Genomic DNA, 72,089 nt, shown 5'->3' on the forward strand with positions numbered 1-72,089 from the left:
GCGGTCGTCAGTTAGGAGAGGATCCAAGCGGTCTCAACGGATCCCGGGGTTGGCGGTGGCCTCGTCAGCAGAGCTCGGCACAACGGCTGGTCCGACACGGCCGTTCCGTGGTAGAGGGTTGACTCTAACCGCGGGCCAACAATCTCCAACAGTCTCTAGTGGACAAGCCGGGCTAGTGAACAATCTGCTAAGAATCGCCGGCGCCCCCCAAGCAGAAGGACAGAGGGGGAGGGGCAGCAGTCGCTTCCTGATTGAAGTCTAGGTCCTCCCCCGTTGTATGAAGGGGGGGCATGGTCAACTTGCCGCTGGTGTAGATTAGTGACCCACGGGAGTGCCATGGCCAGTCGATCGGGTGCACCCGTTCGAGGGCGTGGATTGACTGGCAGCAGGCGTGGTCAACGGACCATCTGAAGCTCTGCGGGGGGCACACTCCCGCTGGTCGTACACATGAGTGCGACGTGAACCACAATTGCACCGGCGGTGCAGTTCTGTTCAAGAGACCTGGCGGTGGCAACGCTTCCGGAGGGGAGGGAGTCAAATGGGCCCTAGGAAGTCCAAAAGGGGGAAGTCCAATAAGAGGGGCCCCCATTTCAACCAAATAAAAAAACATAAAAAGGGATAGGGGGAAGGGGCCCAAAATAACTACGGACCCCTTACAAAATAGCATTAAAACGCACACAAAAATGTCGGACTAAATGATGAACACGAAACAACGACGACGACTAGACGAGACAGAAGACATAAACGTGACTAAATGAAGGGGTGAAAGAAACCAAAACACGATAAAAGATACGAGCATAGTGGTGCCTTGGCATGCCAGTCAGACGGAATGCTAACCAGCGGGCGGTCGATGACGAGGATGACGGTGCTGGAGACGTCTCCGAGGGAGCAGGCTGGCGTGCTCCATCACTAAACCTCCTGTAAATTATATTTCATCATTAAATATTTAAAAGGAATATATTTTAAACCTCCATGATGTCTTTGTTATAAGTTGAAAAGAGTATATTCAAGGGAAATTAAATTCCAAATTTGCTTCAAATAAATGAAAATGCCTAGAGCATGATTTTTCTCCATGGGTTGTCCTGCAATTTCTAGTCATGCCTGGTGAGTATGAAAATTTTAAAAATCAAATTTAATGGTTTAGGGACACCAAAGATATTTCATAAAGCCTGATTACTTTTTACAACAATTTTATGTAAAATTAATCAGGTTTCATTCACTCGCCCTAAATCAGAAATATAAAAAGAAGCCATATAAAATTTTCAATTAAATGAAGTTATAAGTTATGTATTGTTGGAAGCTAAGAGGGGGGGTGAATTAGCTTTTCTGATTTTATATTATCTAAATACCTTTTAATGATTCCTTGTTTTAACTCTCACCTCCTTTCTCTAAGACACCAAGTTTACTTGGTTCCTCGATCCGCTAAGTGATCGAGTGAATCCAAGGTCCCCCTTCGAGTCCAAACTAGGACTCAGGATATCCTTATCAAGGATCCTCCCTTGTAAGGTACCCTCACCCAACTTACAGAGTTGCTGAGGAGTCTTCCGGTGGCACTTCTCGTTCCTTGGTGCACGAGCTTCAACCCCGAACGCCTTCGGGTAGACCGTCACGAGCACTTCCTCGTACGCCTACTTCTCTCGTCACCGTCACGTCCTTGATGCCACCCACGTCACCTCCCCGCCTTCTGAATCTTCTTCACCTGCTCAGATTAGTAAAAAGGAAAACAATGCCACTCCCCGTGATTGATTCAACAATCAATCACCGCACTCAATGATAAATGAGTATATGATAATATCACAAGCACAAGAATCAAATCTTCTTTCAATCTCAGATCAAATTACTATCAAAAATCTCTCTCAGATCACAGAAATCAACTTCAAATATTTCTTTCAAAAGATCAAGATCAAAATTCCACTATCCTTCACAATACTATATGAAAAATCACCACTAAGACTATGATTGTGAAGGAATCTATCAACCTTTTCACTAAATGAGTGAATGATCAAAATGAAAAACTTCCCTTATGAGTAGAGAAGCAAGCCACACCAATTGCAGGGGAAGAACTTCACAAAGAGGAGCACTTTCTTCACACACAAAGAGCTCAAGAGAGATGGTTTTCAAAGAGGATGCCTCAACCCTTGCTCTGAAGGGGTATTTATAGGGGTAGAGGGGTAGATTGTAATTTTCTGAGAATTTCAAAAAAAAAATCGAGCTCAAAAGGAGCTGTAATTAATTTTTTATGATTTTTTCAAAGTTTTATAGAAAGTTTCCTTAATTAAAAAATTAATTATAGTAATTAATGCTAATTAAAGTAGTTAGGTTTAATATAGGAATTTCAAAAGTCGGAAAAAATACGATTTTTAGAAATAAGAAATGATTTTGGAAAGTCAACCGTCGGACCCGACCTTTGGAATAAATCGAATTTCCTAATTCGATTTTTCGGGTCCAAAGTACATTATATATAAATAATTTATTTCTACACTAAGAGATGACTTCTGGCGCAGTGGTAAATCGCTTCATTACCGAGGCGGAGGTCTTGGCTTCAAATCTCGTTCTCCCCATATATATATATATATATATATATATATATTTAATTCAAACTTTAGTAGCGGACCAGACCTCGGATTTAACTGGTTAAATCTGCCCGTCGGGTCCGCCACTAAGGCTAATGGGCTCCGCCCATTTAGGCCTTATTGGGCCCTTCTTAAATGAATTAAAATGCCAGAAATTTATTTAGGAGTCAATTTTGCACTATTTAAAATACTTTTAATTGTTTAAAAAATTCAGAAAAATGTTTATAATATTTTTAAATTATTTAAAAATACTTCTAAAGCTTCTGAAAATAATTTCAACATACGTTAAATATGAAATGACCTTTTAAAATATTTTAAAGTGTTAAAATAACATTTTAATACTTTAAAACTATTTTCAGAAACTTTAAAAAACATTTTTCATTATCCCAAGTACTTTATGATTATTCTAGTTTATTTTATAGTTTTAACACATTTAAAAAACATAATTTAAAATATTTTAAGCTCTAATTATAAATTATTTTCTTAATTATAAATTCATGATGTTAATGTAATTTAGTGTACATTAAAACACAAAAACCTCAACATGTATAATTACTGTAATTTTGGCTCATTGTGTGGAAGAATTTAGGTATATTGTGTATCTACAAATTAGCCAAAATTTGAAGAGCCCCTGACCCATCAGTCAGCATCCCCCTAGAGTTTTACATCCAAAATAAATGTAATTACCAGTCGAGATTTGTTAAATCAAGCTTATAGTGAGTTATAAAATAACTATTTCAGCATAATTTCATCCAATAAATAAGAGTTATCCAGCCTGATCAATTTTAAAATAGCCCAAAGTTTACATTTTAATTGAAATAATTGAACAATGTTATTTCACAATGTTCTTTTCTTCATGTTGAAAAATCCCAGAATAGTTTCAATATATGTTTTAAATGATTTTGAAAGTGAAATTTTTTTTTACTGAACTAGTTTTATATGTTCTAGGGTTCTCCCTTTATATCAATTTGCTGTAATATTATGGTTAATTTTCCAATAAAACAGTTTTGGTTCGTTGGTATACATTATTGGTAATTTAAATTTTTATACCAAAAAGCTATTATATATCTTTATCTATTTTACGGTTGAAGAGTATACGTCATAAGATCCTGGATGATATAAATTTTCCCAAACGAGAAGATAGAATATTAGTGTATTTTTCAAAAAATGTATGGATAGTTTAGTGGTGGAATGTACAGGGCATTTTATTCAAATGATTTATAGAAATAAAACTATAAATATTTCCTTTTGGATTAATTTTTTATGTTAAAAACGTTATGGGGGACTAGTCAGTTGATTCGCTCTCCCTTAATTAGCCATAAAAAATAAAAAAAATAAAAAAATTAAAATTATTTATTTATTAAATATAAATAATAAAGTTTTATAATGTTTATCTATGCTTTTGTCAAACTTTTAAGATTCAGCATACCCCTAGGTTTTTGCATACAGAATAAATGCAATTACTCACTGATAACTGATTAAACAAAGATTATAGTAACATGTAAAATAAATATTTTGGCATAATAGCACCTAAGAAATATACATCAACCTCCTCGACCAAACTGAAATGAGCCCAAAGGGTTTGTTATTGGGCGTATTAGTTGAACATTGTATATTTAATAACATTTTATTCTTCATGTTGAAGAATCCCTGTCTACTTTTTAAATTTTTTAAAGTGAACTAGAAAGTGAACTGAGTCTTTTTCGTAGTAGGGCTTCCTTTTTACCATAAATATTTTTTTAATAATAAAGTTGTAGTGCCTTAAGTTCAATTTATTTTTAATTCAGAATTATATTCTTTACTAATGTCACCCCAATCAATTTCAATGTCACATTTAAGGATACATCCATTTTTAATGCAATATGAAATTTTTAGATGGCCAAAATTAAACTATTTGTACCTGATGAGGGAAGTTGATTCTAAAAATGGCTTAATAATATCTGAACTCCATCAATTGTCACTATTATATGTGAGAGTAAGTGGGTTATAGTCTTATACCTTCTATATGTGTGTAAGGAAAGTTAGTAACACCAATACTGGCAACTACTTAAAGTGCTCATCACGATACAATACTGGCAAATAAAAGGATAGTAATCATGATGTGTGTAAGAAGCCGTGCGATAAAAGATGCTGATTCTGGTGCACTTGACTCCTGTCATGGATTTTGAAAATGAAATAAATGAAGCCAAATCCTTTTTTTGGCCTTTAACATCATACTTCTTTGAATGAATCTTTCTGACATCAAACTATTGTATTTCTTGATCACTGTTTATCCAATGTTTTTCATATTGTACTATGATCTTCTCCTTAAATCTTAATGAAGATAAAAAATATTTTAAGATAGGCATCTTCTGTATTTTGTCTAAGTATCATTGATGGTATCCTTTATTTAAGATGATTTTGAATGAAATCTACTGTTTTATCTAATAAAACTCAAAATAACACTCTTTCATGGACAAATACATGATATAAATCAAATTATGTCACACTGTTAATTTATTGAGCCTATTAAGTAACAAAGTTTGTGTTGTTATAAAAATATATACATTACCGTGTCAGTCATACTATTGTGCATGAAGAATTTTTAAATTGAAACTTTTTTCCTATTAGTGGAACTAGATTGTACCATCAGAGAAATTCTAGAACAAGGTAAGATATATATTTCTTCAAGTATATCCTTGGCAAAGTTATTTTTTCATGAAATCAGGAAACTCCATGTTGATAAAGGTAAAGGTTTTGAGGCGTGCGATCAAAATCTGTAGCATTCAGTTTAAGAAAATGAGAAAAAATATATAATAATATGTATATATATATATGTAAATATGGAACTACTCAATGTGAGTAAATATAAGTATCTTAAAAACTGTTGAAAATAACTAAATACGCCCTCAAAATATAATAGTTTACAATAAACCTATTTGAGTTTTGACTTTCATATGCTGTGAAACTACGTTGTTTAAGTATAGATGACTTGTTCATTGGTTCATGTAGTCACATTCATGCTTAATGATTTTTGTACACTTATAAAGTTGTTTGCACAAAAGCAAAAACTGAAGCAGATAGGGAGGCAAAGTTTACGGACATAATGTATTTAAATGGATTATTTTTCCATGTGAAGCCATCAATATATAACATAATTTACTGTCAAATTTCTTCTCCGGGTATTCATCAAAGATATAACGGTTAAGTGAAATGATATATTCGGACATGTTATTGGCTGATAAAGTCAAAAATAGTAAATCAGCCTCAACTTTCATTTTATGAAAAACAAGTCTTAATGATTTGAATACCAGTATTCATGAATGCATATATATCTGATACAATTTATAAACATGGATAGAAGTTAAGACATCATTTCACTTCTCTAAAAAAATTGGTGGTGAGAATTTTTTCCTATAAAATTATTTATAATGTTGCAAGAAGGAATCAGGACGTCAAAAGATTTAGTTATCAAATATAAGGATATCAAACATCTCATCTAGTATTTGCCAATAAATTTGAGCCCTAATGTTGAAAGGACTAATTTATGCTAGGGTTGTTGTCTCCACTTTTCTTCAATTTCCTATATATTTCACATATATTATTACATTCAATTTGTTGGAACCAAAGGATCAGAGGATTAATCATTAGGCTTACATAGGTCATATACATGTTCATACCAATGAGTGACTCTTCTCACTGCATTTCCTTAATTAATTTTATGAAATTGTCCTAAAATAAGTATGATATGCATGAGAGTACCTTGGCTTGTCGAAGTCAGCTCCTACTCAACTTCAGATAAATCACCCAAAATTGTAAGAGATATAATGACTATCACATGCTAAAGTTTTATGGCATTGACCTGGGGAGTTGACCATCTGGTCAAGCATGATATTTCATTATATGAATTTATTAACTGAAGAATCCATATTCCTCTTCTCCATCTAGTTTCAAAATCATGACTTTGTCCACACATCAAATAATTTATTGGATAGAGATAGAGGAGATAGAGGAGACGGAGACGGAGACGCAGACGCAGACGGAGACGGAGACGGAGACGGAGACGGAGACGGAGACGGAGACGGAGACGGAGACGGAGACGGAGACGGAGACGGAGACGGAGACGGAGACGGAGACGGAGACGGAGACGACGACGGAGACGGAGATGACGACGGAGACGGAGACGACGACGGAGACGGAGACGACGACGGAGAGGGAGATGGAGATGGAGATGGAGATGGAGATGGAGATGGAGATGGAGATGGAGATGGAGATGGAGATGGAGATGGAGATGGAGATGGAGATGGAGATGGAGATGGAGATGGAGATGGAGATGGAGATGGAGATGGAGATGGAGATGGAAAGGGAGAGGGAGAGGGAGATGGAAAGGGAGAGGGAGAGGGAGATGGAAAGGGAGAGGGAGAGGGAGATGGAAAGGGAGAGGGAGAGGGAGAGGGAGAGGGAGAGGGAGAGGGAGAGGGAGAGGGAGAGGGAGAGGGAGATGGAAAGGGAGAGGGAGAGGGAGAGGGAGAGGGAGATGGACAGGGAGAGGGAGAGGGAGAGGGAGAGAGACAGAGACAGAGACAGAGAGAGAGACAGATATAGAGATAGAGACAGAGATAGAGATAGAAATAGAGATAGAGACAGAGATAGAGATAGAGACAGAGACAGAGACAGAGATAGAGATAGAGATAGAGATAGATATAGATATAGAGATAGAGATACATATACAGGTAGAGATATATTGGTAGAGATAGAGAGAGAGATATACAGGTAGAGATAGAGATAAAACCCTATATAAGTATTCACCAAAGCATGATGACTATCTTAATCCCAATCCTGTTTATTCTATAGAATGGCACAGAGTGGCTATCATGCTTCAGGGATGAAGTTTGCAGAAGTTCACAGAAGTGGAGTATAGTGGTGGATCACAGGTAGACTTAAGTACCAATTTTGCACAAGAAGAGAAGTTCATCACAATTCTGTACTGGCAGAGGTAGGGATTCATCTCCTAGAAGACTTTCACAAGTTTATGCTTAGTGATGAAAAATACAAATGCTTTGCCCTGTTGTGAAGGATATACTGGACAAGTAGGAGCCTTATCAGAATTTTGTCTCACTAAAGATTGCTGCAAGATTGATATTCTCCAGCATTCTTCGCACTTTTTGTAATCCAACATAGATATCTTGGCCTTAGATTTCCCAAATGTATGATATTAGGCACCCAGTAACTTTGGAGAGCAATTCGGACATTAACTAGAAGTTCATTGTTAGTGCATCCTCAAATGAAGCCTTTTTGAACTCCCCAGGTCGAACTTGGTCCCTATTTATAGTTGACATTTGCTCAAACAATTGGGTTGAATATAATTGAATTTAACCACATGAGACATCAGAGTTAATAAAATTGAAAAGCAAAACTAAAACATAAGTTACACCAACTAAGATCATAATGCAATGAATTTGGCAATTTCTTCCCTAAGCAGGAAGAAATATGAGTAAAAGAATAGTACTTAGGATAAATAGGGAATAAGGAATTAAGATGTGCAAAACTTAAAACCCAACTGCTTAACATTCATCTTCCTTTTAGCAAGACGTTCACTACAATTAATAAATTTATCACAACACGAGAGACCACGAGAGAGAAAGAGAGAGTTAACCGTCCTTAGTATCCATTTCTTTGGGGGTTTGGGCTTTGTAATCTGCAACAGCCTGTTCAAATGTTGTCCTCACATGCTGAGACATCACCAAGAGATCATGGAGTGCATCTTTGAACACTTCCTTGGCTGGGTCACCTACGCCGTAGAGAAAAACAAAACGTTAATTAAAATATTTGAAATGTATCTCTGGCTCCGGCTCATTAAAAGTTCTTCAGAATATGTCGATGCATTAAAGTAAAAGATCATTTCGATTGGTTTTCATAAAGGATAATGCTAAATTAATATTAACTTTATAAGTATTTATATAAAAATCTAAAAGACGTCAATTCAAATTTATTAATCAGATCAACAGAAGCAAAAATAGGTTTTTTTGGGGAAAAAAGGTAAATGGTTTATTTTTACTCCCAGTGAGACCGGACCTTCAGCCAGCTGGTCTTGGGTGAGACCCGTTACCACTGGACCATTTATGTTTTTCGAAATAGGTTAATATGGATCCAACCTCGTTCCATTGCATCGTTTCTGTCATAATTGATCCTGATACCATCATTAGAGGAACACTTTTTCTAGAAATACTATGCATTTTTTTAGTAGAAGCCCATCGATTTTCGGGGAAGGAAATATTTCATCTAACGAATATTCGAAAAAACTAAAGAAGAAGAAAAACGCCAAGTTGTGCGAGGTAAAGTTCAACTAGTAGTGAGTAATTTTCGGTTTAAAGGTAATTGTATCAATTTTAATGGAAAAACACAGTTCACTATCCCAGTATAGACTCTGAGAAATTTTACTATTGGAAGCGTATGAATAGAAACCAGTATTTTTGAAACGCATAAAAGGCAGTGAAGACATTATTCATTGAAAAAAAAAATTCTGAAGGCGGTCTTGCATTTTTTTGAAGAAAAAGCAGTCCTGCATTCTGCTGGTGGAAGCATTCTAAAGTCACTAAGAGGTGGTCAAACTTTAATGCGAATAATAATTGATAATTGAACCTTGCTATTGAACGAAAGAAAGATGATTGCCATGAAAAGATTAAAACAACTCAGGAAATCCAATGATAATGAGTAAAAGGCTTGATGAAGCTCAGAATAAGTACCAGTAGTCTGCACTCTAATGTTGACCCTGTTTTCCGAAGGATGGGGAATACTGTACCCACAGAACTCAATTCTAGGGCTGTGAAAACAAATGTCACGGGAATTAACCATTGAATAAAAAAAAGCAGAATCATGAAATTTGATATGAATGAAAGGTTTCCTGCACATTAAATATGACCAGGCATCATAAGTCATAGGCATTTCCCAACATATACAAATGCAATAAAGCACATGACTAATTAAGGGAGAGAGATTTCGCCAATAAAAGCAGGACTAGGTTAGTACGATAATGGATTTGTTTTAGTCATCATCATCTGGCAACAACATCCACGTCCTCATCGTCCATTGTTAGGATATGGATAACGATATCACTGCCTCCATTCTAGCTAAGCATAAATGACTATGATGAGGACGAACTCATTATCTAGCGACAGTCAAATGACAAGGGAAATGGCGAGCCATAATGTGAAACAAACGAGATACAGACAAACTCATTTAAAGGGAAAATTACCATAAGTAAATAAACTCAACCTCCCCAGATCATCATCCCATCTTCATCATTTGTTTGCGTGAATGATGATAATGATGGATGAAGGGCAATGATCTCACTATCATCAATCTAGATCAATCTAGACAAAGAATGATGATGATATCATCATCATCATCATCATCATCATCATCATCGATGTCATCATCCAGGTAAAAACGAAAGACTAGGAAAATGAAGACTCGTATGGTGTGAAATAACTCTTGAGCATGGCGATGCCAAACCATAAACAGAACTAACTCTTCAGCATAGAGAGCCCACTAAGGAAGGTGGGGTGCGAAATTCTCCCACTGAGGTGGGGAAAAGGTTTATTAAAGCACTAGAAACTCTGGAAAATTAATTTAAATTTTTTTAGCAGATGAGGAAGTTGGGTTTGCCAAACAGTCATCAACTATTGTATTTATCATCCCATTTTCTAGAATTTCATTTTTTTCTAGAAGATTTGCTATATAGGTCAGAAAAAACAGATTTTTGGTGCAGAATTTCCAAATATTTCTTTAGAATTGCAGTAACATGCAATAAGGTATACATTCTGTAGTTATCGGATGCATTAATTCATGCCCAAGACTAAAGTCTGAAGATCAAGAATATAAGTCTAAAAATCAGGTCTTGGAAGCCCCAAGATAATTGATACGCTTTTTTTAATATTTATAATCAAAATCTAGCACACACGAACTGATAACCATCATCAATCGCGCCAGAACTTTCGTAAAAATACTGTATTCATAAATGCACAACCAAAAAATAAAATTCAAAGAGACAGACTACGTCTCGGGAAATCAGATCTTCGAAGCACCTAGATAAACCGATATCCCTGATTCAGAACGGATAATGATCATCATGCACAAAAGAACTGACAGCAAGCTAATTATGAACTTACTCTTGGTTTAGCGTAAACCTGACGGAGTTAGCAAGGGTATGATCCTCATCCATCAACGAAAAAGTTGAAGAGCGCAGGTCTGTGATAGACCCATGCTCCATAATCAAAGAACGTTCTGAAATCAAAACAGATCAACCCAGAACTTAAAGTTAATATCTCATCACAACACAACAAGATTGAAAAAACTTAATCTTCCGTACGTGAATAAGTGACGTTTTTCAAACGAAAAAACTTAATCTTGCCACCGTTTATCTTCCGTAGTTCCAAAAAATCAAAAATAATGAATTCTACCAATCCAGGTAGGACGTAAAACAAGATGAAACAATCAAATGGTAAATCAACTCACATATAGTCGACAAAACTAATACGAGTTCAAATCGCACCTCAGCGGTAGAGAGAGAGTAGCGGCGTCACCTAGAGAGAGAGAGAGTAGAATAGAGAAGGGGAAGGGTTTTAGGAAGAAATAGAGGCAGTTACGTCATCCGTTGACGAAGACGATTACGTCATTTTACAGAATGAATTCATAAATTTTATTTTAGTTGAATGCGTAACCTACCATTTTATAGTGCAGATTTATGGTATGATGGTAATGGTAACCTGGAAAGATATCACAAAAACTAAAAAATAGTAGTATGTAGTTGCGGCAGCAGAAAAGTTTGAGTTTTCAAATGATCTTCTACCTAAGGAAAACTAATGTTATGATGCTTTCAGATGATATTGTTTGAGTTTTGACGATAATTTAGCATGATATATGGAGGGATTTTATTTATAATACCATTAAAATTGCATGGTGTGATAATATAATATGAGCAAGAAATTGATGGAAATTACAATTCAATGGTGTTATAGACCACTATAATCATTTATAATTCCTTTAATAAATGAGGACCTCAATTTATTTTTAGAAGATGTCTCTATAAGAGCCTCACCCCCAACATCCCATAGATAGATATATCAGTTGTGAGGGGATCATCTAGATCCGAAAACCGGTCTCAACGAGCTCGAGGAGGCTGAGGTGAAAGACCCGGTCTTCGCATATTCAGCCTAATCAATGGGCCCCCGAGGTCGATGTCATCTTCGTCGTGTATTTATGACCTCGTTTTGTTTGTGTGCCGACGTGTTTGGGCCCATGCGAGGGCCTTTCTTGTTGGGTGGGTGATGTAGGACAATTAAGGGAGATGGGAATGACGACGACGGGTGGAAGATGCTGGACGAGTAGGGGAGAGACGACTAGGGAGACGGGTATGTCAATGATGGTGGAGAATGCTGGACGGGTTTGGGTAGTGGGATAAAACAGACTGCGAATTCACACGATCGAATTCGAAAACCTAAGACCGATAAAATAATGGTGGTGCAGCCCCGTTCCTGGTTAAGGGCAGGAGTACTGTCTTCAACCACCGCGACGATGCCAAAGCACCAAATCCAATACTCGAATTCACGTTTGAGGGAAATCTCACGGAGGGAAGAATTTTAAGGAAAGAAAGAGATATTCAAATCAAATCTGACGGCGGTAGAAGAATCCTGGCAGAGCACTGGACGAAGAACACTCGACACCAAAGAGTTCAGGCGTACCTCGGCGCGGGAGTGCGTGATGAGGTTGCCGGAAATTCAGGTCGAGACGTAACTGGGTGGTGCGGGCGGCCTTGGGTGGGCAAACGGTGCCGGAGTCTGGCGCGGGTAGCCTTGGCAAGGGCGGCCTGCACTGGGCGTTGGCGCGGGAGACCCTGGGTGGACGGCCAGCGTTGGCATCTAGCGCGGGCGGCCTGCGCCGGGTGTTGGCGCGGGCGGCCCTGGGCGGGCTGCCGGGGCGGGGCGTCTAGCGTGGGCGGCCCCAGGCAGGGGCGGCCTGCGCTAGAGAGATGGGTGCAGGCGTAGAGGAAGAAGGGAAGAGGCAGAGGATGGGCGAGAGAGAGAGAGGTGGTAGCCGGCGGCCGACGACCATGGCGGTGACAGTGGCGGCAACGTGAGGGAGAAGGGGAGGCTAGGGCAAGTCCTCCACGAAGAGTTAAAGAAACTCAATTCCTGAATTATGACTTGCCTAATTGTTTCTTGGAACATTGGTCTATACATATAGGCCTTGGAGGAAAGAGAAAATACAGTTCATAAAAATAAAAATAAAGACGAGTGACGTGACGAGCGACGTGGTGTCGTGTCACGTCAAGGGGCAGTTTTGGATCTGCCTTTGGCGACATGTCAGGACGCATGAAGGGGCGTGCGTGGGTGGAGATGTGCATGATGCTGGCGTGTGGACTTGGTCCGGTGATGATGGTGGTGTGTCCTTGGCAGTGTCGTTGACTTCGGATGATGGTGGCGGCGCTTCTGGTGTCGATGCGTTGACGCTATTGCCACCAGTGGGTGGGAGAGGGGGGGGGGGGGTTTAAGGACCCTTTTATATGGGCCTTTCCTTTTTTCCTAGGGGGAGGGCCCATGTTTGTTATTTATTTTTTTGTTATTTTTTATCTTTCAACATATTTAGGAAAATGTTACTGCAAATTTGTGAATCATTGCAAAAGCTTTCAGTTGTCGTCATTGCCGTTGTTGCGGCCGTCGCGTGCTTGCCCATACCACCACCGCGCCACTGTCCGGAATAGCCAGTCGCCCCCACAATGCCGACGTCGACACTCATAGTGCTGTTGTCCCGCACACCACATTGCGACACCCCAGTCACCAAGAGTCAAGCCCCCAGCTGCTCGTGCCATATTCGCTGGACCACCCCCATCCACTAACTCCGCCGGCATCTATGGAGTGTGTGACAGACACCCAATATCGTTGCCATGATCGATCGGGCTTTAGCCTACAGGTACTCTCACCTTGCCTCGTTGCACGTTCTTTCTGTTAGTACCTCTCGAGCGCCTCAACCGCCAAGGTTAAGATAGAGTTAGATAGAATTTTTTTCGTGATGGAAAGGATTCTCGCTGGTATGTCCTTGGTTGGACCCGTCCAAGGTATTCACACTAGCAGCAATTGTCGTGCTCAACCGGACCCTTGAGTCATTGAGAGCCTATTGGCTTACCGAGGGCTCTCTTACAGTGACTTACTGGCCACCAGCGTGTGTTGAGGGCTCTATTTCCCTAAAACTATTTGTAGCATATGAAAGACACATACTTCATTAAATGAATATTAAAAATAGTTTTATGTAATTTAACTCTCCTAACAACAATTGTCCCAGAGAATAATTCAATTTGAAAATTTTGTATTTCATACATTTTGTGACAACTAGGATAAGCCTGTGGATGTGGCTGACCACAAACAGCCATGTGTCTGTCATAAGATGATGTGGACCTCACCTGTTCCTTTAGAGCTATAAAGAGAGAGCTCCACATCATCTTGCATGGAATATTATTCATAAAAACGAAGAGGTATTAAGTGACAATTGGGATGACATGGCAAACCTTAAGCGACCTCGTGTCCCAAACAAGATGACATGGGCCCCTATTTGAAAGCTGGATTGTCACCTTGAAGAGTTCAAAAGAGAGAGATCCTTTTATCGTAGGGATGGACTGACGATGAATGAATGACCATCTGCTCAGCCATCTGTTCATTTTTTTTTTGACCATCATCTGTCCACATTTCATCATCATCATCAATATTTTGTCATCAGTCCCGTTCAGTCGTCCATGAGGAAGAACAGGACGTATAACTGAAATGATGGAAGGGACCCTCTCCCTAGGGAACGACATGTCCGGGACATGACACCCCAGACGTGACGGGACGGATGACGATCCGTGACGGATGGTGACGTGATGAAAGTTTCGTCACGTCACCGTCCCATCACACGTCCGAGGATTTTGGAAAAATCCATCACGTTTGCGTGACTGTGACGGTTTGTGGCGTCACCGTCACATGTGACGGGAAAAACAACCATGCGGAGGAGAGAGAATTGGAGGGACATATCTCCAATTATCTTTGGACGACGGCCTTTTGCGCGCACGAATTAATGCAGGGACTTTTCTTCAAAATGCCAAGAAATCTAGTTAGCAACTCCACATGACGAAATCTCGGAAGTCGAAAAGCTTACATCTAATGATTTTAAAGCTTTTTTGGTCATTTCTAAAAATCCGTCATGACCGTCATCCACGACGGTCGTCCCGTCATGTCACTCGACCGAGGCCCCCCGTCATCGTCACACCCAGTTCGTCATCAGTCATCGTCACGGGTGCCTAATTTCGTCACCGTCACCATCATGTCATCCGTCACGTTGCCGTCACCCTGACGTGTGGCGTGATGGATGAAGGCTGTCGTTCCCTACCTCTCCCTCTCAAGCTCTCTTCCTCTCACTCCCACTCTCACCCTCCCACTCTATTCCCCCTCACTCTTCCCTTATTCCAGTTCTCTCTCCCTCATCACTAGTCATCCATCATCTTAGACAGAAATATCTTTGCCCAGCATACCACCGTCCGTTCATCTGGGATGAAAAAACCATCACGTTCGTGAGGTTGGATGAAAAGCGGGACGGAAATTCGTCCCCAGATGTACGAACAAAATGGTTTTCATCCGTTTGGACGAAAAAACTGTCCATCCGGAGGTCTTGGATGAGAAACCCGTCCTGTCTGCATCCCTGCATTGATTCTGGACGTCGGACGGGATGATCTTTATCCCGTTCTGTCCCGTTCATCGTCCACGTCTCAGACGATCCAGAACTACACTAGTGCAGGGACGCATACGGGATGGTTTTTTTGTCCCAAGACAAAATAATTGTCCCGTCCGCGAGGTTGGACAAAAATCAGGATGGAAATTCATCTCAAGACGAACAGACTGGACGGTTTTCGTCCACTCGGACGAAAAAACTGTCCCATCCTCGTCCCTGCACTGATTTTGGACGTCGGACGAGATGATCTTCGTCCCATCCTGTACCTCGTCCACGTCCCAGACGATCTGGATCTATATTGCCTAGTCATCATTCCACCACTATGGAAGAGGATGATGGATTTGGATGAAATGGATGACTACTAGCGCAAATATCATTGTCTAGTCATCCATCCACTGAGATGAGGACAGATGCCTGCATAAATGTCTTCATCTACTCAACCATCTACTATTTCAGATGAGGACATATGCCTAATTACTACTGAAAAAAATGTCTTCATCCACTCATCCATCTATAGGTTTAGACAAGGACAAATGCCTGATGACTACTGACGCAAATGTTTTCATCCGATCATCCATCCTTCTGTTCAGATGATGACTGATGACTAATGACTAATGACTACTGACAGAAATATATTCTTCTAGTCATCCATCCACAGGTTCAAACGCCGACGAATGCCTGATGACTAATGACGGAAATATCTTCATCCTGTCATCTGTCCACCATGTTGGACGATGACGGGTTATGAGTAGGGACGTAACACATGACGATCTGTCCTCCGTCCTCCAATCCCATTTGAAGGAATTACATGGCAACACTATCAACTGCCACATACCATAAGCGAAAGATGTGGACCACTCTGCCATTCATTCTCCAATCCCATTCTAAGGCAATACATGGCGACACAATCGATTGTCACGTGTTGTAGGTGAGATGATGTGGACCAATCCATCATCTGTATAGTGCAGGGACGTGGACGGGACGGTTTTTCATCTCAGGATGAAAAAATCATCCTGTCCGCGAGGTTGGATGAAAACCGGACGGAAATTCGTCTCGAGACCTCTGGATGGGACAGTTTTCATCCGGATGGGACGAAAAAATCATCTCCTCTGGAGGTCTTGGATGAAAAAACTGTCCCGTTTGTGTCCCTGCACTGATTTCGGACGTTGGATGGGACGATCTTCATCCTGTCCCCTCCATCATCCATGTCCTGGATGATCCTGAACTATACTAGTGGAAGGATGCAGACGGGACGGTTTTTTCATTCAAGGATGGAAAAATCGTCCCGTCCGCAAGGTTGTCCCGAGACCTCTAGACAGGACGGTTTTCGTCCAGATGTTATGAAAAAATCGTCCCGTACGGAGGTCTTGGACGAAAAAACCGTCCCGTCCGCGTCCCTGCACTGATTCCGGACGTCAGACGGGACGATGTTCGTCCCGTCCCGTCCATCGTCCACATCACGGACGATCTTGAACTATAATCATCCATCCTCCAAATCCCATTTTAAGGCATTACGTGGCAACACTTTCAGTTGCCATGTGTCGTAGGTTAGATGACGTGGACCAATCAGCCATCTGCACTCTCATCCTATTTTAAGGCATTACGCGGCAACCGTCAACTGCCAAAGCCGTTGAGGATGACGTGTCAAAGGTGAGATGACGTGGACAATCCATCATGCTTATCTCCAATCCATTTTAAGGATTTAGGTGGCGACACCACCAATTGCCACGTGTTTATGCGAGGTGACGTCGACCAATCCCATTTTATACGCGGCGACACCATGAACTGCCACGTGTCAGGCTAGATGACGTGGACCCTTCTTGAACTGGACTGTCCTTAAATTCAAAAAAATCTTTCAGATGTGAGCAGAGTTCAGAAGAGAGATAGGGAGAGATCTAGAGAGAGATAGAGAGAGATTTAGAGAGAGAATGGAGGAGAGCTCGACAATGGCAGACAGGTGGGGATACGAGGTGGCGACGGCGTCGAAGGCCTGCATCTCGGCTATAGACGGCTATTACGGCGAGGTAAGAATCGTGGTAGAATTGCAGATGAAGGTTTTAATGTTGTTGTTCATCTTGTTGCTCGATTAAAACTTCGATTCTAGCGTAGATCGTGTTGATGTTGTTGCTCGATGTTGCGCTATGGTGAAGGTGTTAATGTACGGGAGGAATAGACAATTGATCTTCGAGGCAGCGCGCAATGATCCGAACTGCGTTCTTGCGAACGTCCTGGCTGCGCATTTGGCCTCCTCGAAGTTGCCGTCTGCCACGTCGTCGTACCTCGCTGCGGCTGCTTCCTGCCTCGTGAGTAAACAAACCTCGTTTGATTCTTCCTGTTTTCTTGTTTTTCTGTTTGATTTTAGCGCAAATTCACGGTTTTTTGGGTTTTGATCAAGGATCGAGCCACTAGGTACGAGAAGGCGGTTTTCAAAGCTGTATCCTGCTTGTTGTCCGATGAAAGGGACAATGAGCATACCGTGGGGGTCCACCGTGAAGTAATTCCCTGAGTTTTTATCCATGTTCCTCTTTTTTCTCTGTTTCAGTAATTTTTGGAGGCCCTGAGGCTTTATGATGAGGGCTGTTATAGCTTGCGAATTGAAATGGCAACTCCTCATCCGCAGGAGGAATTCGGAATTTTTACCTAGAGTCGCATGTAATCATACCAGTGATAACCTGACATCAAATTTCATCAGAACGAGTTATGGTAGAGTTTTGAACTACTTTGGCCTAATGAATTCCTTTAGGTTTTTCCTTTAACGAACTAGTGGATTTTGAATATCCTACATCCATGTCTGTCTTGGGTAATCAAAGCCCACTCCTGTTCTATTCTTCATCTTTAAATTGCTTACCCAGATTTTTTATTGTTTCCTTGAGTCTCAGTTACGAGAAAGGTGCCATTTTGAGGAATATGCCATAGTTCAGCGTTGTATGGTTTCACGGATAAGAAGATCTGTCCATCTGTAATGGAATTGAATATGTAGGAGTATAATCTGAAATGTCGCCCTGTTGAGTCTCACACATTGGTAAAGCAGTCATTTCTTAGTTGAGGGGCTCTTTCCAAAAGTTAGAAATGCAAGTAAATGCAGTAAAGTGCTTATTAGGGATTTGGGTGGTTTTCTAATCACTAGAATTAAACTAGATGTCTGACAGTCAACATGAACAACATTTGATTGATAAGGAATCTCTCTGTAAGGCCATGAGATCAACTAAACGGTAATCATTGGGCCATATTCTTTTTAATCCGAAAATGATTCCATTATTTTCTCTAAATTTAATCCACCACATTTTCAAAATATTCACCATAAAGTTTAAGAATTAATTTCTTTTTCAGAAGTGTTGAATGACAATGAAGATATTTCATCGATTTATCTATTTACCTGTATGTCTCAGTATTATGTGGTCTCAATCATTCTTATCTTGTTTGTCATTGTCATATATTGCTCATTTTACCTTGTGGCTATTTCTAAAGGTTCTGAAGGAATTTCCCAGAGATCTAATCTCATTGAAGAGAGCGCAAGTATTTTGCTTTTACATAGGACGGCCTGATCTATCTCTTAATCTTGTTGACCAGGTGAGTACAGTTATGAATTTTTTTTTCAGTACACGTCTTTTTTTGCACAAATCATTTTATAATCAGCCATGTTTATCGTTTCGGTCATAAAACACTTGTTTATGTCGCTACTCCTATTTAAAGTTAGGGAACCCTCCTTGTAACTTGAGTTGGCCATTTCACTATTCTGTGAAGGGACTGTAAGGTCCTGATGGGGGGTTCACCGATTCATCGGGTGTTCACCCCTTTTATATTTAAGAAAAAAACAATTCCGGGAACCCTGCTCTATCCCTCTCCCTTCTTTATCTCGTCTGCATTCTCTCTCCTCTCTCTCTCTCTCATAATGTTCCATTTTTCAGCATGGTAACTGATTGCGATTACGAATTTGATCATTCATTTTACGCTGTCCAGTTGTGTTCTTTAAACGTTTCATTAGACAGGTACTTGGCCAAAACGAAAAAGTTGGTTACATACACGGAATGCGGGCATTTGCATTATTAGAGCTGGGTAGAATGTCTGACGCAGAGAAATCTGCACGGAAGGGACTAGAACTTAACAAGAACGATCCTTGGTCACAACACAATGTAAGTTGGCTTTTACCATATCTTGTAACGTACGTCTGGATCTTGATTTCATTTTATTATATGATGATAGGAATAAATTTTTATATTCTCACAGGAATGCTATTGCACAAACCTTTTTCTTGGATTTTATCCTCCTATCCTCTTCTGAGTCTTGAAAAATTTTGGAATTATTTGTGTGGTCCTTGTTATTTTCATGGTCATTGAAATAAAGAGTTGGGTGGAGAGAATTTGCGTGTACCTGATATATTATTGCCAGTGTGTGATGTATAATTGGTTAAAGAGTTAATTATTTCACCCTTGAAAGAAATTCTTAAAGACAATGAATTTTAGCGTTTGCCTTGAAACTACATTATATTGAAATAATCGCCTTGGAATGACATAAAAAGATGAAGCTGAATATTTTGGCTTCATTTTTACCTGAATCAGAAAAGTTACAATATTATCCTCTGAATCAGAAAAAAAATCATTTTTGGATTGCACAAAGAAATCTTATCCTCTCACAGTTGTGTATGATATAGAATATTACTCGTGATATCAAATTTTTTGAGACAACACTTTTTCTGTGAAAAATGTTTCTGATATTTGGCCTAAATTATCGTTGACTTTCTTTGACGCACGGGGAACTTGAATTTCAACGTTTTTATGAAGGTATTTCATATACTTATATAATTATTCATTGGCATGATCTCTGATCAAATGAGTTATCTGATGGAAAGTAAAATCAAAGTGGACCACTTTTCTCCCAGAAACATCCGATCCAAGATACCTCTCTCCTGCGCAAACTTTATTTATACTGCCTTGTGGTGATTGCTAAGCTGCTAAGCCTGCACGTGCCAGCACACCTGTAGGCTCATCCATGCTACTTTTCTCAATTTTCCTGGTCAACCTTGGATGACTGTTGCCTGTGCCTCCTCCTTATAATGTACTAATAGTATGTTAGACCTTTTCTTTCCTCCTATTTATGGCAGATGGAATAAATTGAAGACTATACTTTCTTCTGCCAAAATATTGTTCTTGACTGTCAGCAGGTCTTCTTAGCATCGCAAAATTCTTCCAACTTACTTTCGAAGAGATTATATATGGTTGCTGTTTGTCACAAATAAGGACTTCGAACTGAACTAACGTTTTGATTTATTATTCTCAAGTCATGGTAGATATTTATAACTGTATAGAAATACAACTGGGTTTCCGTCGGTATGAAATATTCTTTGCAATAAGTGGTTTTAGAATAGGATACAGACCTTAGGTTGCTGTACTAGATCGTTGAGTTTTACAGCCCCTCGCTATATCGAAGAGAAAACTGTTAAATGTTGCTGTTTTCTAATGTTATGTCTTCTCTTGTAAAATGGGCCCATTATACTGGCCCATTGCGACTTTCTCCTTTTCCCTTTAAACTCGTTGTAGCTAACCCTAATACATCAATCAAGTTGATGTTAAGGCTCTTTTCCGTTGAGTCCTGTTTCCTCTAGAATACAAGCTTGTTTAAAAGTGAACGAGCAAGAAAATCTTTTGCAGTGCAGTTCAAAATTTTCTGTTGAGATGAATTTTCTCTGAAGGTTGGTTTTTGCTGATTTTTTTTAAAATATTGAGGATTTTGCTGATGAACGACTCAAGTAGCTTGTGAGGCTGTTTTTTTGCGTAGCATTTACTTAGTTAAATTTTCAAGTGAATCAGAGGCCACTAATGATCGGATTAATAGTGAGATCCTATTTAAGAAATGGGTTGAATTATCAAGGAGTAGAGATTTAGGCGCTGGACCTTTTCACTGGAGATAGATTATTAGGTGAGAGGATTGGAGAGTTGACGGGAGAAAAGAGGGGATCATGCAGAAATGATTAAAGTACTTCAAGTGTTTTGGTCGCATATAATCCTTTATTGAGTGCCGTGGAGCTCCTCAAATGATACCAGAGTGTTACGCTTGCCTTCCCTTCCCTTGAACTTTACATTTCCTTCCAACCTTTCTTTTCTATCGTTTATTTATCAGAAGACATTGTATTACATAATCCAGCCTGTAAACAATGACTCGTAAAATAAATGAGTTGTAAACAGGTGGACAAAATCTAAAAAACCAGGTTGTCATTGATAATATGCATTGGTTGTGTTTCGTTTCATTGATAATAGCCATCTGGATTTCTCTGCAGCTGTGCCACGTTTTACAAAACGACTGCCGTTTCACGGAGGCCGTGAATTTCATGAAGGACTGTTCTTCTTCGTGGATTGATTGTAGCTCATTCATGTAATGTTTTTTTTTATGCTTCGCCAGCTATTCAATGAGGCATTTTATCTTTCTAAACAAGCCACTGACCATGATGGCCAGGTATACCCATAATTGGTGGCATGTCGCTGTTTGTTATTTGGAAGGAAATTCTCCTCTTGAAAAGGTTCTCGAGATTTATGACTCTTATATCTGGAAAGAATTGGAGAGAAATGATGCTGATCATGAGGAGGTATACCATCACTTTTATCCTGCACATTCATCTCTCTCTTAAGTATTGAGAGTATGCCAAGAATCCAGGTGTATGTGAATGCTCTAGGATTATTGCTTAGGATTACTACACGAGGTTTGATGGAGCAGATAAATGATCGACTTAAAAGACTGGCGAGCAAATTCACAACAAAGGTAACTATATCTTCAGCTGCCACTAAAAGATCCTTTTCTTGCTTGTTCACTTTGAGTTGGGTAAAACGAAAACAAAATGAGTTGATTTGGAGTTTACAATTTCTTGCACATATTCATCATCATTTCCCCAAAACTTCACTAATGCCCGTAAGAAAATGTTTTTAATATCCTCTCTGTTTTCTCCTTGAAAAGGTATCGAATTTGATGAGAATATTTTATGAAAGTAATTGACCAGTATTATTATGTCCCTTTTTTCTTTATTCAACGGTAATTCAGGAGTACCCTTGTAGAAGGGGATTTAGTGTAATTTCGTGGTTTAATCTGATTTGCAGGTTATATAATCTGATTTATCTCTTCTTGCCTGCTCCTCATTTGGGGGGCCTTGTATTCATAGACTACTTATGTTATGACAGAAGACAGGCTTTTGGGAGGGGTCATGAATCATGTCTATTCCAAATATGCGCAGGCGCTACTTTCACATAAGATATCCGGGTATTTGTGCTACTGGGATCTCAACCAGTCAATATCGGAATGTGGCTGGAGCATTTTTGAGGCCAAATGGCATGACAAGGAATTCGTAGTGGCCTTCATGAGTGCGGAATGCTATCTTAGCTACGTCATCACTGTGCATCCGAATCTGATGATAACCTGACCTCAAATCAAGTTTGGAGAAGATCACAGCCCCATGTAATTCATAGAGGAGTTCTTCAACCACTGGGATGGGAAATTTGTTGCCAACCATGAGGCGATTCAATGCACGATAGTCCACGGAAAACGCCATCCTCCATCTTTTTTCTTCATGAGAAGCGCCGGGCTGGCATATTGACTAAGTGACGGCTGGATAATTCCTGCTGCACACATCTCGCCCACCAATTTCTCAATTTCCATCTTCATGGCATGTGGGTAACGGTAGGGTCTCGTTGATACAGGTTTTGTCCCCGGTTCTAGACAGATTGTGTGGTCGATACTGCGTACTGGAGGTAGGGATGTAGGAGCTTCAAATACTTCTGGGAATTGGTTCCTGAACTCAACAGGAGGTCCCCATCCACTCGTTGTGATGAACGTGGATCTTGAATAGACACTTGGAACAGGGCGACGCAGAGCTCATTCTCTTGTTGGATTTCCTTATGCATGGCCTTGAATGAAATGCCTGAATGGTTCAAATTGGGGTCACCCCACAAAGTGATATTGTGGCCGTCCTTTTGAAAAGTCATACGTAATGTGTCCCACTCGACCACTGTCTTGCCCATAGTTGTCAACCATTGCATACCCAGTATGACATCAACATTGCCCATTGGAAGGGGTAAGAAATGGTCAACTACTGGTAACTCTTGAATTGTCAACGGTACATATTTGCAAATACCTTGTCCGGGTACCTTGTGCCCGTTGCCTAGTGTGATGCCATATTTAGAAGAATCTGAAATGGGAAGAGTCAAAGCTTCCTCCACATCGGAGGATATAAAGTTATGGCTTGCGCCACAATCAATTAGCACTGTGACCGAGTTTAATGAGACCTCGACAAGTTTTCAACTGGTTCGTCAGTCTCGTCCGTGGGGATCAGGTCTTGATCATCTTCGTCGTCAGTCGGCCGATCTAGATTATCATTCAGCACCAAGATATGCAGCTCTTTGTTACATTGATGTCCCGGAGAGTATTTGTCATTGCAGGAGAAGCATAAACTTCTGGCTTTGCGGTCTTGGATTTGCTCGACTGTCAAATTGATCTTGCAGGAACGGGGGCCTTTTGACGGGGACACAAAGGTGCCAGTTCGTTGAGGAAGTGAGGGTTCCACTGACTTCCATGGGGTGACCCCACGATAAGAATTGGGGGAGCCCATTTTGGCTGGGGAAGGGCTCATAATTGGTGAGTGGCGGCTCGCTGGGGGCAAGCTAGATTTTGTCAGCAGACGCTTCTTGTGTTCCACACGTTGGGCCTTCAACATGGTAGAGAGGAGATCATGACACTCAGCAATGTCGATCTCTGCTCGTATGTCTGGAATAAACCTTTGATAAAACAGTCGATCATAATGTCTTCAGAGACACCATGGAGATTTGCAGCCAACCGGATGAATTCTTTTCTGTAGTCGTAAACAGTGGAGGTCATCTTTACGTCAAAGGAACGCTGGCGTGCTGTTCCGTTATGATTCCCCGCGAACCATTCCAGTAGCTGGGATTTGAGGCTTGGCCAATCCCTAATAGGGCGTAGACTGAGGAGCCATTGATACCAGGCGAGGGCATCGCCTTCAAAGAGGGTCCCAGCTGCTATTACCTTCTCCTCCTCTGGAACGGCATACACGTTGAAATAGATCTCCACCCGATAAAGCCACTCTTCCGGATCGGCGCCCGCAAAGGTAGGCATTTCCAGGCGTCGTGAAAAACGGGGGCCCTCGTTGGGGGCCACGGTTGTGGGGGCTTCCAGAATGGGCCACTGGGAAATCGATTGTTGTGGGTAGGTTTGGGGTGTCCAGGTGGGAAGTTTAGGGTACGGGTGGGAAGTCGGAAGGGTTGAAGTCGGGTTGAAGGCTGGGGTTTTTAGGGTGCGGGAGAGGGAAGGCTGGGGAAGAAAACCGGGGGGTGAGGGCCGAGGAGGGTTGAAGTCGGAGGTGGACCCATGCACGCGGGGAAAGTGGTTGGGATCTGGAAACGGAGGATACCACGATGGGCATGTGTTGGACTGTGGAATGGGGTTGGGGGATGGGTGGGGAGGTGTCGGAGGAGGAGGGGATGTGGGAAGAGGCGGACGACGAGGGGGGGGGGTCGACGTACCCGCGGCCGTTGGTTCCTGTGTGCGCTGCATAGCAGCTACCGTGATTGCGAGTTGGGAGACGGTGTGGCTTAGCACCACCATGTCTTGTGGCAGGGACTGGAGAGGTTGCAGCGCTGCTAGCTGGGTCGCCAGGGTTGTTACATCCAGGTTGAGGGTGTGTAATGACCGCAGTTCGCGAGTGAGGTCATCTAAATCAGAACCCTGGGAAGCTAACATGTGTGGTGGTTCAGCGGGAGGAGCGTCCATGGCACCGTCACCGGCTCTGATACCAGTGTTAGAGGTCGCCGATGTAGAAAGAGAGCTACGAAAGGGAGAAACAACAATCCAACACAAAAGAACAAAACACCAAATTCAGGCACTACAGACTTATCCCCGGTCCGCCCCCTCCAGAGGGGTCCTCCTACCAAAATACTTTCTCCGTGCCCTAACTCAGGGCTTCCCCTCCTTTATATTAGGTGCACTCCCTTGCCGCTTCAGCTTCCTACGTGAGTAGTGAAGCGACAGGGGGGGTTTCCTAACAAAATCTAATCCTATTGGATATTTTATCTCACCATGCCAAGGACAAATCTGCTGACGAAAGAGAATTAATTGATGTGGTTTGGGCTATTAAAAGATGGAAGCATTGTCCTATGTTCAATTTTTTTATATGCACTGATCGATTCTGTCTGATTTTCATCCTTTCAAAAGGACATTGCCTAACATTATCACGAATGGCAGGCAAAGCTAGTGGTATTTGATTTTGAAATTCATTACAAGTTGATAAAAGACATATTGTGGCAGATGCACTCCTCAGCTCTGTTTCAGAAGAAGAAGACTGAAGTGGTTTGATAAACCCACCACTGATCATATCATATCAGCTGATTCAAAATTGGCAAAAATCAGAGCTTCCATTGCAGCGACATCAGTACTTCCAAATTATTCCCTAATTCAGGGTCTCCTCTCTCACCGAAACCTTATTATGCTAACTGCTGATTCATCTCTAATCCCTCAGGTTTTAAAGGATTTCTGTGACTCCAACAGAGGAAGACACGGTGGAATTCCAACAGACCTGTAAACATATCTCTCAACAAATAATTTTTAAAGGTTTGAAGAAGAAAATTGAAACATACATCAACCAATGCCGATATGTCGACATCACAAATTATCCTCTTTATCAGCAGAAAGATTGTTCGAACCGTTACCGATTCCAAACTAGATATGGGAATATATTTTCTATAGACTCCATTGAAGGTTTGCCAAAATCAATTGGGTTTGATTCGATCATGGTCATTGTGGATAGGCCAAACTAAGCATGCAAATCATGTCACAATAAAGCATCCATGTTCAGCCGGAATTGTTGCGGAGTTATTCATCAAAGAGATTGTGAAACTCCATGCAATACCAAAGCCTTTTCACGTGTCATTCTGGAAGGAGTTATAAAGGTTACAGGAAACACAATTAAGTTCAGTTCTTCTTACATCCTTAAATTGATGGTTAAACTGAAGTCACAAACAGAGGGTTAGAATGTTATTTATGGTATTTATCATCAGAAAATCACAAGAAAGGGAATCAGTGGCTTCATTGGGCAGCATAAAATTACAATACTTCCTCCCACACATCTATTAATGCATCTCTTTTTAAAGCTGTGTATGGTAGAAGGCCACCATCCTTATTTTGATATGGCTCACCAACATCTCCATTCAACTCTGTTGATCAGCACCTATGGGAAAGAGATTCGATGCTTGCTACTTTAAAGTCACATCTGGCCAGAGCTCAATCTAGAATGAAGAATCAGGCTGACAAACATAGGCAGGAAGAATAATTTAAAGTGGGGGACATGGTTTACCAAAAAATCGAACTTTCTAGAATGAAATCCCTGGCCAAAAGATCTTACGAGAAATTGGGGGCCTAATATTTTTTTCCATTTAAAGTTCGATATACCGTCACACTCAGCACTACATTCAGCCTCCCATGCTTCACAATTTAAACGAACTTAGGGACTTGCTAATATTTCTCAACTGCTTCCTTATTTTCTAAATTCGGAACGGGAATGGCAGGTTACTCCGGAAGACATTCCCCCAAGAAGGAACATAACACAAAAAGGCCAGAGGAATTGGTGAAATGGCATAATCGTCCAACATGCGAAGCTTCCTGGAAACAAGCAGATCACTTCAAGCGTGAGGACAAGCTTTAACTGTATGGGAGTATTGATACACAACGCTTCTTCTCCAAGCATTACCAAAGAAGGAAATAAAACTTGCCCAATAAGAAGACCATGCGCTGACTAATACAGCACGTGTGAGAGATATATCTAAGGAGAATCTCCATTTATCGTTCTACATTCCTTCCTTTGATTCTCTCTCTCTCTTCTCCATTTAATGTGATGATAATCTATTTAAGGAAGCTCATCAATTACATTATATTGTAGCAATATTCTCCACAAACTTTGGCTTGCATATCTGTGAGGGTTCTTGGATGCACCTTGCTTCTACGTTTTGATTTGAAATAAACTTTGATTCTCCAATCAATATCAGTACATTAGGCAACTTTACGGTAAAAATAATGTATTTGATGATTTCTAAAAAATTAAACCTTAGGGAGTTCATTGTCATTACATTCAGAGAATGCCTGTTCTAATTATGCATTATTATTCTTTTCACAGTAGTTATCCAACTATTTTAATATGCTTGCTACTCTTCAATGGTGTGCACATTAGGCCGTTTTGAGACAACATAACTTATGATTTCTTTTGATTTAGTGTAATGATACTGTTATTTAAGGTATCTCACTACACTTGCATTTTGGGATTATATTTAAAATATTCATATATATTCATTTCACGTTAGATATCAAATTATATGTTATTTCCACGATGAACTTTATCTGATGTGCATATTAGACAGTTTTCTGAAGAGTACCATTTTTTACCTATCCCTATTTTTTTCTATTGAAACTCTTCATCTTTGGGGTTTTATGCCGTACGTAGGCACACTGGCATGTAGAGTGGCTGTTTGATATTTTAGCATTGTGGGCCTTGACTGCAACAGAACACATAAACAAGGCAGAAGAACTTCTAAATTCCATGAAATTTAAGTAAGGATGAATTTTTTGATGTAATGTAGTAATATGCTATCAATGAGGCCTAAAGGTGAAATTTCTCTTCAGAGTTTCCTTGCTGAGCGAGAAGAAACAGAACCTGCTTCAAAAAGGGATATTGGTAAGCATGTTTTTTCTCCCTATTTATTGTGGACGAGTATAGTTCCGGATCGTCCCGGACGTGGACGAAGGAGCGGACGGGACGAATTTCGTCCCGTTCTATGCCCGATGTTAGCTCAGGGACGAAGGACGGGACGGTTTTTCGTCCACTGACAAAAAAAACCGTCCAATCCAATAATCTCGGGATGGTTTTTCGTCCCGTCCAGTCCTCCCGGGACGAATTTTCGTCCTGGACGAAAATTACCCATTTTATATTTTTTAATATATTAATGTGGACTTTTTCAAGTTTTTTAGGGAATTACTGAGGAGATAGAACGCAAATGGACATATCTACAATTATTTCTGCCTGGCGTCCATTTGCGCACACGTAAAAGTACATGGACTTGTCATTGCGAGGCCACGTGGCAACATCTCAACTGTCGGTGTGAATCTGGCGGTTTTCCGTCCAGTTTTGTCCGTCCATCGTCCGAGACCTCCGGACAGACGGTTTTTTCGTTTTTGTCCCGTCCAGTGGTTTTTTCGTCCCAAAATTCGTCCGTATCCTCAGATGGGACGATTTTTTCATCCCGGGACGAAAAATTGTCCCGTCCGCGTCCCTGCACTTTATGGACGAGTCGCCATTAATTATTTTCTTATTTAAAATTTGAGAAATGAATGGAATGCATTCATATAAGAAATGTCAGATATTTCCTGTTTCTGAAAATTTTTGTTTTAAACAAGATTATTTTTCAAAATATTGAAGGTTCTGTCTTGACTGAAATTAAGTCTTTTAATAATTACCAAAAATCAATAAAAATCTAAGAAAGTTTACATTACACATCATCAGCTTGGAGAAGCTATGTTTTATTATGGAAAAGCCAATTACGCGATGGTCTTTGACTTGCTTGGCCCAAACTTTGATGCCATTGACTACAAGGTGCCCAATTCATATACTTTACCTAATTTTTTTATCACTACTTTCTTTCTACCATTAACTAGATGTAATGCTTCTACCAGATGATCGGCGCTTCTGATGAGCAGCTTGATGTATTCAATGAAGTATGGTTCATCACTTTACTTAATACAGGACATTTGCATGAAGGTACGCCGTTTCGATGTTGTATAAAATTTATGCTGTTTTTTTTTGTATTTGTGTTATATCTGTTATGCACAACGTCAGTTTAAGTAGCATTACCGGTAAATTATAGGGATTGAAGAATTAGAGAAAAGAATACAGCAAAGGGAAGGAGCTTCATTCTTATGGAAATTACTGGTATTCTCAGTTTTCTTATATTGTTCTATTACGATTTCTTCAATTTTCTCTCATTTATCTTACAGTTTATTTTCTATTTTTCTTAAAAGTTTCTCCGCCATTTAATTTGCTTCGAACTTTTCTCTTATTTTTTTACTTTTGAAAGAGAAGGGAAGATCACCCTTAGTTTGTGATCAACCGGATATTATAGAGATACAAAAAAGAGTTACAAGCAGTTCCGAACTGGAATAACAAAAATAAGAAGCTTTTGGTGACTGTTTCATACATTAAATGTTCCCGAATATATTATTTTTGGCTGTTGTTTTATAATATATTTGAAATATCAATTCCAATATATTATTTCTGGGACCATCCAATGAATAGTAAGATGAATAGTTGTATCACCCCTAGAAAAAAAGGAAATACGTGTTACATGTTACTGAGAACAAAGTTGACGGTCCCAAACAATTGGGGTCCTTTTATTTTTATTTTATTTTATTTTTTTTAATTGGGGTCCTTTTATTATTTGGTAAACAGATACTTGCTTCATCCCTAAATGAATATATTTAATTATTTTTTAGGCGAGAGCATACGACATGGAAGGGCAATCAGATGCGGGATTCGCATCCAACAGAGCAAAAGTTCTGGAGGCTGCTTATTTCCCATGAAATGGTCCACAGTATGTGAAAATTTCCTTTATTTTAGCCCTTATAAAATATTATTTCATAGTTTAATGCCATCAACACTATACCTCACTAGGCTGCTTACATTTTGCAGGATTATACAGGATGAAATAAAACATGAATTTAGAGTTACCATCGACTCGATAACTCTAAATACTTGGTCAGAGTCAATAAATAAATGATATGATCGTAAAGTAAGAACATAACTTTGTTATTTTTTGTCTTTTCTCGTTGGGGGAATATGTGGAATATATTTCTGTATGATAATTTTTTTTCCAGAAAAGATGATGTTGTGTAAATAACGTTACTTTTCTCAAGTGTTTCATGAATTTTATTGTATTATTGAATTGTAGGATAATGACATAATGGAAGATATTTATAAAAATCTACTCCTTGGTTGAGTTATTTTTTGTATAACGATCAAACTGTGTAAATCATTAAATTTTAATACAATAAAACTTCAATGAAACTGACATGCTAAAATTAATAATGAATGACTCTCTAGAGAATTTGAAATTACTGTGAAAACAAACTTAAAAATGTTATTTAAAGTGAGTTTTTGATGCTAGTGGGCTGGTTGGCAAATAATCAGCATTTCATTCTCATTGACACGGGAATTAAATTTATTTCTTAAAAGATATTGGTACTCATCTAAACAGTGGTTTAAATGTAGTTTAACTATATATCATATGACTAGGCATAAATTACTGACAAATTACATCAAAATTTAAATAATTTTGACCAGTTGAAATATATTTAGGTTAATTTGTTACTTTCCCTTCATGATGGTCATACTCGTCGACAAGGACTATGGCTGTCATGGATGATGAACATGGCTGTCATTGATGTAGGATTAATTGGGGTAAGATTGGGTTAAGTACTAACTATTTTAGAATGTCTCTAAAATGTAGGTCATTTATGTCTTCCAGATTCGGCCATCAATTCTATTCTTCATAATGGACAAATGACTGAGGGAGATAATCACAGAATTGTGACGAGGACGAATGCGGAGGGATGTTGGTTGAGTCTATAAGAAATTTTCGCAATGAATTACTAAACAGATGGTCAGTCAACATAGGTTGAATGTCAAGTGGAGAGATTAAAGCAGGTCATATTGGCTTATAAAACATGTCAGCATCCCTTACAGAGGATGGGAAACTGGAGAGAGAGAGAGGGTGAAAAAGAGAGGTAGGGAGGGAGACTTTGATACAGATTAATCCAAAGTGAAATTAGCTATTTTATGAAAAAAGGAAACTTTATTGGTTACTTCGCATTTGAATTTATAATGAGTTTATTTGATGAGCTTCAAAATTTTATTAATAATTGTGATTGATTTAATACTGAATTCCAAATAACATGCATTGCTTGTAGGGAGGAAACATAATTTAGATTTTTCATACTCTAAGTCAATGTTAAATAGCCCTTTGTAGGACTATTAAATATTATAATGTTTCCCCTCAGGGTAATTTTCTTGATTTCTTAGAAAACATCATGCACCTAATGTTTTCCCCTCCAATATTTATTAGTTATTAGGAGACAGACCAAAAATAAATGTATTGAAATACATCGTAGGTGCAATTGAAGAGAATTGTGTTGAATGGGTTTTTATGTTGTGAACTCCTCTAAAGTCATCATAGATGTATACAAATACTAATCGATTCAGTTTAAGATGACTGATGTAACATCTTAACAATCCACATTTAAATCATTGGTCAGCGGAGGCAATGAGAATTTATAAAATAGTCCGCAGAAACCTTAAAGGCTAAAAACTGAAACGTGAACAAATAATCAGGTTTTGAAAGATACACATACATACATCAATATCACTATAAACATCCTATTATCCCATCATCATTTATATTATGACAATATCTTGTTGGGGTACTCTTTCAAGATATAAGATCACCTCTTGGATGTGAAAGTAAAACAAACGCATTAAACGAAAGTAATGAAACATAAACATAAAAAATATAATCAAGAACTGGAAAAAATAGAAGCATAAAAGTGGATATCTAACACATAGTGAGGGAAAATATTGGTAAGATATTTCATACTTCTTATCCATTTTAACTAGCCTTTTTTATTTCTGTCACAAATATAAGAACATTCTGATAACCATCTATATCATATTCAAAGCAATTTATTTTATTGGAAAAACTTATTTTAAATATTACATCCGATATATTCATAAATTATGTTATAGTGGATTTCCCCATAAAAAATCTTAACTTTTCAAATAACTCTGGATACTCATTGGTATATTCCAAGGCAACTGGTGTTGTTTCACAATGCGGATTAATGTTAAACTGATGTGGCTTATCATCAAAAAAATACTCACAAATGAGCAATACCATAGGATCAAATAATTCAATAGACCTTTCAAAATGAGTGTAAAATATTAGCAGTGGATCCGTCCCAATAGTAGAATAAATAGCCTATAGATAATTTATGGATATTTGGTGAATGATCTTATCAAGAGGACAACTTCCTATTTCTGAATTGTAGGACAAGTGTTTTACTATTGTATGATAATAAGGTGAGTATGTGATCGTTGATATTAGAGGATCAAAAATAAAAGGATAGAAATAAAAGGTGAATGACGATTTTCCATTATAAAGTACTATGTAGATTTTCAAAATGATTTTTTCGCAATGTCTCTATTTCTTTCCATCAGAAAGTCAACCTGACAGAGATAGAGAGAGAGAGAGAGAGTTACAGCGAGAGATGAAGATAGACAGAAAGAGAGGTACCAAGACACAGAGAGAGAGAGGGAGAGCGAGAGATACCGAGAGATAAATAGAAAGAGAAAGAGAATAAGAGGTACAGAGACATAGATAGAGAGGGAGAGCAAGATACACAGCGAGAGAGGTAGCGCGAGAGACACATAGAGAGATAAAGAGAGAGATAGAGACAGACAGACAGAAAGAGATAGATAGAGATGCATACATAGAGAAATAGAGAGAGACAGACAGAAAGTGATAGATAGAGAAATAGAGAGAAACAGAGAGATATAGACAGAAAGCGATACAGAGAGATATAGAGAGAAACAGAGAGATACAGAAAAAAGAGATAGAGAGAAACCGAGAGATACAGAAAAAAAAGATTTATAGAGAGAGAGATGGATAGAAACATAGAAATACAGAGAGATACCGCAAGTGAAACCTTCATCCCATGAAGATTTGTGACATGTTTGGAAACCTTTCATAAAGCCTACGCCTATTGAGATGAGAGTCGAGAGGAGGCGACGAGTAGTTCAGAGTCTCATCCAGCATAGATCCTTCCATGTCTGGAATCAAATTTACAGAAGATTTGCATTTAATGTGTACTAGCCAGGGGATGGGTATGTAGTTGGACAATATCACAAAATGTTGTTTAAAAATTTCTGGAGAACGAGCAATAATGAAATCAATGTGAATTGAAAAATAGAAATCTAAATTGAACGTGAAAATACATTCATCTAAATCGCGTTAAATTATTTATTGAAAATATAAATGAAGACAAGTGGAGAACCCTACAACAAAGAAACCCAGTCCACCGAAATTTTATATTTTTTTCAAAGTCATAAAACATCAAGAAACTTATACTTGAGGGTCTTCAGCACGAAGAGCGCAGCTTTATCAAGTATAGATTATTCAAAATTTACAAATATTAATAATTCCTTTAAGATATTTCCAATCTTATCAAATATGGATTACGAAATCCAATTCAAAGATGAATGATATACATAATATGTGTAGATATGTAAGGCGTAGTACCTGAGATTGAAAGCATCATCTACAAGGTCCTCAACTATCATTCTTGAGAAGAAGGCAAATACTTAATATCTAGAAAACGATGATAGATTATAAGACGGGGAGAGATATAGGAAAATTAGAGAAGAGAAAGAGAGCGAGAAAAGGATAATAAGAAACGAATAACAGATATAGTGATACGAAGGAGAGAGATGGAGAACGAGATAGAGAGATTTAGGAGGAATGATAAAGCGAGAGAGAGCGAGATAGATAGATAGATATGATAGATCAAAAACAAAAACGTACCTTCCATTTGAGTCTCCTTTGACTTTTTCTTGAGGGTGGAGGGTCCTTCTTGATCCTTCACCGAGGAGCTTCTTCCTCGAGGACGATGGCACCTTGGGGACTCCTCTCGATGGTGGACCAAGGGGACCCGAAAACTCCTTAAAAAGAATCCCAATGGGATTCGAAAGGGTGGCAGTTGCAAGCCCCTCCATCAAGGGCTTTCAACCGCCGGTATACCAAAGGTTGCAACCGTTAAGAAAACAACGGTTGTAGCCCACTTTAATGGAGGAATTCCAACAATCTCCCACTTGGGCTACACACCTTGACTTTCCATATTTAATGAGCTCAAACGGTTACTATTTCTCAAGGTACAAATATTCATCTCGTCCATCAACATATTTAGCATAGGACTGAACAGCTTTCATCACATTATTACGCAATTAAGCCACCACAATCACTAATGCTATAATGTAGAATGACATAGATTAAATTTTTATACGAGTCCCACTTTATGGAGATCTTATAAACAAAATGGATAAAAGAAACTTTAGTTCTGCAGAAAATGTATACATGTCCACATTAAGAACACTTCATACAAACTCCCACTTAAACTCACTATTCTTCCCAATGAAGAATGCCCATGTGAGTAGTATGCTCCATAAATACTTTAGGCAATACACCTTTCGTAAGCGGATCCGCAATCATTGAGTTTGTTCCAATATGCTGTGTAGACAATTCTCCATTTTGTATCCTTTCCTTGACAATTAAGTACTTGATGTCTATATGCTTAGACTTTGTCAAACTCCTATTGTTGTTGGAGAACAGAACGGCTGACTTATTGTCACAATATATCTTCAACGGTCTTTCGACACGATCTAGAATTCGAAGCCCCGTGACAAAATTCCTCAACCATACTCCATGATTAGATGCCTCATACATAGAAATATATTCCGCGGCCATAGTGGATGAAGCTACAAGTGGTTGCTTTGCACTCCTCCATGAAATGGCTCCTCCAGCCAACAGAAATATATAACCTGACGTGGATCTTCTTGAATCTTGGCATCCAGCAAAGTCAGAATCAGAATATCCAATGATCTCCAATTGATCTGACCTTTTATATGTGAGCATGAAATCCTTAGTTCTCTGTAAATAGCGCATGACTCTCTTGGCCGCTATCCAGTGATTCATTCCTGGATTGCTCAAATATCTTCCAAGCACTCCAAGTATATATGCAATATCCGGACGCGTACAAACTTGGGCATACATCATACTTCCAATAGCTGATGCATAAGGAATAGTATGCATTGCTTTTGCCTCCTGATTATTTTTAGGGCATTGACTAAGACAAAATTTGTCTCCTCTTGATACAGGGGTATTTCCTGGTTTGCAATTTTGCATGTTAAACCTCTCAAGGATTTTATCGATATAGGTCTTTTGTGATAACCCCATAATATTTTGAGTCCGATCTCGGTATATCTCTATGCCTAAGACAAATGAGGCTTCACCGAGATCTTTCATCTCAAAATTCCTTGACAGGAATGATTTGGTTTCACTCAATAATCCCATATCGTTACATGCAAGCAAAATATCATCCACATACAAAACTAAAAATATGTACCTACTCCCACTGAACTTATGATATACACAATTATCAACTTTATTCATCTCAAAACCATATGAAATGATAACCTTATGGAATTTGTGATACCATTGGAGAAGCTTGCTTGAGTCCATAAATGGATTTCCTTAATTTGCAAACCAAATTATTTGAATCTTTGGACTCAAAATACTCTGGTTGCTTCATGTATATCGTCTCCTCAATGTCTCCATTGAGAAAGGCGGTCTTTACATCCATTTGATGAAGCTCAAGATTGTAATGTGCAACTAGTGCCATTATTATTCTAAAAGAGTCTTTTAAAGAAACTGGAGCAAAAGTCTCTTTGTAATCAATACCTTCCCTTTGAGTAAATCCTTTGGCTACGAGACGTGCTTTATGTCTCTCCTTGTTACCTCATGAATCCCTCTTGGTCTTGAATATCCATTTACAATCTATGGATTTTGCACCATCAGGTAGTGGAACAAGTTCCCAAACGCCATTATCATGCATGGATTTGATCTCTTCCTTCATGGCATCAATCCACTTTTGAGAATCTGAGCTTTCCATGGCTTGACGGAAGTTGATTGGGTCATCTTCCTCGATGCTCATGTCTACTTCATGCTCTTGAAGATACACAAAGTAGTCATCCGGAATAGCTCTCTTTTTCTCTCTAGTGGATCTCCTTAATGGTATTGATTCTTGAGGTTGTTGAGTTTGAATTTCAGGGTTGGAGGATTCTTGATTATCATCTTGTACTTGAATTATTGTTTCACCAATGTCAAGTGATTTTTCTTTATCTTGAGCATTGTTGTGAACAATAGGAGGCATTGTTAAACAATCCTCTTCAAAGACGATAGTTCTAACCTTATCTCCCCCCACAAACTCATCATCCTCAAAGAATATAGCATTCCCCATCTCAAAAATAGTTCGAGTTGTAGGATCATAAAATTTGTATCCCCTGGATCCTTCGGAGTATCCAACGAAATGGCAGCTTAATGTCCTAGAATCAAGTTTCCTTTCATTAGGCTTATAAGGTCTTGCCTCAGCAGGACAACCCCAAACACGTAAATGTCTTAGACTAGGTCTTTTGCCCGTCCAAAGCTCATAAGGGGTTTTTTTTTGTTGCCTTTGTTGGTACTCTATTAGTCAAATAAACTGCTGACTTTAGCGCTTCACCCCATAATGGTTCAGGTAAAGAAGTCTGGCTCATCATGCTTCTTACCATATCCTTGAGTGTACGATTTCGTCTCTCGGCAACACCATTCATGCTAGGAGATCCTGGCATCATGTATTGAGGGACTATCCCACACTCTTCCAAATATTTAGCGAAAGGTCCTAGACGTTGTTCTCCCGATCCATCATTTCTGCCGTAATATTCTCCACCACGGTTAGATCTAATGGCCTTAATCCTTTTGTTGAGTTGATTTTCAACTTCAACCTTAAAGTTTTTGAACACGTCAATGGCTTGAGATTTCTCATGAATGAGATACAAGTAACCATATCGAGAATAATCATCAATGAAAGTGATAAAATACTGTTGGCCATTCCAAGAGGGTATAGGAAATGGACCACAAATATCAGTATGAATCAATTCCAAGACGTCTGAAGCTCGATATGAACCATATTTTCTAATATTTGTCCGTTTTCCCTTAATGCATTTGACACAGGTGCCAAAATCCTTAAAATCTATGTAATTAAGAATTCCATCTGACACAAGCCTTTCAATTCTCTTTTGAGAAATGTGGCCTAACCTTTTGTGCCACAAAAATGATGAAATCTCATCACCCAACTTTCGCTTTGTACCAACCGTACTTAATTGAAAGGAATATTCCGAAGAGACTTTAGTGTCAACCAAATACAAATTATCATAAGCTCCTAAATTTCCTGTACCTAGAAGTACAGAATCCTTATAAAGACCAAATTTTCCATCCCCAAATGAACAATTGTAACCAGATTTGTCCAATACTGAAACGAATATTAAGTTACGTCCAAAAGATGGCACAACAAAGGTCTGATTTAAAAGCAAATGATAACCAGTTTTAAAAATGACTTTAAAGACTCCAACGGCTTCAACCTCCTTCGCTTTCCCGTCACCTTGATAGATGAACTTTTCACCGTTATTCGGTTTGCGATGGCTGAGGCAGCCCTGCAAGGATACACTCACATGAGTAGTGGCTCCAGAATCTACCCACCAAGTGTACCTTGGTACAGAAGCTAAGTTAACTTCCGAACAAACATAAGAAAGAAAAATACCTTTCTTCTTGAACCATTCTATGCGCTTGGCACAGTCTTTCTTCATGTGTCCACCTTTCTTGCAGAAGAAGCAACGCATCTCCTTATGCAGCTTCTTTTTAGGTGGAACGCCAGCAATTTGTTTGCCCTTCCTTTTTCCCTTATCCTTAGATTTGTCAGAAGAAGCAACTGTAAGATGAGCACTTTCACATTGTTCTGACTTCAGTCTCTCTTCCTCTTGCACACAATGCGAGATGAGCTCATTCAAGGACCATGGATCCTTTTGACAATTATAGCTCACCTTGAATTGACTGAATTGATAGTCATGTGTTTTCATGGACGAACAGAGTTCGTTCGGTGACAAGCAACGAATTTCCCATCCCTATTTTTATAAGAATTATTTTCAGGTTTAATTTCCACTACGCCAGGTGTTTCCATTCAATTCGTCCAACAGTGACCAATACTTTATTCTTGATAACGATTGGTGTCAACCAACCATTAAATCTCGTTAATGATTGACTTCAGTGATTTTATCAAAAATAACTTCTTGATAAACTTATTGGTAATTTTATCAACACCTAGCGTGATTCCTAATTTCAAAAAAAAACTTCTCTCAAAATAGAAATCCCCACCCCATAATTTTAACAGAGTAATATTATTTGATAAAATTACAAATTACCGCAAATGGGGGAACTCGCAATTTTTCAAACTTGAAGGAGCATTCTGCAACGATATTTGAAAGTTCGTGAAACGGTATATATACCGTTTGAAAGTCGACAAGCCCGCGAAGTGCAACGACTGATGGATGGCCTGGTCAGATTATCCAAGTTCAAGCTTGATGTTCATTCGTTAATGGCGGAGAACAATTCTCTAAGGGTAATCGAGAAGTTTCTCTCAATTGTTTTCTTTCTCGCGATGTTTTCTTCGTCTGCTTCAAGAAATTCATAGTAACCGTCTCATCATTCGGTCACGATCGCAAGTGCAGGAAGCAGAGCGCAGCGCGAGAAAGGAACTTGGAGATTCCTTGAAGGTTTAACCTTAATTTAGGCGTGGAGGATGCTTATTTTATTTCCATCGGTTGGCTTCTATTGTTACGTCTGAGGTTGCTTTCTTGGATTCAGAGGCACAAAGATTCAGAAGCTGAGTACGTTCAGAAGCTCCAGGAGCTGCAGGAAAACTTGGCCTCGCGTGAGGAGCTGCAGTACAGCTTGGAATCCAAGGTATACCTGCAATCTAGGCCTTGTGGAAGTTTTTGCGTGATATAACTTCGGAATATTGATGAAAATCTGCCGGATCACATTCAATTTAACATCAAGGAGAGAACGAAAATACTTGTCTATGAGATAAAAGGCTCACCGTAGGTGATTTTTTATATCTGTTTTATTTTGAGAATTGTGTAGCCTGCTTTACCTGTTTCCCTTGTGCACTGGAGTTTCTATTTTTACATCCTGATGTAAAGTTCCTTCTGGTGAACGTTAATTATATTTTTTTGGATTTCGCTTTTGTGATGTCTCTCCTACTTTGTTTAAATTTACTGTCTTTTGGAATGAAAGAGGGATTTTGATGCATAACCTTAATGATGAAAGAATTGAGTATGTCTTCTTTGCAAATGAAGATTAAACTTATTTGTAGTCGCATTTTTTATTTATTTCTTATGTATTCTCTAGAAATGTAATGGCATAGTTCATAGTGAGGATCTAGGACGTGATTCTGAAATTTTTCCTGAGTTCATCGTTGAGTATTGTGACGGATGATGCAGATTTTGCCATTATTTTCTCTTTCAGATGAAAGATCTTGAAAATGAAAAACTCTTGCTGGAAAAACAGCAGAAAGAGCTGAGAGACACGATAGACCACTTGCTCAACTCCAGAGACGATTTTATGAAAGCTTATGAGGTCTTCGTCCTGTTGATTCTATGATGTCTGATTATTTTTTTTGCAAATAATATTTCACCAATTTTATATATTATTTGTTGATGTATAATTGACAGACTTAGTTCCAGTGATTATCCATCATACGTTATTACAACATCACATGTCATACTCGTTCTTGAAAGATATTTCTCTTCTCTTTGGCCTTTGAATTCTAAGAACACGCATAAAAGGTAGAAATTACAGCACAGGCAGTGTGCCATTTAAGAAAGTTTTAGTTGTTCTGGATGTATCAACAAATAATATACAAACAAAAAAATTGAATCACTTATAAAAATGTTTAAAATCTATTGGCTATGCTTCTAGGTGACATTAAGCTGACATTTAAATTCAAGAAGATCGAAGAATTTGATGTCACGATTGGTGTTTCTGAATTCTTCTTTATTCATTAGAAATGCTTCTTCTGGAAATGCGTCCTCGTTCATAATAATTATTTTCATGAATTCAGGAATCGACATGCTCGCTGAAAAATTCCGTCCTAATTAAGGATGAGAAGCTAAATCTTCTTTCTAGCAAAATCCAAAGGCATCTTTCTTTATTTTGTTCCATAGAGAAAGAAGCTCAAGCTTTAAGAGTAACAGTGGACAGCGTTCAACAGATTGTAAATGAAAAAGAGAAAGTAGGCATGTGAATAAATATTTTAAAGCATTTCTCTTGCAGATATTGCCTCTTTACCCTTAAATTATGATTGAACAGTTGACCTTTTTTAATTTTTCGGACGTTAAGTAATGAAATTGAAGGAGAAGATTGATAGAGTTTCTACAATGGAGGAAGATCTTAAAGGTGAGTCATGTAATTCCATTTTTCCCATTTATTTTAATTTTTCTGTCAAAAATCTGATCCAATCAAGTTCAAAAGAACCATGGAAAGGAAATTTCCCCTCACTGCTTTGATTATTAATTGTTCGCGGGATTAGTTTCCCTTTTTTTGTATCATCGTTCATCCATCTTAATCTAATGATATTTACCTGGATATCTCCTTAGACGAGGGACTTGAACTATTTTTAAAAGATTAAGGAGTGAAACTGTATCTATTGCTCAAGTAGATGAATGTTTAGAATTAATAATCTCTTTATCCTGATTAAAGTGCCGCCCATTAACCTAATAACCATAAAATCCTTGCAGGAAAAATCTATAATTTGGAAGCCCAAGGCAGAAAATTTCAGCAAGAACTGCGAATGAAAGAGACGACGTTATTAGAGATGAATGAAAAGATTCAAGCGGCTAAGAATGATCAGGACATCCTCAGATCAGAAATCAACGAAATATCCTTGCATGTTTCCATTTCTCTATAATTGTCTATTTTTCATGGGGCCATTTCTCTTGGTTTTTCCTTTACTAATCTTACTTAAGAAAATCGATCACAATGAAGGATGAGATTATTCAGAATATAACGGCAGAGAAACAGGTTTTAAATCTCTTTAATTGTTGCCTTTTGTCCATTTTTTATCTTATTTTTCAAATAAATCAAATGTTCAGGAGTTGCACTGTGAATTACTAAACAATGAGCTCATGCTACAAAAGCTTCAGTCAGCCATCCCAGTCTCAGCTCATGAGGTTGAGATTATTATTATTTGTATTAATATATGAAGAAAATATTCAGAGCATTTCTAAATTATTTTTTCTATTATAGTTGGACCAAAATATAAGTTCTTGCTTGCTGAAAACTCAAATGCCTGATGAGAGGTAATTAACATCTGTTCTGCAGTTATATCCCTCTTTATTTTCTTATTTACTCGTTAATAATTTGATTTTTCACCCAGCTTGAGAATGAAAGGTCAATGCCTGCAAGTTGATGATTCCCGCATGCCTCAGGCAAATAAAATTCCTCAGTCTGATTAAAATATTTTAATTTCATTTCCATACTACTAACCTTTTTTAATTGATCAAATAAATTGTTGGACCTTCAATCAGCCAATCCATGATGCTGAATCGGTAAGCATGATTACCGAGGCTGAACCTCCATCGAGTTCATGACGGAGAACTACAGAGAGCCATTATCTGAGGTAAATTCTCTTGGCAAAAAAAAATCATTTTTAGTTTCCTTTAATCTACATTAAATGGAAGCTAAGGCTCTCATGATGAGTTTAATTGCCTATGATTTTGAACTTAATAATGAATGAGACCACTAGTTCATCATAATTTCAGTATGTGCTGCAATTTCTGCCATCCTTTTTGGATTAGATGGTTGAAATAATAAATTGTTGTGAGAAAATTTTCCAAAATAATTTTCTGGCTGAGACAATGCCAGATCTTGAGGAAAAAGTTACATAAATATATGGAAATTTTGTGATTATTCTCATATTTTTTTATCTGGACATGGGATGCTTAAAAGTCATTGGAATCGTTTTATTCACATTACTTTAAAAATTAATTTTCAGAAGCTAGGATTAATCAATATGCCATGTAACGAATCTAAAACCTAAAACAAATTACTGGCTCAAGATTAATTCATGCATATTTTTTTTAATTAACAATAAATTTCTGAGTATTTTATTTGTGACTTTATCTCATGAGCGTGTCTCGAGGTGACCATAGTAGTATTTTATGTTGGATGCTCTGATCATTCAGATCAAATAGATAAGTATCTCATATTTTCATTAAAGTCAAATCTGTCATATATTCTTATTAATATGATAGATTTGAGAATATAATTAATGCATGATACAATGATACACGTATGGTGTGACTCGGCACTGGCTACCTTAGAAAGTCTACCCTTTTTCAAAATAATTGTTTTTTTTAGTTGTGACTTTGTTTGATACTAGAAAAACCAGTTCATTGTTTATTTGTGGCTTCTCTTGTATGTAGTGCAAGAGTTTATGATACTATACCAGACCATTTTATTGGAAATTCTATTTTGATATGAATTACAAGTTAGTTTACTTCCAATACATTGTTAAACAATTAAATTTCCTCTCCATCACAAAACCTCTGCGTTAAAAAATAAAGGTAAGAGGAATTTAGTAAACTAAATAATTTGTTGTCTTTTCCCAAACCATCTACTAGTAAAAGCCATCAAATATCATTCAGATCTATACATATTATACATTTATAAATAATATAGTTTTGTTAAAATACCAATCTTGGATCTGCTTATTTGAGGAAGACGACCTATATTAGGGTGGCCTGTGTACCCATGTAATATACATGACTGTAGATTTTCCTTCTCATCATTCTCTATTTGTATTTGTCTTTGTATCTGAATGTATTTATATATCTCTCTCTCTCTTGGTTTATCTATCTTCACTAATATTTACGTATTCAACGATCATCAGGACCGTATAATTATGTAAACATCAAAACAAAGCATTATAAGAACTTAACCTCAATACCTCACTATTTACAACTTTAAAAGTCCCAAACGAATATTGTATGAACTAGATATGATTTCTATTTTTTTCTTGCCAATAATTTTTTTAATATATTTATTATCTACCAAATGTGTAAATTATTTTATAAATGTTGGATCAGTCATGCGTATGGTTGTTCATATTTTCAATAAAGATGTTAAATAAAATCACATCAACCAATTTTTTTGAGACGCGACATAGAACAGGAAAAAATCATTACATCATAGTTCTAGTTCTAAACGTTAAATTTGACTAATATCCAGTATTTTTATTACTCAGCTTTGATTAAAGGATAAATATGATATCTATGAGACAAATTTTAATGTGAAATGCTTTGGTAATTTGTTTTTTTTACGTTTTAGGTAATCAAGACATGTTCCAATGGCAAACCTTCATTTGACCTAAGTCCAGGTGCATTACAATGGCTGTTGAATTTGTTCAGGAATTGAGGCGATAAAACATTAAGAGACATTGATGAACGTAACTTAGGTGTTTTAATTCAAAGAAAATGAACGGAAATCAAATCAGTCTGTTTACATATTCTTATTACTATGTGATGTAAATTTTCAATTTAATTTTATGTTATTTTAACTCAAACAAATCTTTTCAATTATGGAATAATCTGATTACATTCACATGTGAGCGAAAATGATATTTGTTGGTCAAGTGAAACCATATGTCAATTATAGTGCACATTATTAATGAATACAAGATTAACCTACACAGAAACATGACAAGCCACTTATAAAATTAGGTAGTATAATAGTTGATAGATCAATCTGTATTCCATCCTATCCATAATCTCTCCTTCTTGCTGATACGAGCAATCAGACCACCTTGGATTGCCAGTGTTTTTATGTTATGCAGTTTTTTATCTTCTTTGAGAATGCAGTATTTCTCTGCATCAAATTTTATCTCAAATCATTGATTTCATCTCATATCATGTATATGTGTGTATTTATCGTCTCAATAAAAATTTAGGGTTTACAGATGCCTTTGGTAGATTTACTCTAAACTTCAACAAGATACTAGAAAATTCAATCTATTAGTAACTCATTAGGAGGGGTTTTAATCATAAAAATAGTGTTGAGTTATCGCCAAATGTTAGTTAAGTGAAAAATAGAAATGTTTATTGTATGATAGGAATTAGTTATTGATCCATTTACTCATGATTTACATATTTTCCCCAATATCATTACTCTATATTACAGATCATTTTCTTTTTTAAGCCTGTTTCTTTCCTACAAAAGTGGTTTCCCAATGTTCGGGGGTCTACCACAATATTCTTTCCATTAGGATAGACATATTTGAGGAGTGTATGCAGAACACACCATATTTCTGCAACACACAGTCCTATATTCGATGAAATGGCAATCCAGCTTCACATAGTGTTGAGACTATTTGATTTTTTTCATCACCCTATTAAAAATTCATAGGTTGTTGACTTGGCCAACTATATTCTAACATTCTTCTGTCACTTACACAGATATCCCATGTATTTATTATAACCCCCTTAATACAGAAATTCTTCTCACAATTAAGTCGTGCACATCATAAATACTCAAAAAATTATTTTCAAGAGTTATAATAAAATTTTATGAATATGTACTTATAGAAAGATGAGTAATAATAAAATAATTTATTTAAGAATATGAATAAATAAAATTATTCCTAAATATTAATTTTTTAATGATAAAAAACTTAAATTAAAATAAGTACTCGTGTTATTAATATTCTAAAAAATTTTGGAAATTTAACGATAAAAATACTGATGATTCCTGGAAAAATAAGGATCACCCACGTCCTCATTGAATTATAGATTCATTTTCAAGATTAATCTTTTATATAATATGATTTAATCAAAATGGGACTATAAATATGATTATATATTTTAAAGGTAATTTAATAATAAAAGATGAACAAATGTGAACATAAAATCATCTCAACTAAGGACAGAAAAAAATATCAAACGTTGAAGTTACGGTGGATTACTTTAAAAGAAATTTTCACCATATGTGTTAAATACTAGGTAACATGTCATTATTTCGTTGCAATTTTTTTCTAGGCTACTAGATATCCTGGGATGGTTGGGCATGTTCCAAAGCTGAACATGGTTTGAACCAAGGCATTAAGTATTCACAATTATATTAAGAATCGACAAGTCCTATAATGAATTTTGGGGAAAAAGCTAAATATAAACAGTAAATTTCAATAGATCAATAGCTTCGCATTCGATCAGTAAATATTTTCTTTAATGTATTAATAAATTTTAAAATAGCTACATAATTTTATGCTTTATATGGACAAAAAATACTATGGAAACATTCAAGTACATCTATTCCCTTTCAATATTCTAGCAAAACCTACTGAGAAAAAAGTACGAGTTTTTTCTTAGTTATCTTGTTCTCTAGATGTAACAATGAAGTAACATCAATGCATTTTTTTATCTATTGACTTAAATACAACTAAAACTAAACGCATAATATTATATAATATAAATATATATATATATATATATTTATATTTATATTTATTACATTGGATCTCATATGTGGACTTTAACGTAGAGTGGAAGTGTTTTTAAAATAGCCATCCTCTTTAATGTAGCATCTGGAAGAAGTGAAAACAGTTATAACTAGTTCACGTTCTGATGTGTCATTGCATTTCGACATTGGAGCAGCCTAGTTCAGTAAAACACATGTTACATAGATAACTGGACTATATATATATTAGAGTTTTTAATTCAACTTTCATCTGGGTTTTAAAGAGAGCGATCGACACTGTATCACAACGTAATTATTCATTTACCCTCGCTTCTGGTAATCGACATCCCAACGAGGGACATCCTGTTCTTACCCAAAAAAAAAAATCTAAAAAAATCCTCTGCATTTTCTTCAACCATAACTTATTTGACATACGGATTGGTAATGCATCCCAAGTATCGATGTCTAACTAGCATGCCACGCCACAAATTCATAGCTCAGATACAGCTATCGCCGTTACATAGAAACAGACTTTGGTGGCTAATATTAGGTGCAGACTTGATGACAATCCATGATACTTATCGCCATTCATTCATGAACATTCAGATAAAGATTGGTGGATGGGTGCAACGAAATAAAGAGGTGGGGAGAGAGATCGGCACCGATAGAGTGATATTTGGATAACAGTCTGCAAGTTGAGATGAGCGTATCTATTAATTAATCTCAAACTTACATCCCGCCGCTCTCTTCACCGCTACATGGGAAATCCGGGCCCATGCCAACCTTTCTCTCTACCCTCCAACTACCTACCCCTAATAAAAACCTCTCTCTTCTTTGCTCTCAAGTGCACCGCTTGGTTTAATTATCTGGGCCAGTTCAAAGAGAAGGATAACGCCAAAAAAGACCATCGTCGTCTCAAAGGGTTTCATGGTTGGCCGGCTTGCTCCCGTCTCTGAAGAGCCTCTGGTTGAGGAGGGCTCTGATAACCAGGCCAAGAGAAAGGCCACTCGGTTGAGAGAACTTATATTACAGAAGCTTCCTCAGCTCTTCCAGAAGAAGCAGGGAGACAGAGATCTTAGGCTCTTGGTCAGCGTCCTCGGCTGCCCTCTTTCCCCAATTGACGTTCAGCCTCCCGCGCGCCGCCCCCTCCTCCCTGCCGAGGTTCGAAAAGCTATAGCTAATAGCAAGTGCGCTAATTCTTAACTTGCACAGAGATATTCTCTTAGTCTCCTTTCACCATATATGTCCCTTTGTCTCCGTCTTCATGGTTTCATGATCTGATGTCATGCTTAGTCATACATAGGTATCTGTGCCCAAAGCTATAGTTAATAGCAAGGGTGCTACTTCTTAACTTGTGCAGAGATATTCTCAAGTCTCCTTTCACCATCTATGTACATTTGTCTCCATCTTCATGTTTTCATGATCTGATGTCATGTTTAGTCATACATAGGTATCTGTGCCAAAAGCTATAGCTAATAGCAAGGGCTCTACTTCCTAACTAATGCGGGGATATTCTCAGAGTCTCCTTTCACCATATATCTCCCTTTGTCTCCATCTTCATGTTTTCATGATCTGATGTCATGTTTAGTCATACATAGGTATCTGTGCTAAAAGCTATAGCTAATAGCAAGGGCAGAGATATTCTCTTAGTCTCCTTTCACTATATATATTCCTCTTTCTGCATCTTTGTGTGTTCATGGTCTGGCTACATGTTTAGTCTCAGGCACTGATGTTGTGCGAAAGCTATAGCTAATAGCAAGGGTGCTACTTCTTATCTTATGCGGAGATATTCTCAGAGTCTCCTTTCATCGTATTTATCACTTTGTCTCCATCTTCATATTTTCATGATCTGATGTCATGTTTAGTCATAGATAGGTATCTGTGCCATGTTTAGTCTCAGACACCTACCACAGTGCGAAAAGCTATAGATAATAACAAGGGCGTTACTTATTTCTCAACTTACATTGATATATACTATCCAACTATCCATCTTCATGTGGTCATGGTCTGATGCCATGTTTAGTCTCAGATACCTATCGCTGTGCGAAAAGCTATAGCTGATAGCAAGGGTGCTACTTCTTTCTCAATTTACATTGATATATACTCTCTTAGTATCCACTGCCGTGTTAAGATTCAAGGGCCTACACTGCTATAGCTGAATCCAAGTGTGATACTTTTTAACCTAGGCAGAGACAACAGAGTCTCTTTCACCATACATATTACAATTATCCGTCTTCATATGTTCATGCTCAGATGTCATCTTAACATTCAGACTCCATCGACTGCTCAAAAACCTATAACTGATTGCAAGGGTGGTTGACAAATATACTCCCCGAGTCTATTTCACCCTATAAACTCATAATACTTCACAGAAAACCTACACCTGATAGCAAGGGTCTATTTCACCATATAAACTCCAATTACTCTGCAAAAATATACACCTGATACCAAGGGCAATACTTATTAACTTAGACAGATAACTCTTGGAGCCTCGTTTACGCTATGAAACTATACTTCTTCGGAATTGGCTGGATTAAGATTCAAGCTTGTGACTTCTAAAAACTGAGGTAAGTTGTTCTTCTCCAACACAGGTGTCGTCCACGGCGCAGTACATTGTGCAGCAATTCCGAGCCACCACGCTGCGCGCGGAGCAGGGAAGAGAGCAGTGCAGCGTGTATGCTTCAGGGAAGGTGAAGATGGCGACAATGGCGGACGATCGCCGGCGAGCAGGCAGCGGTGCCCACTACGAAGGCCGCTTCGTTCTATGGCAGATGTCACCGTCTATGTGGCTAGCAGAGCTCTTCATCGCCGGCTCCAACCTCGCTGCCGGCAGCAATGGCAAGATCGCTTGGCGCCGCACGCCATGGCTACGCACCCACGCCGCCCCCGGCTCAGCCAGACCCCTCCGCCGGTTCCTACAGGCAAGCCCCGTCTTTACTTACTCTCCGTTCCTTCCATTTTCCCTCATTCAACGCCACTATCACATGATTCAAGACGGATGCACTGGCTCTTCACGTGCACCGGCTACGCCCGTAAATGCTCCATCTAATCGGCCATGAATTAAATTCTTTTCTTAGGTTGGTCCTGCTTCCAAACCCGGCAGTTAAAAAACCCAGAGAACGTTGTAGAAGATAGTAATCTCGAGAAGGAGGGAATAAGAAAAAAACCAAGGAATAACTGCAGAGCGATAATTCATGCAGGGGCTGGATCCAGCGCTGGTGGCGGGGTTATTCTCCGCAGGAGAGTACGCGGGGGAAGAACGGATAGAAGAGGAGGACTGCTTCGTGCTGAAGTTATCGGCCGACGAGAGGGCGCTCTCGCAGAGAAGCAACGCTTCGACGGAGATAGTTAAGCACCAGATGAAAGGTTATTTTAGCCAGAAGAGCGGGCTTCTCGTGTACATGGAAGACTCGCAGTTGAGTCGAATAGAGCAGCCGGGTTTGCAGCCTGCGTTCTGGGAGACGGTGATGCGCTCTTACTTGAACGATTATCGCTTAGTTGACGGCGTGCTGGTGGCGCACGGCGGGAGAACGGCCGTGAGCATGAGCCGTGTGGCTGGCGCGGCGAGGATAACGGTGACGGAGATGGAGGAGACTTGGGTTATTGACGATGTAGCGTTTGATGTTCGTGGGCTCTCCGCCGAGAGCTTCATCCTTCCGGAGGAGATTCGCTGCTCTTGATTCTCTCCTTGTTCCTCCTCTTTCATTGGTTCTTTGCGTTGGAGGCCAACGTGCATTGATGTACTTGCAATCTAACACTGTGTATGATCCGGTCCAGGGAATGATATCCTAGAAGTGTTAGAACACAGTGCAACGTTTTGTGTTGCGTAAGAAGGGGAGAGAATGGTGTTTTCATTTCGCTGTTTCCTGTGTTTTTGGGGAAATTTTAGTGTTAGAGTGAGAGATTGAATAGTGAAGAGGGGTTTGATCACGTTAGCGTTGAACTTTGGGGCAGCAATGTCTTCCCTTTGCGTCTGATTGTTTGCTATTTCTCTCTTTATTGAGGTCCCCATTTATTGGTCTTCTGAATTGAGAGCCTAAGACCAAAGAAAGTGAATGAATAAGGTTTCTGGAAGATATTCGGGATTGGTGCAGGATGATCGAGTGTATTTATAATAAGATACTTGCCCTTGTAAAAGTAAGGGTTTTGCTTAACCCTGAGTAAACGAGCTCGAGGTAGCGCTTCCAAACAAGAAAGGCCCCACACCCAAGGACTGAGGTGTTCTCAATCTGCGAAGCCTCACTAAGGCAAATGGACATATATTTCATAGCACAACTAAAAGCCACCTAGGGTTGGATAAAACAAGCAACAAATCCACTATATCAGTGTGAGCTTTTAAATCTGGAAATTTAATGATCTCAAATCTCAAAAAAATCGACTACATGAAGACATGAACCTATCCCACCAACCTATTTCACTAAATCCAGTGGCAGCGGAAAAAAAAAACTCACATGATGTGAAGAGTGGACCTTCAGCGCTAGCATAGCATGGTAGGCTGGTGCAGAGAGGCATTTGATGGTGGGCTGAATGGTGCGTGCTATGACATGAATGATGTGGATCCAACTATATGGTAAATGGTGGTCTGTGTTTCTTGGGAAGCGTGGGAAATGTAGGATGGCATGGGTACGATGTGGCGCAACACAAAGCAGTGAAGTATGGGGTCATGAGATGTGAGGGTGACGCATCATGAGGAGGTAGCTCGGGTGATGAAGATGCACAAGAGGACAGCTCCCTCTCAACAGCAGTGGCAGTGGCAAAGAGAGAGCTATATGGGAATTCTTAAGAAGAAAATTCAACTCCAAAAATCACCAGGTGATCCATTACAATGATGTCCTAATTATAGGACCTTTTAGGAGAGAGAATATAATAGTAAATATAGAAATTTTCAAAGTCAAAACCTAATACTAGAATAAATTTAGATACTTGATCAGGGGTTGACGATGAATGTGTTGTGACCTGCACTGTCTCCTACTGAAGAGCTGATGTCCCTAAGGATAGTGGGGCTGGAGTTTGCTCTCCACCAAGACCTGATCTTTGTTCTCTACCCATGTTCCATCATCCGTAACCCACCCGCCAAAAATATTAAATCTTCATTATATGACTTCGAATAACTCTAGTGTTAGTTGCATAACTTCATAATATGTCCTCAAATAGCACATTTTATGGACGTTTTGTGAATATATATGAGAGCATCAAATCCAGGTAAACTATCATTATGTGGTTGACAAAAAAATCTTAAGTAAATTAGTTCAATGTGAAAAAATCACTTGGAACTTAGACTTACCCAAATAATCATAAATTTCTTATCATCCTATAAATGAGAATAATTTAATTCTATTTCATCAGCCACTTCAGGAGATAAGTTTTTTGGAAACATATCTTTTTTACTTGCACATCTCTTATGAAAAATGGGAAATTTGAATTTTTCTGTAATATGAAGCATAAGAAATAAAGAGAAGTTATTTTTTACCACATGGTATTTTTTACCATGATAAAAGTTTTCATAGTGATAACATGTTTAGAAACCACAAATTTATCATTAAGATTTTTTGTATTTTTCTTTTACATACACTCTATATTAATGATCTGATCTCTGAAACAAAAAAATATAAGAAGTTTTGTTGTTAGTAATATAATGTGGAATTAGATATCACAATTAAAATTGAATTAATTTATGAAAAAATACCCTTCCAATATTTTACCAAAATAATCTATTTTAGATAAATTTTGTATTTAATAACCTTGATAAATGATATCTCACATAGCTTTGATCCTAGATCATGCAAGACTTGCGCCAAAAAAAATTATTTATATGATTTTATTGTGTACAAGAAATGATATATATAATTGTATAATACTCATTATTTAGCATATTTATTGGTATTTCACTGAGTTTGATATGTAAAGAAAACTTGTGTCATATTTTATTTAATTGTCAACTTGAAAGTACGTTGAAGGAATGGATTGTCATAGAACTTTGAAAATATGAAATATCTCAACTCATATTTCAGCATAAAATATGCCATATATAGACTTTTGTGCCAATAAAAAAGGGCACTATAAACAAGAAATTAATTAGTCTATTGAAGATGGATAATCATATTTTCTCTTAGAATGTTATTTATTATATCAAGAAAATTTCATGAGATATCTGACTCATAAGCTCATGGTTTTTCTCCAGAGAAATTTTAATCCAATTATTTTTATATTAGAATATTTACATGAGATATTTTGACTCATAAAAATATTTACCCTGTTCATAATTTATTCGGAAATTATATGGAAACTTATAGAATCCGTTTGGTCGATCATTATTCTATATTTACATGAATCCACGCTCTAGTGTCATAAGATAGAAGCCTTAGAGATATTTTAAATTTCAGAATAAGTATATGCTTAAAACAAATATTATATTATGATAATGGAGATATATTTAATTACTTTTCGTGATAATATGATATAAATCACCTATTATCATCCCTTTAAACCCCTAATATAAATGGTATCATAGAAATAATAGATTTGATGTTTCTAATGAGGTTCATGACCATCTACAAGGATATAACCTAGGAAATGACTAAATTATGACGCTCAATAACTTTGATATATATATATATACGATACATCTAATTATGAGTAACATGTAATAGATACCACAGGAATCAATAAAATATAATAAACTGGTTTGATGGTATTCAAACATTGTGGAAGTAAGTTATAAAGCCTTAAAATCCATATAAAAAGCATAGAAATATGTATCCATTTTTTATGAGGTAGTTATTTTGAGATATTTAGAGACCTTGAGAGCCAATGAGATATGAAGAAAAGATTTCTCAAAAAGTATACAAATATATTCATCTGAGATTAAGCAAAATTTGAGTAACAAGTTCATCAATATACTAAAAATGTTAAGGAAAAGTAACGCATGCATGAGTATATTAAAAGATAGAGCAAAATATAAAAAATATAATAATAAAGTTAAATTCATAAATTGAGTTACATAACGATAAAATTTAAGATGTTAGGTTTTAGAGACTTCCAATCATACAGAATATCATTTAAAAGTGTGGATATGGAATAAGGATTATGTCCATGCATGGGAAATTATGTGTGTGGTTTTCACGTAAAAAATAGAGCTTAAGAAGATCAGTGAAGCTCTAACTGAACCAAGTTCCTTAAACTGCATGTGTAAAGAGAAATCCTGTTTGCTAGAAATATGTTTTGGGAATCAGTGTGCAGACCAAAATATAGTAATCTCATGCACAATAATTGTATAATCATAAAATATATATGAATAACTAATAACTCCTAATTTAGGTTGTCTAGTCACCGTTTTAACTAAGACTTCCCCAAAAATATTTATTTGGTTTTTCATATTAATCGTTTCTTAATAAATATTAGGAAATAAAGGGGTATATCCCTTGGGAGTTGACAAACCAGAATTTGACTTACATAAGTTGTTTTAAGGCTCTCATTTATGCAATAATATTTATAATATTTTCCTTACTTGGAATAGGGTAAGTAAGGTGCTAATCCACAAGGACAGATAATGAGAGAGTAAAATGTAATCCAAATATAGTTTAAAATATTTTTTGGTGATTTTATTTTTTATTTTTTATTTTTTATTTTTTATTTTTAACTATTTTCTAAAGAGAAAATCAAGTAAATAATTGAAAACTAGTCAAACTACTGTAAATTAATGAAATAAATATTTATATTATTTCTAATAATTTATTATTTAAAAAATTCATTTTTTATGGCAAGAAATAAACTTGAAGGACTAAAAGAACCTCAGGCTGCACTTCACATGGTAAAATTGTGGCACCAACAGAGTAGTGGATGAAAATTGCTAATTTTTGCTACAAGAGGAATTTTATACTGCCTTTTGATGGGTTGGAAAGATTGAAGTCAAAACCCTCTGGAATGTTTACCTCAAAAATAGTGAGAAAATTCAAATCAAACATTCAGGAGAACAAATGAACCTTGTTGTCACTTCCCCCAAGGGCCAAGTGGCACTCTTTCTCTTAGAATCTCGATCACTCTTAAACTCTCTCTCCTACACTCTTGTATAACAAGAATGGATCAAAAAAATTTGATGCACTGTGCCTCCACCAACAATTTGGGAGCAGAAATCCAAGATGAGATACAAAGAGGGGAGAAGAGAATAAATAGAAGTGACTTAACTTCCCAATCACTGGACGGATATAATTTCAAGGGTTTGGAGGGCTAGGATTTCTTGATTTCTAGCCTGGACTCACGTTCTCTCCTTCACGGATTTGAAAACAAACCTTTCGAATTCAATTGTGGGTTAGCTCCACAATTCTTGCCTTTAGTTTACATGGTCCTTTAAGTAGGTCTTGAATGGGCTTCTAGACTGGGTTCTTGTGTATTGGGCATCTTCTTATTACCTTAGATGGCTTGAATTTCTACTTTCATACCATTTGTATCTCAAATTCACCATTGTACTTACCAAAGTCCAGTTTTTCAAATAAAATCCAAGAAGATGTGAGAAATCTACTTGACTCTAAAGAATGAAGGGGGGTTAGTGTAAAAAATAACAAAATTTATAAAAATAGAGCTTAGTAAAAAAAATCATAAATTTATCATTTTATCCTCAAATGGAGAGTAATGCTACCGCAAATCCAAAAATATATGGTAAGAGAATAATTTTATTGATCTAATTTGATGTCATCAATGATGGATATTATGTGGCCGTCAAGCCAATCACACTACCATGTTTATTTAAGTTCATTAAACACAATATTTGTGTTCATTATTATTCCATGTGATGTTTATAATGAAGTCCATGAATACATGCAATGACTTAGTGAATTATGATGAGATGACAATACAGTGATCACTAGTATTTAAAAATGTATTCTAGATATTCCTATTCGATGGATAGTCGAGACGGACATCGAATTATCCTGATAGAATAACACTAGTTGATCCTACTTTTACGATAAGTATAGCTGATCCTATGGCTATTAGTGTGATGACACTAAGGACAGATAGTGGGTGCTCTTTAGAGAAAGAGTTCATTGAATTGATCAGTATGAATCCCTGAATGGTATTATACCTAAACGTCAGTCAGGTTGATTCAAGTCATGGTTGTATAAGTGATCCACTAACATGAGACACCAAGGACATCTCGTGACTGGACAACTACGTTTTGACTATGACTTACGAGCCTCTAATCACGGGATTCAAATAAGTTATAGATCGGATGTAGTAAGAAGCTTACGGAGATGATTGAGTGGTCAAGACGGGATCATCCGCCCTCGGTATAAGAGGGGATTGACTCAAGGAAGATGATGCAGAAAAATCACTGGCCAAGGTAGTGAGGATATTGGAGAAGGCGTTCTCCAATGATCCCCATTACGCATCAGTACTAATTGAATGACGGATTAGGGTTTGATGATAAACCATACCCTAAGTCGTTCGAGAGTCTCGCGCGAAAGATGAATTATACATATACGATAACCGATGACGGTAAAGGTTCCATGAGAGAGTTCGATGCTACTCGGTATCTTCTAGAGCATGAGGTGTAGTTTGGCACCCCACGGGCTGGAAACTTAACTTATCGATTGGGTTAAATCGATCCTTATTTAATTAATTTATATGTTGATATAATTAATTAATAAGGTTGGTCAATAAATGTTATTGGGCCACTAAAGTTATTTATTATAATGATACATGGCCTAGAGGGTCACATGCACAAGGTCATAAGTGCATTGGTGGATATATTTTACTTTGTAGGGTTTTTTAGAAAAACCTTAGGTGAAATATAAAGAGGGAAAACGGTCTCATTTTAAGCACCCATGCAAGCCTGATTTGAGAGGCCCTCTCCCTTTCTCCACTCTCTTCTCCACTCATCCACGGAAGAGTGTCTTCATGGTGAGGAGATCTTCTAGATTTTCAAGAAGATTTGAAGAAGAAGACGTGGAGTTGCACGCGTCAAGTGATCGCGTGGATACTTCTAGAGGCCAGATGCGTGAACGGCTTCAAAAGGATCTCGAATGAGTTCCCCAAAAGGTATTTTCAATGTTTTGTTTTGATGATCGATTGTGAATCGATTGACACGCTTTTGTATCCATGGAACGTGTTTTCCATGGCTGAACCAAGGCATCGAACCCAACAGTGACCACAAATCATATGCCAAAAAGGACACATCCCAATTTGGATGTAGTTCACCCCATCTAACAAGTAATAACCTGTTGGAAAATAACTGGTCTGACTAGGTTCTGGGAACTTAACATATACTTCATTATTTTTAGAAAATAACCCATTTATATATAATAATCAGACTTCTAAAAAGTTCAAGTTGAGAAAACCATTTAAACAAAATAATGAGTCCTTTATAAGTATCTTACAAAATGAGGTATCAAAATATGCTTTCCAAACTAACATATGATATTCACTCTGATGATAATATCTGGTTTTGATATCAATATCTATCCTAACATTTTCAATTGTCTCATATCATCAGCGGAACTATTTGGTTCATGACAAGTATCAATAGGCAAAGCCTACTTTGACATGCTCTCTGATTCAGAATAGGCGGCGACCTTTAAAAAACTCCTATGGGAGGTGACGAATATGAATAAGATAGAGGAGAGGGGTTGAGGTGAAGGAATATGATCTTTAATCTGGTTTTTCATTATGCCTTTTGGTGGATATGGGGATAATGACATAATCCAGTTGTTCTCTTGGTAAGCTAGTTAACATTTCAGGGTTTTACCACAGTGTATAGACTACTCATTACTAGGACAATACTATGCTTTTAATGTGTAAAAGTTAAAGAAGTTGATGTATTTTATATCATTTATTTTTTATTAAGTAGGTGTGATCAATATATAATGGAGAATTTTGGGAAATGGTAAGATAAGAATGTCAGGATGTTGTATACTATATGGAATAATGATAATATTATTAAATGGGGGAGAGATGTTAGTCACAGTGATAATATGGATGGCTAAGTTATAAATATAGTAATTTTTTTAAATATAATGTGATAATAATATTTATTAATATAAAATATTTATCAAGGAGAAATAACACATATATATAATGATAAATAATTTTTATTCACATTTAAGATAATAATTTTTTAAGTAAAGGGCATAATATATACGATCATAGAAAGCTGGAATGAGTGGTATAATTAAGAAATTAAATTAGAAATTTAGATATAAAAATATTAGAAAAACATAAAGTTATTATATGTGTTCATTTAACATATTTTTTATCTTTTTGATACGTAAGATAGCCTCTGATCTTGTATATAGTTAAGTTTTATTATGGGAAAGATATATATATTCGAAACATACATATTGATCTCTTTTTTGAGATAAATTAATAAAAAAATATTAATAATTTTATGAAATTATAATTTCAGAAACATTAAACCATAAATAAAGTTTTAATTGAAAGTAATAAGGCAATAATTTTAAAAAATATTGCACATAAAATTGTGGGACTATTCATGTTCCCAAACAAAATAATTAGTGAAATAAGTGTAACTTTAAATAACTTAAAATAGTGATATGATCAAAGGTGAATATAAACCTGAATAATTCTTCCCCAATAATACATTAAAATAATATCACAAATTAATTCAGCTAAATACTTACAATAGAAGTTAGTAAAAAAAAAAATTTGATTGAAAAATTCTAGGTCATTTATTTTGATTTAAACGATATTTCCAAGCCTAGATCTCAATTTTAATATAATACTCTTTATTTTAAGGTAATATAAAAAATATTTTTATAATATTAATGGACCTCCAAATAAATATTTATAATTTAATTTTCCTGGAGACAGGGGAAACACTCATTTCTCCAAATATATTATTTAAATTTGTTCGTAGATGACGTCTTAGGAAAGAAACAAATTCAACAAATCCTGGTTGGAATTCTTATTGGATGCTTAAATGGCTCATAAACCTTAAATGATACAATTAACTCAAATCATCATAAATATGAAATACTGGAAAAAACAAGACACTTTTCTACTCAGGTTTAGTTTTATGCTAAATTTTGACTCGAGATTAGTAATCACTGGGTATAAACTGACAAATAATCTTGGTTTATTCTTTCAAATACATATCTTTTTTGTGATATAGCCCTCGACTGAAACCAACTTTTGTTCAAATCAAAAAATTTAAAGCTACATGAATATGGCATCAAATTCTGAATTTTCATTTAGGCTTCACCAGGTCCAAATACTTACAGATTTTACCTTTGGGAAATAGGAGGGAAATATATTGAATATATAGGGATCTTGCCATCTAACTAGATTCACATAAATAACGTATCCATGTTCTTAAAGACAAGGGCCACCATGCTCATGTCTGCAGGTGTCATGTATTTAATTTATGCAATTCTAGTTGGATGGCAATAATTATAAAATATGTGGGCTCTAGCCTTTCTTTTCAACTAGTCAACATCTAATGCACTCACACTCGCAAATGTGATTATTGTTAGGGGCCATATGTGTTGGGTTCTAGGGCCTTGACTTGGACGAAAAGAAACTGATTCACACAGAAAGTACATTGAACATAATCAAAATAACATTGGAAACCTAATGGTCAAATCATTTGGGTAGGGATCAAATCTCCTCCTTCACCTTGACAAGTTTTGTTCACACTCTATTGTCATTGTTACACTATCTTGATTGCATCATGAATGTAGAGAAGCCATCAGGAGAAGGGAGGAGAAGAAAAAAGGCCGGAAATAATTCTGGCCTGGGTGAAATTCATTCAAAGCCTTCCCCCATTTATACTAAGTGGGCATTTTTCATAAAATCCTCAAAATTTAAGTATATATTTTGACATAAAAAATACCATTTCCGTGTAACCCCTAGTTCCATGTATCAGTCGAGTTAACACCTCTAATGACCTTCCAAATTAATTATATAATCATATATATTACTTAATCATGGATTGATTTAACCCAACCGATAGTTTGATTCTCCAGCCCGTGGGGGGCAAGCTACACTTTGTGCTTTAGAAGATACAAATGAGTGTGCACTGACTCACTTATGGAACTTGTCTGTCATCGGCTACCCTGTACTTATAGTCCATTCATTTGACACTCCTAGGATGGGTTTAGGTTTTAGGGTTTAGGTATTAACCCATATGAGGAATTACATATCCTCATGAGATATTAAACCCATATGAGCAGTGTGCTCAATAAAGACCTTTGGCGGAAATCCTTTCGTGAGTGGATCTGCTACCATGGAGTTTGTCCCTATATGCTCAACAGACTATCATATTAATGTCAATGAACGAGATGTGGAATGTGTGATTGGCTTGCCGGCCACATATATTTCCATCCGTATCCCACTTATACAAAGAATAAAAATAAGATGGAGAGGATGAGGAAGCATTGGAAAAAGAAGAAGAGGAGGAACATAAATAAATAGAAGAAGATGAAAAAAAAGGAGAAAAGAAAAAAGAAGTATCACCAAATTGTGTAAAGAAAATAATTAAACAGACTGAATGAGAAACACACGTCCATCATTCCATGGACTTAAAAAATTCAAGAAAACAATCTGAAAAAATCAAACAGAATAAAACAAAACACTAGCACTTTTTTGTAAAACTAAGCATGAAAGTAAGGTAAAAAAAACTTGGAAGTGAAGAAAATAAAGTAAAATAGATATTCACATAATCATAGTAAAACTAGAGTAAATATGAAAGCTTCTTTATAGATACAAATTTCCCTAATATATTTATATTAAAATTGAAAATAGGACTATCAATTTATAAATTGTTCTCCTGTTTTAAAACTTAGAAATTTTAATAAATTAAATTCTTCTCTCTTGGCTGTTGGATTCTGTGCCTTGGTTCGGCCATAGAAAGCATGTTCCATGGATACAAAAGCATGTCAATCGATTCACAATCTATCATCAAAACAAAACATTGAAAGTACCTTTTTGTGGAACTCATTCGACCCTTGACTTTTCTGCTCCGAGATCCTTCTGAAGCCGTTCACGCATCTGGCCTCTAGAAGTATCCACGCGATCACTTGACGCGTGGATCTCCACGTCTTCTTCTTCAAATCTTCTTGAAAATCCAGAAGATCTCCTCACCATGACGACACTCTTCCTTGGATGAGTGGAGAAGAGAGTGGAGAAAGGGAGAGGGCCTCTCAAATTAGGCTTGCATGGGTGCTTAGAATGAGACCGCTTTCCCTCTCAAATCAGGCTTGCATGGGTGCTTAACCCAATCGATAAGTTAAGTTTCCAGCCCGTGGGGTGCCAAACTACACCTCATGCTCTAGATGATACCGAGTAGCATCGAACTCTCACATGGAACCTATACCGTCATCGGTTATCGTATATGTATAATTCATCCTCCGCGCGAGACTCTCAAAGTTGCAGAAGCTATTCTCTAATGATCTTTCTAATGAATCAGTGATAATTTGAATGACAGATTAGGCTTTGAATATAAGTTATATCCCAATCATTTGGGAGTTTCACGCGGATAAAGGGCTAGACATATACATTAACAGATGATGGTTAAGGTTCCCTAAGAGATTTTATAAAATACTATCCCTTATAAGGCATGAAGTGTATCTTCAAACCTATCAATTAGGTTAAATTTATTCTTAGTTACTTAATCTATTTTTCAATAGATTTAATGAATAAGGTTGTCCAATAAATGTTATTGGGTCACTAAAATTATTAACTAGAGCGATGCATGGGCCTAAAGGTTCACACACATAAGATCTATGGATGTTGGTGGATATAATAAATTTATAAGGGCTTTCATGAAAAGTTAAATCACTGTAAATCGATGAGTGGTACCAATTTTGGGTACCAATACCATCCAGACATGGTCCTTTCTTCTTTTCTTCTCATTAAACTCACTCCACTAGAGATACTTGACAGTGAGAAGATCTTCATAATCTTGAAGAATATTTGGAGAAGAAGAAGAGGAGGAGATCCACCATCACATCGATCACGTGGATATGTCTAGAAGTCAGACATTTGAACACCTTAACCAACTCTTCCCAAGAGAAACCCAAGGGTGGAGTTATTTTCCCTTGAGGTGATGTGATCATATATGCTTTATATATCAGTTATTTATTATTTTTGCTTCAGTGTCCTTGATTTGTATGAAGCTGAAAGGACCTAATGGGATTCTTAAAACCATTGATTCAATCACATGTGCACAGATGAGATACATGATTTCTTGGTTGTTTAAATGAGACATTAAGATGCCCAAGTCTGTATCCTCTAGATGTATCCATGTGATCCCTTGCACCTTGAATATCATCTGCATTCAATTAATAAATAATATATAATTCCCATTCTTGATCCACCTTCATCACTACACCATACCAATTGCAACAAGAATAGACAAGATCAATGGGGAAAGGGAGAAGAAGTAGAGGGACCTAAAAAATTCACATCCTCCAATTAATACTAAGTGGTACTTCAACGCGTTGGCTTCTCTAATATTGCAGGTGGATGATCCCATCTTGACCATTCAATTTTCTTTGTGAACTTCTCATTTCACCCAAACTAATTTTTTTGAATTCCATGGTTAGAAATTTTTTATCATAATCAAAGTACAACAGTTAATGGATGGATAAGGATGTCTTCTATATAAAGAATTATGATAAATATAATAGAATTTGTGCTCCCACTAGTCTTCATGTATACTAAAGGGCTCATCTTTACTCTAAATAAAGGCTTGAAATTTGATAACTCTATCAAAACTCATATTCAGTCCATAAATTGGACTCTTGCAACATGCACACTTAGATGAGCATTTATTATTAGTATCATATACATCTTTATCCATTTCCCAGATTCTATAATCATGATTGATGTTATCATGCCAGCTAATGAGAGCCCTTCCTCCATGAACTCTGCTTTCAAAGATATTTAATGTGTCTACAGCATCGATATTTATTCAAAGATATCCTTACACCCAATGGGTATCATATCCTTCAAAAATTATGATTTAGTTGTCTAGCCATCTTTACTAGGTTTATTAATTTATTTTGCATATATATGAACAACTTTAAGACTAAGTTCTCATCCAATGAGGTTGTGATAGAAGCTATCTTCTGATATTATGTTTTGGATCTTGAATTTCTTCCAAGCCTACTTTCCTCCCACTATATTCTGATAGAAACTATCTTATAAGAAGATAGTCCCTTTCCAACAAAACACCTTTCATTCCTGAGGCTGGTAAAAGCACTGTCAATTTTTTAAGTCTGCCATCCATCAAACTCATACCTCAAAGTCCTCAACTCTAGCTTATCTTAGTAATGCCTAATGTCATGGGCTAGACTTTCCATACCTAAAATTGGAATTCCTTATGTTTCCACAAGTCGTAATGGATTAGAATTCACATATTTATTGGATAAAATGTTTAGAAGGCATGCAGCTCAAATAGTGCATATACCCATGATATCAGTGGCAATATTAAGTAGCTTGTCATGGATCACACTATGTCCAATAGAGCGTGACTCCGCCGCTTTGATGAACCATTCATCTAATATGTATGTGGTTGAGTTTGTTGAGTTTCTTAAGTTTGTTGAGTTTGTATAACATTATCCTTCATAAAATATGTGAAACCCATACTCAAGTATTCTTCTCCTCAATTCCACCAAAAAGTTTTAATACTCTTTGAAGTATACATCACCATGTATCTGTTGGGTTCTATAGGCCTTGACATGGATGAACAAAACAAAACGATTCGCAGCGGAAGACTTGAACGAATCGAACATCATCATTAAAACTATTAAAACGATATACCTTTGCACGATCGCATCCGTGATTTCTTGGATCCCACAGTGAGACAAGTCGAGCTGCTCACGTGTGCAGCCTCTAGACGTATCCACACGATCCTTGGCATGTTGGATCTCCTCCTTCTTGTTGACGAGCCATGTTCTTTCTCCGTCGGCGTCGTTACGTCGACCCGATCACATCATTGATGGAGAGGGTATGTGGGGAGAGTGGAGAAGAAGAAGAAGGCCCCTGAAAAATTCTGGCCTAAGTGAATTCCATTCAGGGCCTTCCCCTATTTATACTAAGTGGGTATTTTTCATAAAAACCGCCAAAACTTAAGTATACCTTTCGATGTCCAAAAGACCATTTGCATGTGACCCTCTAGGCCTATGTATTAGTCTAGTTAATGACTCCAGCGGCCCAATAACCTTTATTGGCCTTCCACGTTAATTAACTATATCATCATATAGATTAATTAATGCCGGATTGATTTAACCTAATCGATAGGTCGAGTCTCCAACACGTGGGGTTCCAAGCTACACCTCGTGTCCTAGAAGATACAAAGGAGTGTGTATCGACTCACTCATAGAACCTGTTCGTCATCAGTTATCGTGTATGTATAACCCCTCATCCACTTGATGCTCCTTGGATGACTTAGGGTATGGTCAACTGTCAAACCCTATTCGATCATCCGAGTTAGTACTAATGCATTCAGAAATCATCGGAGAACTCTTCTCCGATATTTCACTACCTTGGCCAAGGACTTCATCACATCATCTTCATTGAGTTGTCACCTCTTATACCGAGGGTGGACGATCCCATCTTGATCACTCAATCATCTTCGTGAACTTCTTGATGTACCCGAACTAAGACCCTTTAGAATCCCATGATTAGTGACTCGTTGGCGATAGCCAAAGTACAACCGTCTATCCACAAGACGTCTTTGGTGTCTCAGGTCAAAGGACCACTTACACAACCTTGACGTGAATCAACCTGATTGACAGTTCTGTATAATACCATTCAGGGATTCGTACGGATCAATTAAGTGAACTCTTTCCACTAAAGATCACCCACTATCTATCCTTAATGTGGCCAAACTAATGGCTACGGGACCGGTCATACTCATCATATGAGTAAGGCTAGATAGTGCTTTTCTACCCGGATACTTCGATGTCCTTCTCGCGTATCCTTCGAATAGGAATGTTTAGGGCACGTGCTTAAAGACTAGTGATCTCCGTATTACGATCTCATCATAATTCACTAAGTCCGATCATGTATTCACGGACTTCATTATAAGCATCACACGAGCACTATAATGAATATGTTATATTAATGAACATGGAACGAGATGTGGAATGTGTGATTGGCTTGCTGGCCACATATATTTCCATCAGTATCAGCTCTAACATACCATTGGCATGTTCTAAATTTCCGAGATTAGAGACATAGGTACTTTACGCAGAATGTATGACTAGTAGGTAGCATATGATTCAAAATCAAATGCACTAACTATGTGTCATGTGCATCTTACCATCTCTACCATGAAATTTTCTCTAATCTCATAAAGATGAGCCTTATTCACATAGTTCATACTTTTCTAGGGAGCACAATCAAGTTGAGATAGTGCTATGAAAAGTCAAATAGACTTATTCCCTTAATATTGATGTCGAAGCAATCAATTTATTTCTAAAATAAATATAAAAATTAGTGTTCATATTTATAAAACTAAATACAATAGCTAAGGAAACTCTATGCATTTACATAACAGATGATAAGTTCTTTATTAAGCTAGAATTATAATAATATTCCAAATATACCATATTTTCCAAGAGAAGTTTGACTGCCACTGTCCATATAGTGATAATCATTACATTTAAAGTATTACTTATTCTCAACTTCCTATTGTCTTTTTATCCACTTTTTTCCTGTTTTAAGCAATGAAAGTATCCATATGCTCCAACTTTCTGAGATATATCTTGATGAGGAACTACGCATAGTTCCTCTTCTAGTGACCTTTCATATCATAGTATAAATAATCTTTGTTACATGTATCCTTTTGTGATAGGGCTACCTTAACATGGTTTGTTCACTTGTTCTTCTCAAGGACATGGTGTTCCTTCTCTATTGTCATACCAATTAAGGGGTCTCAGGATTTTTCCTTCTAAAGGTTAAGCCGTGACATTCTTAAACAGATTAAATATGGATCACAAAGGAATTGAATGATGAGGTCAATGGTAAATTGAAGGCAAAACAATTCTCCAAGCATAACTCACCTTTAAGTCATTTCAGTCATCTTATGCACAGCCCCAGATGTAGAAGATTCCTTGACCATTTGAGCCCTGAATAGGCTCTTGAGATTATTCATCCATAAGTCTTATTCTACTCATCAAACGACCATCCTATAGTATTTCATGACCTTAGGATCTACCTCTTCATATGATCTCAAATAGGTGAGCTCTTCACATGTAATTCTTTACTCATATCCCATCAGTGACATCAATGTCAGCTCAACATCATTCGTAAGGGAAAAAGCTAACATTGTATTCTTGAGACTACCATCAGGTTCTTGAGCATATCATAAAGTATTTGACTTGTTAAACAAGTTACATCTAGCATGTTGCTTTGTTGGTTACTTTTTTTTTTAATGGCAAAAAAATGGTGCCGAGTACATCCAACCTTGTGGTTGTGCCCATAGACCGATCCAGCCATGCCCTAGATGCCACCCAGGGGATTGTTTATATATAAGTAGATTGTTTATCAGCATTCATAGGCATGGAGCAAGCATAAATATCCCAATTACACTCGGATCTCACTCATCCATGCTCATGTGCAGGAAAAAGAGAAGATACATAAGCGATACCTGGTAGGTGCTCAGAGAAGTTCGCTCCTGTCAACGTCTCTTCAGATTCCCCCGTGGCATTGATGATGCATAGAGTGTGCGGAGACCTTCCCGCCGTCAATAGGTGGCATCGATGAGGTGTGTGGCGAGGACATTAGTCAGGTGAGAGAGCGAGCACTTCCGCCTCCTGTGCTTCATGTAATATGCCAATCGCGGGGCCAATCGCCAAGAGGGGATTAGGCCACTTAATACCTATGAAGTTTTAAGCAGATGTTACGTTTATCTATAAGGACTCCCATTACTTTTTTCATTCCATACAATCCTCAAGTGTACGGAAGTGGAGAAATTGATACTCTTCTTGTGGGGATCATAATCTCAGCACACACTACCACCTGGATTATACCCCACTAATAACAATACATATTATTTTGCACCCATCTAATAGGAGTTACATATTTTTACAATATATGATCATACTTTGGTCCTCAACGCTCATGTTTCTTAGGGAATACCCCATCGACCACTGACTTTGGTATGAACAGTACCTTCGTTACTTGACAGAAATATGTTTGTCTGTAATCCTTGGGTATACCCTCCCCAAACTACATGGGTATTTCACCCTGACCCTGCTATGTTATAAACTAACTCCACAAACCAATAGGATTCTAACCCTTACATTTGATGTATTCATTTTTGTCTTATTCCTTTATGTTATTTGTATTCCTCCCCCCTCTCCTTCTAAATTATACAACAATTTATAAAGAAATTCCCTATGGAGGTAATCGTAATTTTCACTTTAGTAGATAAAGAGTGATTAAGATTAAACTTTCACTAAACAGATCATTGAATTTATCCATATAAAAACATCCAAACAGTTTTATACCTAAATTTAAATCAGTTTGATTTATGTCACAATTGTGTAGGTGATCCTCAGATCCGAGATGCAAAAGACATCTTGTGTATGGTGTACTACAGTTTGATTATGAGTAAAGAAACAAATAAAAGAATTCAAAAAAAACAAGTTGGATGAAGCAAAGAGTTATGAACAATTTAATGGTTAAGATGAGATTGTCTACTCTCAATATAAGATGACATAGGTTCAAGAAAGACAATCCAATTAAATCATTGGTCACAAATCTGTAAATATTGAAGAAAATTTTCTCTAATGCATCATTATTAACCAGATTTATCATTTAGGATTCGACAGTTGACCATACCCTAGATCATCACAAAAGGGTCAAGCAGATGAAGGATTACATGCACATGGTAATTGATGAAAAACATGTCCTTGAAAGAGTTAGTAAACTCCTTTATAACTTCTAGTGAATGATATGTATCTTGGCGCCTCACGTGTTGGCAAGTCAATCTATTGACTGGTTCAATCTATCGTTTATTAATATATGAAAAAAATTTACATAGTTAGATATTTTATTAAGTCAACAAAGACTTATTTGGATTTCAGAGTTATTAACTAAAATGGTATATGGTCCTATAGGGTCCCATACATGATGTTAATTGGACTCATAAGAATGTACCTAAAACACATGAATTTTATGGAAAATTCATTGAAGTATAAAGAGGAGAAAATCTCTTTTTGAGAAACACCCACATGAAATTTCCAAGTGAATCTCTTTTTTCAAATATTCATAGATCTTGGGAAGCAGTGTCGAAAAATAATACAAGGAGATTAGATGTACTAAGATCATGTGGATACAATTTATCTTGAACAGTTGTAAAAATCGAAGGAACTAGTTCAAGGAATTGATCATTTGTGGATTTGACTCCAAACAAGTTGGATTACATCCATCGAAGTTTCAGTTTTAAAGGTTCATTTACATTTGTTTCATTCTTTAGTGCAGACCATTATGGGCCGTTATTCCTAAACAATCATAATCCGGTGGGACATTTAAATATTAATAATCATTAGCTTGTGACACATAGTTAGTCCTAGTTTATATTGTTGGATAAGGGATTGTAATGAGTCAAGTCAAAGGGTATGCTAAAAAATTACCTCTAAAACATCACATTTTTAGACACAAAGCGCATCACTTATAAACATATTATCATATGAAAATGATGAAAATATTTTTTCATGAGTTAAAACCAGCACTATAAGCATTGCACCAATATCTTGTGCACCAAGCTATGTTATCCCCCAACCTAAAGATTACTTCCAGCCTTGCGGCATGCAAGCATAGATGTTTACACAATGTTCAGATTTGGTGCTTCATAGAGGTCTTGCTGTACGACGTACTCTTATTGACAAAGTGGAGTTTCAGAAAAAATGGATTGTTTAAGTTTCAAAGGATACAACAGGAGGATATGCTTGGACATCAAGTCAACCACATCCCAATACAAGGACTCTACCCACACAATGAATTAGGTATTCAAGGCCATAAACACATTATATGCAAGGTATAGTTCAGGGACGCGGACGGGACAATTTTTTGTCCGGAGATGAAAAAATCATCACATTCAAGGATACGGATGAGTTTTGGGACAAAAATTCATCCCAGGGACCACCAGACGGGACGGTTTTTGTCCCGTGGGACGAAAAAACCGTCCGTCCGGAGGCCTCGGACGATGGACGGACGGATGTAGATGAAAAACCGCCGGCACATCCAACGGCTGTGATCTCGCCACGAGGCCTCGCTATGACAATTTGCTTCAAGGTCGTTGTGTTTTTTTCGCGCGTGCAAACTGACGCCACTCAGAATTAATTGTACATATATCCATTTGCATTCTCTCTCCTCCATATTTTCCTTAAAATACTTAGAAAAATCTATATTAATATATTAAAAATATAGGATGGATTTTTTTCATCTGGGACAAATTTTGGGACAAAAATTCATCCCTGGAGGACTGGACGGGATGAAAAAATGTCCCGAGATTATTGGATGGGATGATTTTTTTGTCGGTGGGCGAAAAACCGTCCTGTCCTTCATTTCTGAGCTAACATCGGACCTTGGATGGGACAAAATTTGTCCTGTTCCGTCCTTTGTCCATGTCCGGGACGATCCAGAACTATAATGCCAGGTCACCTCTCTTGACCCAAGATAGGCCAGCCTATAAATCCTCTTCAACTGCAATGAATGACAAACTTATCTAACTACAACTTCTTACACATCGAGAATCTTGTCACAAGATATGATCCTTATGTTTTTCTAGGTATGTTTCCCAATCTGCTGAACCAATATGTAATAGTGTAAGAAATGGTTATTCCACTTGAAATGTTTGCACTACATATTGTCTACTATTGTTGCTTTTACCAACCTACACCAATTCCTTGTTTGATATTACTATTGATGTGATTTGGCCTGATCTCTTGACATTTCTAGTATGTGTGTGTGCGCATGCTCTACACATGCCTCATATATGAATATTACCATTGGCACCATGTAGTGAGCACTGCATGAGCATGTGTTTGGAATGTCAAGCCAGGGTCCCTTGCAGTAACTAACATAAGGTCAAAGTCAATGGCCAATTACAGAGGAAACATGTACAACTACAGAGGAACATTCAACCTTAAATTTATGAAACCCACTTGGCGGCATCCAAGGTATGGCTAGATCGGTCTACGAGCACAACCCATGGGTTGGCCGTACCTCACACCATGTTTTAGCCCATAAAACAAAACTGGCACAGGGTTTGTATTTAGGAGTATAATTGATTGATCTTCCAAAGTGTTAAGCTCCAAGTACTCCAACAAATTGATAGAACTTAACAGTGTTCCACAGTACACAATGTCTGAGAAAGGTAGAAGAAGATGGGGCGATAGAAGGAGGAAGGGCAGTAGGCGGAATTGACGACGCCTCTGAGCAGAGGGGGTTGACAACGTCTGGACTCAGTCTGGATGCCGCCCTCGAGCAGGGATGGTCATCTACAACAAGGAGGGTCAGAAGGGCCTTCAAATTGGAGGGGTGTGCGAAGCACTTACCAAGGTCAAAAGCCACCGATCTCCCTTTGCCAATTAGTTGAAATAGGTTCCGCTAATGGGCCCCCAACGTGGGCGTGGGTCGATGTTCGTAGATGCAATGTCCGATCGCATTAGGACTCCCTCCCAGGGCAACCAGCTTGTCATCAAGCTGAAAAACTGGGAACTGTTGGCGGGGCGGTCTGCGATTTCCCAAGTGGCTTCGAAGCCTGGTAGGCCGGCCCAATGCGTGACGACTTGGAGTCCTTGAGCGGAGGGGCAAAATGCTGAAATATGTGATGGGATGACTTCCCATTTCTCGTTCTGCAGTTAGGCTTCGTGGCAATGGTTGTACGTGATCCGTCACTCCCACCGCTCGCTTGAGCTACGATACATGAAACACGAGATGGATATGAGCCTCGGCTGGCAAGTCAAGACGATATGCCACTGCTCCAATGCGCTGGGTGATTTGCTACAGTCCGAAGTATTTGGGGGCCAATTTCTCATTCGGAACACGAGCAAGTGATCTCATGCGGTAGGGCTTTAGTCGGAGAAATACCAATGCTCCTGCTTTGAAATCCACCTCCCGACGATGGTTGTCGGACGAGCGTGTCATAATGGCTTGTGCGTGCGCTAAATGTTGGTGGAGTAAAGTCAGGATTTGATCCCACTCTTGAAGAAGGCGGTCTAAGTCGTCCAGCGGTGTAGCGGGGCTGCCATGCCCGTACACTGCCTTGAAGGGCAACATCTTGATGGTTGCATGGTATGAGGTATTATAGCTCAGCTCTGTCCAGTGCAACCACGAACTCCACTTTTTGGGTTGATCGCCTGCAAAACAACGCAAATAAGCTTCTAACGATTGCTTGCAAAACAACGCAGATTGCGAAAATTGAGGCCATCTGCGAGTGGCCACATTCAAGCATATTTCACAAAACTGCAATCCCCCCCATCTATTTCTTCACGAGGAGAGGAGGACTGGAGAAGGGGCTGCGTGAAGGCCTGATGATGCCCGCCATCAGCTACTCGTCCACCAGCCATTCTAACTCGTTCTTCAGTAGATGGGAATAATGGTATGGGTGGGAGTGGACCGGTCTGGCTTCGGAAGGCAGCGTGATTTGATGATCGCAGGTTTGGTGGGGTGGTAGGGTCGTTAGCGCTTGGAAAACAGTCGGAAATTATGTTCTGTAGGGCTCGTCGTCCGTCTTCGTCTCTGTCTCTTGCAAGATCACCAACAAAGTTATGGCGAGTTTGTATAACCCCATAACTCTGGTCCAATCCCACTTGCTGCTTGTGGAGGTCATGGCCGCTTCAAGCCGCATCTCGCTCGGATCACCCTTTAGCGTGTGCCATACGCCATCCACCTGAAATCATAGTAGAAGCAGGTCCCACTGCGTGAACGTCCATCCTAGGGTACGGAGCCAAGCGAACCCCAGGATGACATCGAGGCATAAGTCTTGGACTGGATGGAAGGAGACGATTGCGGAATATGCTTGAATGTGGAGTTGCACGTCGGGACACAGCTTTGTCCCATGAGATTGCCATCTATCTCCATAGTGCACACAGTATGGGGTCGTACGATGTCCCCTCAGCCCCAACCTGTGAGCCAGTCCGTCGTCGATAAATTGTCGGACGCCCCCGAGTCGATTAGGATGGTGACTTCTTGGTCGTGAATACGGCCCTTGAGCTGGGGAGAATGTGGCGCGGACATGTTGGTGACATCTTGAATAGTAAGTTTTTTGAGCTCCCATAGGCTATCTATCATCGGACTTGGCTCGTCCTCGACCTCTGCTTCCTTATCCGACTAAATTCCTGTCGACTCCACTATATGCATCACGATGGAGACATTCAGCGTCTTACGACACACATGGCCCTCCGTAAACTTATCATTGCATTGGAAGCACAGGCCTTGCGCCTTCCGATTGGCAATTTCGTCGGCCGTTAGACGAATCTAGCGGGGTACTCACATTGGAGGGTTTCCTCCGGACACTCCCCCTAAGGGGTTTGGTGCTATGAAGCTCCGTGAATTCTCCCCCACCACTCGTTGAATTCCACTGCTATGTCTTGATGTTGTCATCCCCAGTTGGTGAAGTAGCTTCTCCGCCTTGAACGCACAGGCAATTAGTGCTTCAGTAGATCAAGGCTCGCACCGATCAATTTCCACTTGGAGGGACGGCTTTAAGGCAGAGTATAAGGCATGCATGGCAGTTTATTCTGATATCTCAGGCAAGTACCCCATCAAATCTATGAAGGTGGAGACCACTTCGTCCACAGAGTTCGTTTGATGTACCTTGAACAGTTGATGGTACACTTCTCAAGGCTGAAGGCTGAAACGGTACGACAGTTGCCTTTTGAAGTCGTCCTAACTGTCAAACCCAGCTCGGTCATCCTTGAAGCAGAACCATGCCGACGCCTTGCATTCCATGTATGAAGAGACAACTTGGAGTCTCTCGGCATCACGGGCAGGGTACTCTTGGAAGTAGTGCTCCACGTGCTGCAGCCAGCACTCCGGATCCCCGCCCATGAAGGACAGAATTTCGGAGAACCTATGACGACGGGCGGACGGGTGTTGCCGAGTGCCTTGGCAATGTCCAGGTTGGATTGGTCCCCTCCGTTCATACTCGTCCTCCTTGTCGTGGTCTGAGTCGGACGCTCCTGTGACGGCCTGGTTGTTGTGTCGAGGCATTACGGCTGGCAACCGAGGTCCCCGCTGCGGTCCCAGAGTGGAGAAAGTTCCCTTGAACCAGGAGGTTCCTGATAATTTCCACGGCGAAAACGGTGCATGGGCATCCTCCCGTCATCGTTCCAGCGCCTCGGCCAGTACTCTTGAACTGCGAGGCGGGTGCGCGACGAGTGCGGTCTTTGTTGAACTCTGGGAAGTTCGTCGTCGGCAAACCGGTCATGTTCCCAGCTGAGTTTTGGTGGCAGGAAGCCGTTACCGTCCTTGGGGCTGGTAGGTCTGACCACGAAAGGAGAATATAAGCCGTCGACCGCGGAAATTTTGGAGGACGCACGGTAGTCTCGGTCTTCCGCGGACCTCT

At 38.1% G+C, this 72,089-nt stretch overlaps 3 protein-coding genes and 1 long non-coding RNA gene across 6 annotated transcripts; 3 read left to right on the forward strand and 1 right to left on the reverse strand.

Annotated features, from left to right (window-relative positions):
• Nucleotides 1–8,093: 8,093 nt before the first annotated feature.
• Nucleotides 8,094–11,244, reverse strand: RPC14 (RNApolymerase 14 kDa subunit). 2 transcript variants are annotated; one of them, XM_078579607.1, is made up of 4 exons: nucleotides 11,107–11,244; nucleotides 10,724–10,838; nucleotides 9,299–9,375; nucleotides 8,094–8,343 (listed from the first exon to the last, which is right to left on the reverse strand). In XM_078579607.1, exons 2-4 carry the CDS (start codon nucleotides 10,822–10,824, stop codon nucleotides 8,204–8,206), a joined length of 318 nt encoding a protein of 105 aa, XP_078435733.1. In that variant the 5' UTR covers nucleotides 10,825–10,838; nucleotides 11,107–11,244; the 3' UTR covers nucleotides 8,094–8,203. The 2 variants fall into 2 exon arrangements, with proteins under 2 accessions (XP_078435733.1, XP_078435734.1); XM_078579608.1 differs by having other exon boundaries at nucleotides 11,070–11,151.
• A 5,921-nt stretch (nucleotides 11,245–17,165) lies between these two features.
• Nucleotides 17,166–30,286, forward strand: LOC144706648 (uncharacterized). Of its 2 annotated transcripts, none has more exons than XM_078579652.1 (15): nucleotides 17,166–17,335; nucleotides 17,462–17,614; nucleotides 17,707–17,805; nucleotides 18,780–18,881; nucleotides 19,301–19,444; nucleotides 21,586–21,680; nucleotides 21,762–21,891; nucleotides 21,960–22,064; nucleotides 27,796–27,902; nucleotides 27,975–28,026; nucleotides 28,852–28,941; nucleotides 29,022–29,106; nucleotides 29,213–29,277; nucleotides 29,838–29,935; nucleotides 30,016–30,286. In XM_078579652.1, the coding sequence occupies exons 1-14, from the start codon at nucleotides 17,240–17,242 to the stop codon at nucleotides 29,922–29,924; spliced, it is 1,410 nt and encodes a 469-aa protein (XP_078435778.1). In that variant the 5' UTR covers nucleotides 17,166–17,239; the 3' UTR covers nucleotides 29,925–29,935; nucleotides 30,016–30,286. The 2 variants fall into 2 exon arrangements, with proteins under 2 accessions (XP_078435778.1, XP_078435777.1); XM_078579651.1 differs by having other exon boundaries at nucleotides 30,034–30,286.
• Nucleotides 30,287–41,074: 10,788 nt separating this feature from the next.
• LOC144706469 (uncharacterized) lies at nucleotides 41,075–41,529 on the forward strand. Its single transcript, XR_013582262.1, has 4 exons — nucleotides 41,075–41,122; nucleotides 41,194–41,271; nucleotides 41,348–41,400; nucleotides 41,478–41,529. It is a non-coding gene; the product is annotated as an uncharacterized LOC144706469 (long non-coding RNA).
• Nucleotides 41,530–46,407: 4,878 nt separating this feature from the next.
• LOC144706989 (uncharacterized) lies at nucleotides 46,408–49,547 on the forward strand. The gene is made up of 3 exons (XM_078580102.1): nucleotides 46,408–46,711; nucleotides 48,142–48,471; nucleotides 48,751–49,547. The coding sequence occupies exons 1-3, from the start codon at nucleotides 46,478–46,480 to the stop codon at nucleotides 49,228–49,230; spliced, it is 1,044 nt and encodes a 347-aa protein (XP_078436228.1). The 5' UTR covers nucleotides 46,408–46,477; the 3' UTR covers nucleotides 49,231–49,547.
• The last annotated feature ends 22,542 nt before the right edge of the window (nucleotides 49,548–72,089 follow it).

Source organism: Wolffia australiana, chromosome 8 (genome assembly GCF_029677425.1).
Source record: "Wolffia australiana isolate 7733 chromosome 8, ASM2967742v1".
Classification (NCBI taxonomy): Eukaryota; Viridiplantae; Streptophyta; class Magnoliopsida; order Alismatales; family Araceae; genus Wolffia; species Wolffia australiana.

Coding starts and splice junctions, on each gene's coding strand:
- LOC144706648 (XM_078579652.1), top strand. CDS start 17,240: ATGGAGGAGAGCTCGACAATGGCAGACAGGTGGGGATACGAGGTGGCG. Junction 21,681..21,761: donor ATTGATTGTAGCTCATTCAT/GTAATGTTTTTT, acceptor CATGATGGCCAG/GTATACCCATAATTGGTGGC. Junction 27,903..27,974: donor CTAAATTCCATGAAATTTAA/GTAAGGATGAAT, acceptor ATTTCTCTTCAG/AGTTTCCTTGCTGAGCGAGA.
- RPC14 (XM_078579607.1), bottom strand. CDS start 10,824: ATGGAGCATGGGTCTATCACAGACCTGCGCTCTTCAACTTTTTCGTTG. Junction 9,376..10,723: donor AGGTTTACGCTAAACCAAGA/GTAAGTTCATAA, acceptor TTGTTTTCACAG/CCCTAGAATTGAGTTCTGTG. Junction 8,344..9,298: donor CATTAGAGTGCAGACTACTG/GTACTTATTCTG, acceptor TCTACGGCGTAG/GTGACCCAGCCAAGGAAGTG.
- LOC144706989 (XM_078580102.1), top strand. CDS start 46,478: ATGGTTGGCCGGCTTGCTCCCGTCTCTGAAGAGCCTCTGGTTGAGGAG. Junction 46,712..48,141: donor GCCCCCTCCTCCCTGCCGAG/GTTCGAAAAGCT, acceptor TCTCCAACACAG/GTGTCGTCCACGGCGCAGTA. Junction 48,472..48,750: donor CCCTCCGCCGGTTCCTACAG/GCAAGCCCCGTC, acceptor TAATTCATGCAG/GGGCTGGATCCAGCGCTGGT.